This window comes from Capsicum annuum, chromosome 4, assembly GCF_002878395.1.
Source record: "Capsicum annuum cultivar UCD-10X-F1 chromosome 4, UCD10Xv1.1, whole genome shotgun sequence".
NCBI classification, from domain to species: Eukaryota; Viridiplantae; Streptophyta; class Magnoliopsida; order Solanales; family Solanaceae; genus Capsicum; species Capsicum annuum.
In genome coordinates this window covers 31,225,712-31,297,800 of record NC_061114.1, presented here as the reverse complement: position 1 = coordinate 31,297,800, position 72,089 = coordinate 31,225,712, and the positions used below count along the sequence as shown (strand labels likewise).

The 72,089-nt window shown below is 36.5% G+C and overlaps 1 pseudogene; it reads left to right on the top strand.

Annotated features, from left to right (window-relative positions):
* Positions 1 to 11,347: 11,347 nt before the first annotated feature.
* Positions 11,348 to 69,803, top strand: LOC107869038 (annotated as a pseudogene).
* The last annotated feature ends 2,286 nt before the right edge of the window (positions 69,804 to 72,089 follow it).

Here is a 72,089-nt window from a genome sequence, read left to right as displayed (position 1 = left end):
TATTCATGTGAACCTATGAATAAACCCTATATGATGAAATTAAAGATGAATCATGATTATTAATTATTGTATAATGTTGTCTACATGTACTATGCTTACCTTGTGTTTGATTAAATACTTAGATGAAGGAACAATGCCCAACTAGTATGATATCATGAAATCCCCATGTATGTACAACTTAGGCCTATCATATGTTTTGATGGAATGCTTCCATAAATGTATTATGCATTATGATGTTAGTTATATGTTCAAGTAATTTACGTTTGGTCAATTTTCCTTCCATCGAATCCTGGGGGTACTTGTACCCGAAATATTAGTTCTGTTCCTAGAGCCATGTCATGTTTCCACGATACTCTTATTCAAGCTATGAATCCTTAGACTTTAAATAGTCTTATGACTCAGGAAATCTCCATGATCTCATGAACTCAGTCAGTTGTCAGATATCAGTAATATTCCATCAGTCAACAAAATTTAGTAGCTCAGTCTATGTTCAGTTCAGTAAATTATGTTTAATGTCTATTCAGATGGGAGTAGAAATTAGAGTGAACTCAAGGATGGGAACTCACCTATTATATGAGAGTGTAATTCTTAGAAGCAATCCTTGCATTCTAGAACTATGTAGCCAGCATAGGTTGAGACATCATAGCCTGCTATATGAGAGTGGATGAGGTGTCTTAGCCTGCTATATAAGGGTTCCAATCATTCTCACAAGATTTACCTATTATATTAAGGTCACTCACATATTGTCCTTACTTGTGGTGAGGGTGTGCTAATTAGGGCATAGATTAGACCCCAATTCAGCTATAATGCATTATTTAGGGCATGTCGGTTAGATGACTACCTCCCACAGTCTCAGTAACAGCCTCAATAAAAGAACTCAAATAGTCTTTTAGAATTCAAGACTATCAGATACAGTCAACTCAGAAATAGTACGGAACTCAGATAGTTCTATCAGATTCAATACTATCAGATATAGTCACTCATGTTATCAGTTATATTCAGATTCAATACTCATATTATCATAGTATTAATGTCAGTTGTTATGTCTCATGCATGTATTTTCATGCTTATTATAGTTAGTTAGTTATTATTATTGTTCATGCATATGAACCCCATGCATTTAGCCTACCTCACATGCATACTAGTACATTCAAAGTACTGACACATTTGCCCTATGGTGTCTTATACCATAGGTTTAGGGACACGAGCTCCAGATCACTAGTAGATTCCAGTTTCAGCAGTCAGAGTTAGAAGTTAGTCCTCATCATTTGAGGACATGATTATTCCCTATTATCTTATTATTTTGTTTATTAGTTAGAGCTAGTTGGGGACATGCCCCATCAGCTCCTTACTTAGACAGTTCAGTCAGTTAGAGGCTTTCTAGACTATCATGTTTCAGAATTCAGTATTTTTAGTTTTGATTTAGGTATTCTATTACCCCACACAGATGTTATATTATTCAGATTATGTTTAGTTTTGAAACTTACGGCCTTTCAGTTTATGTTTTCACATTATTTAGTATTTTATACAGTATACAGGTACAGATATCAGTCATGGGTTAGCTTATGGTCCTTCGGGGTCATAAGCACCGTGTAGCATTTTGGGTATCATATTTGGGGTGTTACACTCGTAGGTAGAGTTAGAACAGGTTGTATGAACTCTAGGCTCAACATGATTAGGAAAGTTCTCCTGATGTGGTTACGGGTATGTTATAGGTTTTCCATCGTCACATTTATACATTGTTATATCCCAGTGCTTCACTTTCCTTTTTTACTCTTTAAATAGCCATCAATTTTGATGTCTATCCCAAAATATTAGCAGCGCCTTTCTCAGTGTCTACCCCAGTGGTTAAATTTATGACAACTAGACAGGTATACAGAAATTGCCCAGTTATGGTATCTCAAAAAATCACCTCAGTTGATCTCATAGAGTTAGAGATGACTGATTTTGATATCATTCCTAGAATAGATTGGCTCCACTTATGCTATTCCTTAGTTGTTGTAGAAATAGATTCATTCAGTTTTAGTTTCCCAATAAACCAATTATCGAATAAAGGGGTAGTACTTCACTGCTTAGGAGTCAGATTATTTCATATTTGAGAGCAAGAAAGATGATATCTAAAGGGTATGTTTACCATTTTGTTAGAGTCAAAGACTCAACTACTAATACTCTGAGTCTTGAATCAATTCCTGTAGTAAATGAATTTTCAGATATGTTTCCTGAAGATCTTCCCAGAGTCCTCCCAAGAGGGAAATTGACTTCGGAATAGATCTTATTCCTGATACCCAGCCTATCTCTATTCCACCTTAGTAAATGGCTTCAACTGAGCTTAAGGAATTGAAAAAATAGTTTAGATATCTCTTAGATAAGGGTTTCATCAGACCCAGTATTTTTCCATGGGGTGCTCCAGTTTTATTCGTGCATAAGAAAAATAGTTCTCTCAAAATGTGCATTGACTATCATCAGTTGAACAAAGTCGCAATCAAGAATAAGTAGCCACTCCCAGAAGTGATGAATTATTCGACCAACTTTAAAGTGTAAGTTATTTCTCTAAGACAGACCTCAGATCCAGCTATCATCAATATAGAGTCAGAGAATATGACATTCTAATATAGCTTTTAGAACTCGGTATGGTCACTTCAAATTCCTAGTTATGTATTTTGGACTAACGAATGCCCCTGCAGCTTTCATGGACTTAATGAACAGGATTTTCAAATAGTACTTGGACATGTTTGTTATTGTCTTTATTGATGATATCCTTGTCTATTCCTGTAGTGAGAATGATCATGCAGACCATTTGAGAATTGTGTTGCAGACCCTTAGAGCTCATCAGTTGTTCGCCAAGTTCAATAAGTGTAATTTTGAGGTCGGTGGCTTTTCTTGGCCATATTGTTTTTGATGATGACATTAGAGTTGACCCTCAATAGACCAATGTGGTGGGAAACTGGCCCAGACCCATCTCTTTATTAGATATTAGGAGTTTCTTAGGTTTGGCTAGCTACTACACAGAGTTTGTCAAAGGTTTTTCTTCTATTGCATACCCCATGTCTTGATTGACTAAGAATAAAATCAAATTTTAGCAGTCAAATTCTTGTGAGAAGAGTTTTCAGGATTTGAAGACTCGACTCACTTTTGCTTTAGTCTTTACTTTACCAAATGGTTCAGATGGGTTTATAGTTTACCGTAATGCTTCTAGAGTTGGTCTTGGTTGTGTTTTGAAGTAGATAGGTAAGGTTATATCCTATGCCTCTAGATAGCTTAAAACCCATGAAAATAATTATCCTAACCATAATCTTGAGTTGGCAGCTATTGTTTTTGCCTTGAAAATTTGGAGACATTATCTTTATGGAGTTTATGTTGATGTGTTTACTGATCCTAAGAGTTTACAGTATATGTTCATGCAGAAAGATCTAAATCTTCATCAAAGAAGGTGGCTTGAGTTGTTAAATAATTATGATGGGAGTGTGTTATACCACCCAAGCAACACCAATGTAGTGGAAGATGCCCTTAGTAGGTTGTCTATGGGTAGTGTCACTCATGTTGAGGGAGTTAGTCAATGAGGTTCATCATCTTGCTAGATTAGGTGTTCGATTGGTTGGCTCAGCTGAGGGTAGTATATGGGTTTAGAATGGTTTATTATATTCATTGGTTGCTGAAGTGAAAGCAAAGCAAGACAAAGATCCTAGTTTAGTTAAGTTGAAGAAGGCAGTTAGAGATAAGAAGGTAGAGGTTTCCCCCAAAGGAAGATGGTGTGCTTCGTTGTCAAGGTAGATTATGTGTTTTGTGTGTCGATGGTTTTAAGTAGGGGATCTTAACAGAAGCGCATGGTGTGCGGTATTCCATCCACCTAGGAGCTACTAAGATGTAACGTGATTTGTAAAAAATCTATTGGTGGAGTGGTATGAAGAATGATATTGCACAGTTTGTTGCTAAGTCTCCAAATTGTCAGTAGGTCAAAGTTGAGCACCAAAGGCCTAGTGGTACATTACAGGAGTTTAGCATCCCCACTTGGAATGGGAAGTGGTGACATGGATTTTGTGATAGGGTTGCCTCATACACATCATCATCATAATTCAATATGGGTCATTATCGATAGAATGACCAAATCATCTCATTTCTTGCTAGTTCATAATCTATACTCTGTTGAGGATTATGCCAGGCTTTATATTAAGGAGTTCGTTAAGTTGCATAGGATTCCGTTGTCTATCATATCAAATATAGGTACAAAGTTTACCTCACATTTTTGGAAGGCATTTAAGAAGTGTCTTGGTACCCAAGTTCATCTCAGCACAACTTTTCATCCTCAGATAGATGGTCAGGTAGAGAGGACCATTCATACTTTAGAAAACATGTTGATGGAATGTGTTATTAACTTTAAAGGTAGTTGGTATGGCCACTTATCTTTGATTGAGTTTTCCTATAACAATAGCTATCACTCTAGAATTCTGTTGGCACTGTTTAAGGCTCTCCATGTAAGGAGATATAGATCTCCTATTAGCTAGTTTTAGGTAGGTAAAGCTGCTTTGATAGGGCCAGATTTAGTGTTTAAGGAAATGGAAAAAGTTTAGTTGATACGAGAGACCTGAAGACAGCCCAAAGGCATTAGAAATCTTATGCAAATAGAGGAGAAGGGATCTTGAGTTTGAGGTTACTGATCTGATCTATTTGAAAATTTTGCGTATGAATAGAGTAAAGAGATATGAAAAGAAGGAGAAACTTAGTCCCCGCTATGTTGGACCGTATAGAATCTTGATTTATTTTGGGAAAGTAGCTTATCAGCTAGAGTTACCTGCAGATTTCATGTCAGTACATTCGGTATTTAATGTTTCCTTATTAAAGAAATATATTGGTGATTCAACTGTAGTAATTCCTTTAGAAGATATGAACGTTAAGGATTGCCTTTCATACAAAGAAGTCTTAGTTGAGATCCTTGATCAATAGATTCGTAGGCTAAGAGATAAAAAAGTTTCCTTGGTTAAAGTTCTTTGGCAGAATCAGTCTGTTGAGGGAGCTACTTAGGAAGTAGAAGTAGATATGCAAACCAAGTATCCTCATCTCTTCTCCGGAAACCCAAATTCATCTTGAGGTAATGATTTTCCTTAGATTGACTCTTTTACATTCTCAGTCTCAGCTATGTAACCAATCTTATGTCATTACATGCATTTAAGAAATCAGTTCAGTTCATGTATCATGTATCATGTTTCAGACTCAGTTATGTAATCGTATTTCAAGTCGTACATACTCAGTATATGATCTCAGTTTCCGTAGTAGTCTCAGTCTAACCATTCTCATTCGAGGACGAATATTACCAAGGGGGAGATATTGTAATACACCGTAATATTCTAAGCTTGATTCAGCTCTTAGTTGCATTCTTAAGGGGTCTAAAGCTTGAAAATTTCACTAAGTGTTAAGGACTAAGTCATTCTCAAGACCCCACCAGAATTGGCCCACGCAGCGGGGGCTAATCTGCCGAGACAAGGCCCGCGTCTCTTGGGCTAGTCTGTCGGGACTAGCCCGCATCGCCTGGTCTATTTTTCCGGGATAAAACCCACATTTCCCAGTGTGTGTATGTTTAGATTTTTGATTTAAATATCCAAGGGGATTTTGAGTTATTTCCCTCAACATCAATCCGTCCTTAACACGATTTGGGGCTCCCAAAAGGGCATTATTTTCCTCTTTCGGTCAAATTTCTCCCATGAAAACCCTCCTCATTCCCCAAGAACAAATTCAAGCTCTTTCCTCAAGAAATCAAGAGTTCAAGCTTCCCATCCAAGAAATCTTTAAGAATTCAGTTGTTAAGGTATGTGGGATATTCATCCATCGGTCCCTTTCACCCATGGAGCCCAAAAACCCTCTTTTGATTTAATATATTAGTTTATACATGTTCAAGATTAAATAAATCCATGTATCTCTTATTAATTCAAAGTCAAGTTATGGTTATAAGTGTTTTCAAGTGGAATGAGTCATATCATGTTTTAAGTGTTGCGATTCCCATGTCATGCTCAACCCTAAATTATGAATTTAGCCATGTAATTATATTGTTCATCATGTTTAAGACATTCCCATGTTCAAATTTATTATCCTCACATGTTTGATGAAATGTCTATACTTTGAGTTTTGAATCATGATTTTATACTACAGTTTTAAGCCTTAATATAGTATTACATGATCGTTTAGTGCTGGTGGGTTATGAAGACCCAATACCTACATGTTTTACATACTTTCAGATCTTTCAAGTAAGAACTCAGTGAAACCAAGAGTCTTGTTATTTACTCAGATATTTATGATCATGATGCACACTCTCAGTTATCAAAAATAATGTTCAGTTAAACTTAGTTCAGTTCAATACCAGTGTCAGTTCAGTTAGGAGTAGGATTTAGCACTGAGCGAATGCAGGGATGGCGGCTTCCCTGTCAGTTATATAGAGTCATTAGTAGTAGTCCCTGTATTCCAAAACTACGTAGCCAGCATAGGATATTAAGGGTCACCTATCAGTTTAGGCTTGACTTACTCTTAGGGGTCACCCGTCAGTTTAGGCTTGACACCCTGGTCCTTTGAGACATCAGATTAGTGGATCCATACAGCCAGTGTTAGTACTCGTGGGACGATACTGACACCCTTCAAACTGGGGTTACAGGTTGGACCCCAATTAGCTCAGATTGGGGCATGTCGGTTACATAATACCTCCCAAAATCTCAGTACAACAATCAGTGTATTCAGTTTAGGTTTGCTTGAGCAAGTGTACAGATTTTCAGTTATTCAGTTATACAGCTTTCAGTCTTTCAGATTACAGGATCTCAAAAACATGTTTATACTTGGTCACGCATTCTTAGATGTTACATGTTCATGTATTTATGCTCTGTTACTTCATCCATATTAGCCAGTCCTCATCTCATATACCAGTATATTCAAAGTGCCGACCGCATACTTTTCTTTATGCTATATTATCTTAAAACATAGGTTTGGTCGCACAGTTTCCCGAATTCTCTTAGATAATTCAGCGCTACTTAACAGCAATAATGGTGAGTCCTCATCCATCGAGGACATAATTTGCTTATTTCAATTACTTCAGTATTTTTATATGTTCAGTTAGTTAGAGTTAGTTGGGGGTCTGTCCCATCAGCTCCTCTTGATGTTTAGAGGCTTTCAGACAATCAGTTAGTCAGACTGTCAGGCATTTCAGTGTTATCAGTGGTTATCAGATATTTCAGACATATTTTTATTCATATTTCAGTATCCAAATTTATGGTATCTTATTAGCTTATCTTCTACAAGTGTATTATGTTACAATCTTGTTTAGTGCTCATAGCAGGTACCAGCTCATGAGTTATATTTTGGCCACTTATTGTCATAAGAACCATTGTCATGACCAGGGAGTAGCCTTGAGTCGTGACAACCCACTAAAAGGATCAGAAATACACTCAGGACCAAAATCAAAATGCACAACTACAAACAGGGTCACATAATAGAGAGTGGACCCTCAATCAATTAAACAGTACACATCACGGGAAAAAAGTTTCAACATACCAATAACAACAATGGGAGATGCCTCAGAGTCCTGACGAGAAGCAGGGGCATATAAATGATTTTGGCCAGTGTTAGTACTAGAAGCAAAAGCAGCATTCTTTGTTATCGGAGCTGATAAAGATAAAACGAGAACCTTATTGGCCTCAAAAGTAACCCTAGAAGGACAATAACACAGCATATGGCCAATATGACCATAATTAAAACATTGATTTCTACCCTTCTCACATTATCCATGGTATAGCTGTCCACAAAATCTACAAGAAGGATATGATAGAGCGGACTGATCCCCACCATTCTGAGATTGGGCACCCTTTTCCCTATACCCTCCATCGTGCTGACAAAAATGATCACCCAATGACTTCGGGTGAGTTTTAGTCATAAAGAAGGAACCAAAACTCCTCCACTTCTTTTCCACTTTTCCCCATCCCACCACTCCACTGTCGGCCTCCACCCTGATAAGAAAATCTAAACTTCTTACTGTACCTCTCATCAGTTTCAACCTGCTTCTTGTTTTCTTCCTTAACCTGCTTTATATACACCACAAAATGATAAATATCCATGTCCTTATTCAATAAGGCATCCTTACTCTCCATAATCAACTCATGGGACAACCCAGTAGCAAACATATGCATTTTAGTGCTCATGCTAGACACCAACTCAGGAGCATCCCTAGATAACTAATGGAATTTCAAGGCATACTCTTTTGACCGACATCCTACCTTGTCTCAAATTGACAAATTCTTCCACTATTGTCTCTCTCAACTTCTAAAGAAAGAAGCGGTCCAAAAAGGCACTAGAGAAGTAATCCCATAGTGTAGAGTTAGCATCATCTCTCCTTGATAATTCCCACTCCTCATACCATTGGTTTGCCACATCCTTCAATTGATAGGCCCCAAACTCCACACCTTCAATATCTCAATCATGCTTAATCCAAATGATCTTCTCTATCTTATCAATAAAAGCTTAAGGATCTTCCTCAACCTTAACACCAGCAAAAGTTACAGGATTCAACCTCATGAATTGGCCAACCCTTATGGCCATAGAAGATGCAGTTCTACACTAGGACTGAGAATCTACCAACTGAGCCAACATATAAATAGACTGCTGAAACACAATGTTCATCATATTAGCTTAAGGTGCTCAAAAAAGACTAGAGGGAACTGGTGGAACTCCAGGAGGACAATCAGGAACTAGACCCCTAGACCGAGCCTGAACCCTATAAGTAGGGTGTGTCCCATCAATAGTGTCCTTAAGTGGAATAGAGGATTTTCAATGAGTTTCATATTGTCTAAGAGTCATTATCTAAAAAGGCAAGAAAATAGGAATTACAAAAATCCAAGAACTTAGACTCTACAGCTCAAAAAAAATAACAAGAAAGGGAAACATTCCTAAATATCTCGTAGCCTCTCTCCTATAAGTATGGTGTGCTACACACCCATATAAGATACTCTTCTTAAAAAGTATTTTTAGATACCCAATTAACAATTAACTAGGTATACGATACCACCTTTGTCACGAACCAAACCTCGGCCTAGCTATGATGGGTTTCTAAAGTCCCATGTGGACCGAAGACCATCCCCTTTACTTAATCAGACCAACAAAAAAAACCTCAAGGGTCGGATGAATCCCAAGCATATAACAATATAGTGCATAAAAAAGCTAATGATAGTTCATAATATATCTATACCAACAATCAATAAATGGACAACCGTCCATCACCAAAAAATCCAACCAAACCACTCAAGTCCACAGTAATCCAACAAAGCCTCTACAAAACCAAAATCAATAAAATGTGGGGAGATGCCCCCAACAGTAGCCAAAATAAAGTATAACAAAGGTATACGGAACAGGAAATAAGGACCAAGAAACAAATCCTTCTGAAGTATGGAAGCTCACTGATCTGAGGTGGATTTATGCATCTTAGAGTTGTTATCCGGACTTATTCAGCTTTTCTTTGTAGAATTCTTGTGTAATTAATTAGTGAATATTAATATAATTTAGCATATAAGTTTTAAAGTACTTAATTTCAATATTTAAGTTGTTTTCCAAATAAAATTGGATTCAAATTGATCATTTGAGTTCAAACAAGAAAACTAGTATTACTAGCTTGAGCCAGGTGTTGTTCTAGTTTTTCACGATGAACTCTAGTTATTGTAACAAGTTACTAAGGTTATTATTGTGCAATTATGTATGGAAAAAAAATTTTTTAGTGTTCATGATTCAATTGTATCAATCCTAGAGTCTAAACCAAGTTAAGGATCAAAAAGGGCAAAACTAGCTATTAGCTTAAGTTTCTAGATCATTGCCCTTGATATTTTGTAGTTTTGAGCTCTAATACGTGATTTTTGATGATATGGGACTCTTGGTGAGATGATTATGATGATATATGGATGATTTACAAGATATAAATCATGTTCAAAAAAACACCACAAGGCTTGGGATGGAAGGACAAGTTCATAAAACAAGTTTAGGAGTCAAATTGTGGTTGTGAATGCATGGGACATCGTGGACCTTGATACATGATATACAAGGGGCATAAAGGACATGGATATATATTAAAAGATTAATTCACAGTGTGTCACAATTATGAGGATGCGTCTCACACCCTAGTCCATGGAATAGATGGGGTAACGCGGACCTAGTCTACAAAAGGGGCCAAATTGTCCTCCTATAAATAGGACACTTGAACTTAATGTTATACACCTTGGACGGTTTTGAAACTTGGAGAGGGGATGGAAAACACTTAAAATAGGGTTTTATTTCTTTACTTTATCTTATTTATAGCTTTTATCTTGTATTCATCTATGGTGATTATGACTATGTCCATGAGTGGCTAAAAGCCCCATTTTCGGGATTAAGGCCAAGAACATAATTACTATTGAGTTGAATTTATTAGGTTTTGAATCCCTATCATATTTGGTTGTTTTGGTATCCTTTTTATAACTATTTTAAGGATTTGCGACCCTTAGAATACATCCATTGTCGTCTTTATTAGCTCGAGAGGGGGAATAAGAAGATAAAACATAGGGGTAAATAGAGTAGGATTATAAGCTTATATAGAAGGCAGTTGTAATTTGCATGTATGATAGAGATATACCTATATCACCAATTTGGTTCACTATAGGATGAAATATAAATGGGTTTATCTTAGTTCTCACATCCTCGCTCAATGATATAGTTTTGGGTCTAAGTTAGATAAGTGATTAGAGGTTCGACAAACCATGATTATAATATCAACCCCGTAAATCAACAAACAAGATAACTAGTCTAACCAATGAAGTTTAATAGCTTAGTATGATTATACACAGAGCCTTAACCCTAAGCTTCTCCTTATTGATTGTCCAAGATATTTACTTTATTGTATTGTTTACTTTAATTTTAGTTTACAACTCCACAAAATCTATTGGTTAATTTAACATCAATTTAAACTTAAATTTTAACTAAAATTCAATAGTTGTGAAAAGAAAGTTCCTGTGGGATCGATATTTGAATTCTAAATGGCCACTTTACTACTTGGTGAGACCACGTACACTTACGTGTGTGCTTGGGCGCAGTAAGTTTTTGACGTCATTATCGAGGACTTGTAATTTGGAAACTATTTTAGTTTTAATTTTACTTTTTAGATTTCTTTGGTGCTTTACACTTGGTCTTGGTGTTGAATTTACAAAAAATAGGTTAACAGGTTAGTAAGCTGGCAAGGGATAGTGAATCGATTGAACCAGACCTCAAACCCGAGCAATGCTTCCGATGGTGAAGGAGAGAAGCAATCCTTCTCTACTATGTCCCATAAATTCAAGATGAATAAGATAATCCTACTCCCATGGATGAAGAAAATCTAGCGTGCAGGATAGTTCGTGAAGTGGAAATCCCACTTACGATGAATTTGACCTCCGTTTTTCAAAAGCCAGCTACTGGAGGTAACTTTGAGCTGAAATAGAACATGGTGCAACTTTTGATCAATAGTGGACAGTTTATGGGGCTTTCACATAAAGATCCACAAGTCCACTTGCAGAACTTCTTGGAGATTAGTGACATATTCATCCATATGGGTGTATCAATTGACTATGTGAGGCTAACACTTTTCCCCTTTTCACTATTGGAGGAAGCAAAGAAGTAGTTCAACGCTTAGCTGACAAGTTCAATCACAATAGGAAATGACTTATCCTAAAAGTTTCTCATCCGATTATTTCTATTTAGTAAGACTGTGAGACTTCACAATGAGATTGTGAGCTTCAAACAGAGTCCAGATAAGAACCTATATCATGCTTGGAGTAGTTAAAAACTCTTCTTCAGGATTTTCCATATCATCAGTAGTCCAATAAGGTACTAGCTCACACTTTTGTTGAGGTACTTGATCACAACACAAAAATTTTGCTAGATTCAGCTGTAGGTGGTCAAGCATTGGAGTTGATGTATGATGAGATATACACCATGCTGAATTGAATTGCTCAAGGAAATTTAGATTAGAATAGTGATACCTTAATAAGGTCAATAAAAAGGCTACAGGCATGGTTGAAGTTGACAATACTATATATTGGCCACTCAGCTCTCAGCCCTCAGCCATGCAAAATTAGATAATGATCTAACTAACCAAGTTGAGTGTGAATCAAACTACGGCTCAAGTAAATGCAGTGCAGCAGACCATATGCTGGTGTGAGGTTTGTGGCAATAGTTGTAATTTTGCAGCTATGTGTGCTGCAAATCCTGAGTTAGTGATGTTTGCGGACAATGCTCAGAGGTTGAATTATGGAAACGCATACAATCCAAAGTGGCAAACTCAGCCACCAATTCAATTATGGAACAACTAACAGTAGCAGCAAGAAAACACGCTAGCAAGAAACATAGAGGACGTGCTAAAGAAGACCATGTCCACCCAAGAACAAATGACTGTTGAACTAAACAATTAGCAAATATTGCAAAAAAATTTGGAATACCAATTTGGGAAAATGCAGCAGGCCCAAAATGCTAGACCTCAAGGTGGTTTGACAAGTGACACTAAATCCCCTAAAAAATTAATAGAAATCACTTTGAATAATGGTAAAGTGATCAATGGATAACCTCCAAAGATAACTAAGAAGGTAAATGCGAAGTTGGTTCCTTAACAGGTAGATGACAAAGTTGCTGAAAATTTGAGAAAGTCTGAGAACTCAAAAACAAAAGTTACTAAACAGGTGAAGGAGAGACCACCAAACCTTTCCCACAGAGGCTTAGAAAAGCAAAGGATGATGCATTCTTCAAGAAGTTCTTTGAAACATTCAAAAAGCTTCACAATAATCTTCCGTTTTTAGATGTCTTGCAAGGAATGCCCAAGTATGCTAAATACTTGAAGGATGTGATCACTAAGAAAGTTAAGCTACATAATTTCAAGACAGTAGCACTCACTAAGAAGTGTAGTTCTGTGGTGATGCATAAGATGCCCAAAAAGCTCAAAAGCCCTAGGATTTTCACTCTCCCCATTCAAATTGGAAACAGTGAGGTAGTCCATGCACTTAGTGATTTAGGAAAAGTATCAACTTGATGCCCCTATTTTTTTCAACACTTTAGACTTGCGGAAGCCGTTACCGAGCTCTATGATACTCCAATTGGCACATCGGGCCCTAGCCCATCCTGAAGGAATCATAGAGGATGTTCTCATCAAGGTTTGTGAGTTTATTAATCTGACTTATTTATTGTTTTAGATTTTTAGGAAGATGAAAAAGTACCGATCATTTTGGGACGTCCATTCTTGGCGATGAGAGCAGCCTTAATAGATGTAAGAGAGGGCACAGTCATGATGAGGCTGAATGATGAACAGACGGCTTTCAAAGTTTACAAACCACTCAACACACTATTCAACCACAAAGATTTTTGCATGTTTACAGTGATTGAAGGGGGATAAGTGTGGGGTGGCGTATTTTATTTCACTAAAGACCTCTTTAGACTTCCTCATTGAGCTGCCTGAGCCACAAATACCCCAACCCAAACAGATGAAGATTGATGATCCTGAAAAGGCTATTGTGAGAGATTTGTTGACCTTAAGAGTTCACACTCAAGAGGTAAGAAATGAATAAGAAAGATGTCCTCCAAGTAGGAGGAAGAGGGTGAAGGAAAATAGCGAAGTATGATGTGGGTCATTCTGTGACACTAAATTAGGCGTTGCTTGGGAGGCAACCCAAGTTAAGGTAGGTTTTATTTTCAGTATTTTTTAGTTTTTACTTCACTATTTTTTGTTTTTGTGAGTCATAGGCCGATGGGAAGTCTAAGTACTAGAAAACTTGAGCTAAGGGGTATGGCGAAGACTAGGTGTGGGTCCTTAGACCTTCTTAATGTATAAAAATTCTACTATCTAGGCCTATAGGCCTTAAAGAATATTTCTATATCTAATTCTAAGTACACTTTAGGGACAAAGTAGATTTTTAAGTGTGGGGTGGGGAAATTCCCATTTTTAGGAGTAATTTTAAAAAAAATTATTTTTCTTGTTGGAGCTATGTGTGATTGCATGATTCAAGTGGTTTTTAAATATAAAGAGCATGTTGATTGTGTGAATTAATACTTTTGAGACACCTAGGCTCTAGTTTATAACTCTTGTACTTGTTAGCTTAATGTTAAATTCATGTGATTGTTTGGTTAAGAGTCTATAATGATCCTACTTGAGTTGAGCATGTGCCACGCGTGTGTGAGGTTTTGTGTATTCTTTAATGCATATAATGTCTAGAATCTTGCCTTGTGTATGTGGAAAACTAAATAAAAAGTGTGGGTTTAGAAGATGATATAGACATTTCTTTAATAGCCATGTTTATACCCTTTTTTTTACCTACCCTTGTGCATGATCTTAGTTAACCCCATTGAGCCTTTAGCTTATTTTCTTTGAAAGCCTCATATGTAGCCTCTATTCCCTTCTTTAATTGACCATAATTTGATCCAAAGCTCTTAAGCACTTTAGTTAAAAATTAATTAAGTTACGGAGTTGGAATTTAAGTAGGGAAAAGGTGAAATTAAAGCCCCAAATAATAGCTCTTGGTGTTGAAAATTAAGTGTGATTTGGTTGGGAGTTGTGTAATGAAAATAATCAAGAATTTTTTAGAAATTGAATAAGAGATATATAGGAAATAATACCTTCCATATTGTAAGCGATTGAGCTTAATGAGGTGGATTAAAATAAAAGATGTGCGTAGATAGAAGAGGTGAAAGTTAGTTGTTAGAGATTGGTCTTAATTTTATAATTTGATGTATTAAATTGCTTAGGCAAGATAGTCACTATTCTTTGCCAAAATAGTTCCTACCTCTCCCTTAGCCTACATTAAACCCTTAGAGACCTACTTAATCCTGAGCTTTATCATTCTGGTATTAGAGGGGTACTACACTAAGGCAAAGCCTATGGTTCATCGTGTGTAACTTGTGAGTTCTTTGTAAGAGTAATCGCAATTCGATTCTTATACTCCTGTTGTAATGAACTTCATCTATGTGAGTGATTATGGGTAACTCTCTTATCGTGAGGTCACATTTTTGGTGATAGTTGGGTGATTGGTATGATGTCTTTGATTGAGAAATATGAATGAGTTTTCCAACTTAGTGAGTCAATTCTTGAAGCTAGGATATTTTGGAGTAGTATTCTTGAGCTTTCAATTGTGTGTATAACATGCTTTATGTAGAAACTTGCATTCAGTGTAGTAATTATAGTACTAGCTTGAGTGGCTTTATTGTAGTAGAAGTGCGGAGTCACGACTAATTATGAGTCTTAGAGTATAGAGTTGTTCCAGGACAAACAAGGCTTTAAGTGTGGGGTGATGATCTGAGGTGGATTTATGCATCTCAGAGTTGTTATCCGGACTTATTTAGATATATTTTGAGGAATTCTGGTATAATTAAGGACTAAATAATGATATAATTGATCATCTAAGTGTAAAAGTACTTAATTACAATGTTTAAGGTGATTTCCAAACAAGTTTGGATTCAAATTGATCATTTAGAGTTCAAATGAGAAAACTAGTGTTACTAGCTTGAGCCAGGTGTTGTTCTAGTTGATATCGATGAACTCTAGTGAGTGTAATGAGTTTCTTAAGTTATTATTGTGTAATTAAGTGTGGAAAAACTTGTTTTTAGAGTTCAATATTCAATTTGATAAATCCTAGAGTCCAAACCAAGTTAAAGATCAAAAAGGGCAAAACTAGTTCTTAGCTTAAGTTTCTAGTTTGTTGTCCTTGATATTATGTTGTTTTGAGCTATAATAAGTGGTGTTTGATGTTATAGAACATTTGGTGAGATTATTATGATGAGATATATATGATTTACAGGATGGAAATCAAGTGGAAACAACACCTAAGTCTTAGGATAGAAGGACAAATGCATGAAACAAATTAAGGAGCCAAATTGAGGTTGTGAATGCATGGGGCGTCGCGGACCTTGGTCCAACCTATGAAAGGGGCTTCACATACATGGATATGTCTTAAAAGATGACTTTCCATTGTTTCACCATGATGTGTCTGCTTCTCACACCCTAGTACATGGAATAGATGGGGCGATGCGGACCTAGCCTACAAAACTACCAAACTGTCCTCCTATAAATAGGACACTTGAACTTGATGTTATACACCTTGGACAGCTTTGAAACTTGGAGAGGGACTGGAAAACACTTCAAATAGCGTTTTTATTTCTTTAATTTTTTTTACTTTTTGATTTTATATTGTATTCATCTATGGTGATTATGACTATGTCCATGAGTGGCTAAAATCCTACTTTTGGGGTTAAGGCCAAGAACATGATTACTATTGCGTTGAATTGATTATGTTTTCATTGTTTATTTATCCTTGTTATAACTACTTTAAGAATTTTCAACCCTTAGAATACATCCATTTTCATATTTTAGAGCTCGGGAGGGGGGGAAATAAGAGGATAGAACGTGGTGGTAAATAGAGTAGTATTATAAGCTTCTACAGAAGGAAGTTGTAATTTGCATGTATGATAGAGATATACCTACATGACCTATTTTGTTCACTGCGGGAATAAATATAAATTTGTTTATCTTAGTTCTCACATCCCCACTCAACGATGTAGTTGTGGGTCTAAGTTAGATAGGTGATTAGAGGCTCTACAAACCATGATCATAATATCAACCCTGTGAATCAACAGCCAAGATAAGTAATCTAACCAATCAAGTTCATTAGCTTAGTATGATTGTTCGTAGATCCTTAACCCTGGGCTTATCCTTATTGATTGTCCAAGAAATTCACATTATTGCATTATATACTTTAATTTTAGTTTATAACTCAACAAAATCTATTTGTTACTTTCACATCAATTTAATCTTAATTGTTAATCTTAACTATAAACTAAAATTTGACAGTTGTTAAAACAAGTCCATGGGGGATCAATACATAGCTTCTAAAGGGCCACATTATTACTTGGTGAGACCATGTACACTTGTGTATGCTCTTGGGCGCAACACTCACCATTTATATGTCAACTTATGAACTAACTTGAGCACCTGATCACTATGTAGGAAAAGTAGAAAAAGTTCGGGTACCTGCATTGCATGGGGATACAGCATCCAGAGATGGTTAGTGGTTGAAGCGCTAGCTTATCACTCAAGGATGGATGAATAAAAGAATACATTAATCATAGTTCAAAACCAATACAACCTTCAATGCATAATATCATATAAATTAAAGATACGTATGTATAATACCATATGCTGGGGTAGGGAACAAGTCTTAGCATGAACTTTGAAAAACTTAAACTGGCTTGTGTAGCTTAACCGTCATATAACAAGGCTCCCACGGGATATATGGGTCCATATCTGCTCTAGCTAGAAGGGCCTTAGTGCATGTAGCCACATAAACCAGAAAATATCCATATACGTATATGCCAATATGGGGGACTCGAACCTCCCGGCATAATCAAGATGACTTAAGCACCAATGTAAACAATATGGGGACTAGAACCTCCCATTCATATATTCATTTAGGGGACTAGAACCTCCCGGTCATATAGAAACCCTTACCGGTTAGCACTGTTTCCAGTGTTAGTCCTTTAGACTCCACTTTCACGGCCCAGCTACACATCCTACTTTAAAGCTCAATTAAAGCATTCATTACCCATACATGACCATTAATCCAATTACTTACCAAAAGCATCCCATTGGTATCATCATACCAACCCCACTTATAAGTGTACAATATGTCATTACCATTATTAATCATCTTGGGACTCAAACCCATTGTCTAAACAAAGACGTCAATTCAATTCAACATTGTAAGGACTCAAACCCATTCGGTATTTCAAATCAATTTATGGCCAACAAGGCCTTAATAAAGCCATTTACCAATCAATATCATTCTTAGGCCAATGCCTTAGTTAAAATACAATTCAATTCAATTTATGTTCATCGATACCGTTACAAAGCCATTCATCCTTCTTTGACATTCTTATGCCAATCATTAGTTCAAAACAAAATTTAAACTTATGATAAGATCATTCTGATTAAAAACTTCACAAATAGGTTAAGGGTATACCATTATTAAAGCCAAAAAACAACAAATTTATGGTTAAATATGATCCATTTGTTAAACCACAATTCCTATGTACCCACATGTGCAAAACCATTCTCAAAACATGTGTACTCATAATTTAAGCCATAAGAAAACAATAATCAACATTATACATTCAAACCCTCAACTATGGTTTTAAAAACCACCATTAATGACTCATGAACAATGCTCTAAACATATGATTTTAGTGAACAAAAAATGAGGGAAGTGTCATATGCCTGAGTTATGAAGATTCACGAAAAGAATTTTTGATCCTTAAGCCCTTAGATGACCACTTTGAAAAAACCCTAGCCTAATCTTTCTTGAAAGGTTTCAAAGAGAGTTTAGAGAGAGTTTTGATCTTGTAAAGGGTATAATGAATGACCAAAAGATGTTATAAGATGTGAGGTTTTAAAGGCTTGGGTGGGAAATGTCCAAAGAACCCCCAACATAAAGCTGTAAAAATTTTGACTTTCGTCACGAGTCAAGAATTGACTCATCACCAAAACTTTGGAATCGTACTATGGAGTCATCACCAAGATAGAGAATTGGGCACCATGCACTATCCAACTTATGACTTCCTAGTCCCACTCGTCACTAGACCGTACGACTAGTATGGTCTAGTCATGACCAACACATAAAACCAAGGGCTTGGACACTGGACAACATATGATTAGACCCTAACCACTAGTCACATGTTCGTATGACTCATGAAGAGTCTCTCATAACCAAGATAAAACTTGGCCAAAAACACACTCGTTAACTTATGACTAGGGTTTCCAAACTAATAACCATACCATACAACTAGTATGGTGAGTCGCAAGAAGGGTAGAGAGCCTAAAGCTTAGGAAATATAAAAAGACCAAAGTCAAGGGGATTTTAGTTTGTTACCTTGCAAGTTGAAGTCAAAAAAGAGAGGATGGTATATAGTGGTTATAGTGTTTCCGTATGGTGCAATTGAGATTGAAAATAGTGAGAATCAGAAGTTCAAAGTGAATAATGAAATGTTATCTTAGTGATATTAAAAGGGTAAAGGTGGTATTTGATGTAGATCTATATGGTGGTTGAGTAATTAGGCACACCCGAGTCATGTTGTGATGTTAAATCAGGTTCCTCATGATAGAAAACCCATGGGTAAGTTGGTGATGTTTAAGTAGACAACCTAACCACATCATGTTGCACCATGATGTTAAATCAAGCATTTCTTGGGAGGTAACCCAAAGTTCTTGAACTTATTTTATTTATAGGGTAATGTGTGCTACCTAAACAAGGATATTGGAAAAAAGAAGTTAAGGAACTAGAGCAAAATATAACCTACAAAGGAATTGTACGATCACTTTAAGTTCAAACAAGTATAGGTTTTGTCATCTGCATGAGGTCTAGAGAATTGATTTTTAGGAGTTGGCCCTTGGATTGAGCATTCATAATTGTACCAAGATAGCGTTATTGTGGAATCTACCATCTAACTTAACTCCTTCGAATCAACATTCAGGTGATGGAACGTACGATTTTAAGAAATGATTGTTGTTACATACATTGATCGTCCTTAAGGTTTGTGGGTTCCCATTAGGTTTTCTTCACCCTTTTGGTATAAGGACATACCATAATTGTGGTATGATTCTATAATCATAGATATGAGCCGTATGTTGGGTCCTATTGTAAATTTTAAATTTCTCTTTGACTCAACTCATTTTAAATCCCTAAATACTTATACCCTTTACCTAATACGATCTATTCACCATTCAAACTCAACTTTCACTTCACAAACATGATCAAAGAAGCAATAAAAAGGCAAAAATACTCAATTCTAACCTAGAATCTTGCTAATTTGACTACTCCCAAGTGACTACTTCCTCAAGCTCTTGAACTCTTTTCACATTTGAAGAAATTACACTCACAAAATAGTAAGTTACTTTATAAAGCTTTAAAATTATGAATTCTGATTAAGAGTAAAGAAAGGATGAGCAGTATATACCTTTTAGAGTGCAAAGAAAAGTGCCAATTAGTTTAAAGGGAGTATAGTAGTCAAAATTAATAGAAAGTGAAATAATTATGTTGAATGGGTTAAAATAAAAGAAGTATGAGTACCCCTTAATTTTCAATTTAGGTTAAATTTAAACTGTTAAATGTCATTGCACACTCCCTAACACAACCGACAATCATAATTCCCATGTACAATAATATGTTAGATCATTGTGGATGCCAAATTGTAAGGTTTCAAGAGTTCATCAGATGATATATATCTACAATTTTCGTCTTTACAATCATAAGTAGTAGTTATTTGATGTGACAAACCCCTAGGAAGCTTTTGGAAGGGGCTTCCTATGACCAAAATTATGATCGTCCATTCTACCACAATTGTGCAATATCTCATTTGTACTAAATACTAAGTACCTAATTTACGTTTTATTCCAAGACTAACAATCTTTGTTACAGGTAATATGGAACTAAAGTTTAATAAGAAGAAGTTGGAGGAGTCTTTATGCAAGGACATTGTAACGCCCCAAATCTGGTACCTGAAATGCTACACGGTGCTCATGACCCCGAAGGACCACAAGCTAACCCATGACTAATATCTGTATCTGAACACTGCATAATATACTATATAAATATAGAAATAAAGGCTAAAAGGTCATAAGGTTTAAAACTGTAACATAACTGATAAAACATAACATCTGGAGTAGTATGAAATACCCAAAACAACTAAAATAAATATCTGAACATGCTAGTCTAAAAAGCCTCTAACTGACTGAACTGTCTAAATAAGGAGTTGATGGGATATGTCCCCAATAATTGAAATAAATTAATTAATGAGATAATAAAGTAATGGTCATGTCCTCGAAGGATGAGGACTCACTACTAACTCTGATTGCTGAGACTGGAATGTTACTGATGCTCTGGAGCTCATGCTTCTGATATGGTATAAAACACAATAGCGTAAATGCTTCAGTAAGTTTGAATGTACTGGTATGCATGTGAGGTAGGCTGAATGCAAAAGGTTTCACATGCATGACTATACTAACAGACTAAATAACATAAGCGTGAGAATACATGCATAAATACATAATAACTATAACTGATTTTGCGACAACATGATTACTGAATCTGAGTATTGATAACATGAGATATTGATAACTGTGTAACAAAAATAACTAATACTAAGCGACTGTATCTGACAGTTTAGTTTCTAATGGAACTAGTTGAGTTTTGTATTGTTCTAAGTTAACTATATCTGACAGTCCTGAATACTGCAAAACTATCTAACTCTTATTACTGAGACTGAATGACTGTATCTGATAGTCCTGATTCTATACTGAAACTGTGGGAAGTAGTCATCTAACCAATATGCCCCAAATACATCATTATAGCTTAGTTGGGATCCAATCTGTAACCCCAATTGGAAGGGTGTCAATACCGTGCCACTGGTATGGACAATCTATGAGTAACCCCCATATAACAGTTAACTCTAGTAAGAATGGTGGGAACCCTTATATAATAGGTTAAGCCACCTCATCTTCCCTCATATAATAGGCTATGATGTCTCAACCTACACTGACTATGTAGTTCTCAAACATAAGGATTGCTTCTAAGAATCAGACCCTTATATAATAGGCGGATTCCCATCCTTGGGTTTGCTCGGTGCTAATTTTTACATCTATATGGATAGACACTGAACATGATTACCTGAACTGACTAGACTGAGTTAATTAAGTTTTGTTGACTGATGAAATATTACTGAGATTACTGAATTTCTGAGGTTCCCAACATTAATGAGTTTACTGAGTTTTCCCGAGTCATATAACTGACTGAATTTCTATAAACATGGCTGACTGAGAGTATCTTGAAGACATGACACTGGCTCTAGGCGCATATCTAATTGTTGGGTACAAGTACCCCCAGGACTCAATAGCATGAAATTGACAAAGCATGACTTTCTTGAATACATGACCAACATCACAATCCATAATAAATAAGTTGGAGAATTCATGAAGTACAAGTTCTAAAGCACCACACTGGCCACACATATATCTATAAATCATTGACTAAGACATTTCATCAAACACTTGACATGCATAAACTTGTACATAAATGGGGATTTCATATTATCATACTAGTATGGCACTTTTCCTTCCCATATACACTTAATCAAACACATGGGGAGCATGCTTTGGTTATACAATCATCAACACATCGAATAATCATGGATACTCCAATCAACGTATAAATTTAAGGGTTTATCATGATTACTATGCAAATTATCACATCCTAGGGTCAATTATTGGAATATGTAATTTCAAACATGAATCAAAACCCCACAACATCATGAACATGAATTTCAATTCAATTTAAATAATGAACATTCATAAATACCCAAATCTTGGATTTTGAAAAGAGATTCTTGAGTTTCATGGGTGAAAAGGACCCATGAATCAACACATGACATACCTGGGTTGTGAGTTTTCTTGAAGTTCTTGGACTTTAAGAAATTGAATCTCTTAGTTTCTTGAATAAGATTTGGATCTTGTTTCTTGGGGATTATCTTTAAGAGAAAACCCTAATTTGATGCTGTAGATGGATAATGAACTTATGAGCCTTGGTCTGATATACATAGGGGTTAAAATGGGTGGAAAAGACCTAATTACCCTTTTAAAAATGAATTTAAAATTACTGAATGAACTATGTGATGGTGGGTGCGAGGTCCATCATTGGGCCGATTGTCCATCAGTCCTGATCGTCGCACCTAGGCAGATTAGGGGTTCACTACCTCTACTGTGATGGCTTGGGTGACGGTCTGTGGCCAGCTCAACAGTCCATCGGCCTGAGCCATCACCCTAAGGCAGAAGGTGGTCTCACTACCTTCACTATGATGGTTTTGGCGAAGGTCCATCGCTAACTCGACGGTCCGTCGGCCGTCATCATCGCATTTGGGTAGTTTTGAATGCTTTCTATAAAATGGCCATAACTTTCTACCCTGATACTGGATATGGACGAAATTGGTATCATTGGAAAGCTAATTCAATTTCCCACATGAAAAAAAATTGAATCTTAAGAATTTCATGTATATAAAAGGTGATTCATCTTTCAAAGTAAGTTTCTAACATAGTTGGGACAATTTTAAGCTAGGTAGAAGTATGGGGTATTACAATATATCCCCCTTGAGAACATTCATCCTGAAATAAGAATGAGTGAGTCTTTCTGTGCACGTCTGCATAAGACTTCTGTTGACTTGAGCAGCCTAGAGTCTTTCTCTGATCAACTAGACTTTCTCTAAAGCGTTGAATACTAAGTCAAGCCCTATTACTGAGGCCTCACTAACTTCGAACCAACCAATTAGAGATCTATATCTCCTACAATAGAGAGTTTCAAATGGAGCCATCTAAATACTAGAATGATAGTTTTTGCTGTATGCAAACTCAATCAAAGGCAAGTGGTCATCCCAACTACCCTTAAAATCAATTGTACTCGCCCTTAGCATATCTTCTAAAGTCTGAATAGTCCCTTCTGGTTAACCATCTGTCTGAGGATGAAAGGTTGTACTAAGATAAACTTGGGTACTATGACCCTTTTTGAATGCTTTCCAGAAATAAGAGGTGAACTGGGTACCTCTGCCTGAGATAATAGATAATGGAACACCGTAAAATCTTACCAACTCTATGATGTAGAGTTTGGTGTAATCCTCAGCTGAATAAGAGGTATGGACTAGAAAGAAATAAGCTGATTTGGTCATTCTATATATAATGACCCAAACTGAATCATACTAGCGACGAGTACTAGAAAAACCCATCATGAAGTCTATGTTTACTTCTTCCCGCTTCCAAGTAGGAATACTGAACTCCTGCATGGACCTACTAGGTTTTTGATGATTTATCTTAACCTGCTTAAATGTAGAGCACTTAGCCACAAACTCTGCAACATCTCTCTTCATCCCACTCCACTAATAGATTTCTCGCAAGTTGCAGTACATCTTTATGTCCCCTGGATGAATAAAGAAGCGTGCACCATACGTTTCTATAAGAATTTGCAGCCTAAAGTTATCTACACCTGGAGCACACAGACGACCCTGACAATGCAATACACCATCTCCCCCTTGGGAGAAAATCTGTACTTTTGGATCCTTGACTGACTCTTTTAACTTGAAAAAGATGGGGTCTCTATCTTCCTTTTCTTTCACCTCAAAAACTAGAGATGATTTTAGACTACTCTGAACCCATATGTTACCCTCCTCTGAATCGACTATGGAAATTCCTAGTCTGGAAAGCTGATGGATTTCCTAAGATAACTTCTTCTTAATGTCCTTACCAATAGAAACACTACCCATAGATAGTCTACTGAGAGTGTCGGCCACTATATTGGCCTTGACCAGATGATAAGGGACACTCCTGTTGTAATCTTTCAAGAGCTCTAACCACCTTCTCTGATAAAGATTGATATCGTTCAGAGAAAAGACATACTGAAGGATCTTATGATTTGTGAACATATCTACATGAACTTTATATACATAATGCCTCCAAATCTTCAAGGCAAATACTACGACAGATAACTCAAGATCATGAGTAGGATAATTCTTCTCATGGGGTTTAAGTTGTCTAGAAGCGCAGTCTATGACCATACCATGCTACATAAGGACACAATCCAAACCTACTCTGGATGCATCACAATACACTACAAACCCATATGGACCATCTGGAAGAGCTAAGACTGGAGCTGAGGTGAGTCAAGTCATCAACTCCTAAAAACTCTTCTCGCAAGGATCTAACCACTAAAACTTGACTTTCTTCTAAGTCAATCCAGACATAGGGTATTCAATAGAAGAAAATCCCTTAACAAACCATCTGGAATAGCCAGCCAAACCCAAGAAAATCCTGATATCAAATAGAGAGACAGGTCTGGGCTAGTTTCTTATTTCTTTGGTCTTTTGAAGATCAACCCTAATTCCATCACCATAAATGATATGACCAAGAAATGCTACTGAACTTATCTAAAATTCAAACTTTCTAAATTTAGCGAACATCTGATGATCTCTAAGAGTGTGAAGTACGATTCTGAGATGGTCTGAACATGTCCAAGTACTACTTCAACACCTGGTTCATTAATTCCATGAAAGTTACTGGGGAATTGGTAAGACCAAAGGTCATAACTAAGAATTCAAAGTGACCATATCGAGTACAGAAAGATATTTTGGGAATGTTACATTCTCTGAATTTGAGGTTTATCTTAGAGAAATAGATGGCACCCTGAAGTTGGTCAAACAAGTCATCAATTCTGGGAAGTGGGTACTTGTTCTTAACCGTGACTTTATTGAGCTGAAGGAAATCAATGCACATTCTAAGAGAACCATCTTTTTTGCGCACGAATAAGACTGGTGTGCCCCATGGGGACACACTGGGTATGATGAATCCCTTATCTAGGATATCCTTCTCTTTCAATTCTCTGAGTTCTGCTGGTGCCATTTTGTATGGTAGAATAGATATAGGCAGAGTATCTGAAGTCTATTTCCCTTTCGGGAGGAATTCCTAGAAGATCTTCAGGAAAGATATCTGAATATTCATTTACGACTAGGACTGGTTCAAGACTGGGAGTTTCAAAAATAGTTTCCTTAACTCAAACAAGATGATAGACACATCCTTTAGATATCATTTTCTGTGCCCAACGGTAGGAAACAAGCTGACCTCTAAACATTGAAGTACTACCCCTCCAATCTAGGACAGGTTTATTTGGAAATTAGAACTAAACTATTTTTCTTTTGCAGTCAATTATGGGATAGCAGGAATAAAGCCAATCCATGTTGAGAATGACATCAAAATCAGTCAACTCTAATTCGACTAAGTCTGCTGAAGTGACTTTCTAAAATATCATAACTGGGCAGTTCCTGTATACCCACTGGGCTAAGATGGTTTTACCCACTGGGGTAGAGATTAAGAAGGTCTCTACTAGAATTTTGGGACTGACTCCGAAATCAACTGTTATATAGGGAGTAACAAAAGACAAGGAAGCTCGGATCTAGAAAAGCGTAAACATGCATATGAAAGATCTATAACGTACCAGTAACCATATCAGGAGAATTTTCCTAATCTTACTGGGACTGGAGAGCATAAAGTTTATTTGGGCGCTGCCCACTAGTAGTGCTGTAGGTGGCACCTTACTAGTTTGGGCGACCGAACTGAGCTGAGGAATAGTTTTGCTAACTCTAAGGACCTGGCTGAGGACAGTCTCTAACTCTGTGGCCTAGCTTGCCACATCCAAAATAAATACCACTGTCAGCTCTACAAATACCCAGATGGTACTTGCCATAAGTCTGGCAAAAAGGATAGGTGTGGGCACTGCTAACACTGTCGTGAGACTTAGAGTCTGGCACTCTATCTTTATTACCATCACTAAACTTTGGAGCTAGAGCACTAGCTGAACAAGGAGTCGGAAATGCTAACTTAAGATGAAACTGAGAACGCTTTCCTCCTTCTTATTTGGGCTGAGCAAAGTTAAAACTACTTGTCCTTGCTCTCTTATTATGCTTCTCCCTCATCTTAATCTTTTGCTCTTCTATTTGCTAAGCATGAGTCATAAGCCTGGCTATGTTCATATCACTATTCAACATTATGGACCTGCACTTATTGACAACACTACCATTCACCCCAGAAACAAACTTACTCATCTTAGCCCTGCTATCTGCAACCACATGAGGAGCATATCTGGCTAATTGAGTAAACTTAAGAGAATACTCTTTCACTGTCATATTTCCCTGCCTGAGGTTGATAAATTCTAATACTTTTGCTTCTCTTTGCTCTAGCGGAAACAATCTATCTAAGAATGCAGTAACAAACTCCTCCCACTCAATAGGCCCTGCATCTATAGCCCTCTCTAACTTCCACTATTTGTACCAAGTATGAGTAAAATCCTGTAACTGATATATAGCTAGCTCCACACTCTTACTAGAAGTAACCCTCATGATATCTATAACCTTCTGAACTAGATCAATGAATTACTGATGGTCCTCATATAACTTAGACCCGAGAAAAGATGGAAGATTCATTCAAGTGAACTCTTAAATCCTAGCTGCAGCTGAATTGGCTACTATGTTAGCCAGAATAATAGCCGGTCATTCATTCTAAGTAGCAATTGACTAAGCAAGAGTAGTGAATACAGCTCTGAACTCTGCATGAGAAACATGTTCGCCCAAAGGATCTTTGGGCTGAGGGGCTAGTTAATTCCCATTTCTTCTTTTTGGAGGCATGTTTTGTAGAAGAAAGGGAGAAACGGATTAAACTGAGAAATTAACTTGAGATTATACTCACTAGCACCACATGAAAATTGAAAGAAGGGAAACTATTCCTAAAACATCTTATAGCCTCCTGCACATAAATGTGGCACGCAACACACCCCATGTATAAGACACTACTAGATACGACTTTCAAACTTCCTAAGACTCTATTGAACCTGGCTTTCATACCAAGTTTGTAATGGCCCAAATCTGGTACTCAAAATGTTATACGGTGCTCATGACCCCAAAGGACCACAAGCTAACCCATAACTGATATTTGTACTTAAACACTGCATAATATACTATATAAATACAGAAATAAAGGCTGAAAGGCCATAAGGTTTAAAACTATAACATAACTGATAAAACATAACATCTGGAGGGGTATGAAATATCCAAACCAACTAAAATAACTATTTGAACATGCTAGTTTGAAAAGCCTCTAACTGACTGAACTATCTGAATAAGGAGTTGATGGGATATGCCCCCAACTAACTCTAACAATTAAAACAAATTAATTAACAAGATAATAAAGTAACATTCATGTCCTCGAAGTATAAGGACTCACTGCTAACTTTGACTGTTGAGACTGGAATGATACTGATGCTCCAGAGCTCGTGCTTCTGAACCTATGGTATAAAACACCATGGCGCAAATACGTCAGTACGTTTAAATATACTGGTATGCATATGAGGTAGGCTAAATGCAAAAGGATTAACATGCATGAACTATACTAACTGACTGAATAACATAAGCGTGAGAATACATACATGAATACATAATAACTGTAACTGAGTTTGTGATAACTAATTACTAAATTTGAGTACTGTTAACATAAGATACTGATAACTGTGTATCTAAAATAACTAATACTAAGCGACTGTATCTAACAATCTAGTTTCTGATGGAACTAGCTGAGTTCTATACTATTTTGAGTTGACTGTATCTGACAGTCCTAAATACTATAGAACTATCTGAGTTCTATTACTGAAACTGAATGACTGTATCTGATAGTCCTGATTCTATATTGAAACTATGGGAAGTAGTCATCTAACTGACATATCCCTAATACGCCATTATGGCTGAGTTGGGGTCTAATCTATAACCCCAGTTGGAAGGTTGTCAATACTATGCCACTAGTAAGGACAATCTGTGAGTAACCCTCATTAACAGGTAACTCTAGTGAGAATGGTGGGAACCCTCCTATAACAGGTTAAGCCACCTTATTTTCCCTCATATAATAGGCTGTGATGTCTCAACCTATGATGGTTACATAGTTCTGGAACACAAGGATTGCTTATAAGAATCACACCCTTATATAACAGGTGGGTTCCCATCCTTTGGTTTGATCGGTGCTAATTTTTACTCCCATCTGGATAGACACTGAACATGATTAACTGAACTGACTGGACTGAGTTAACAAAGTTTTATTGACTGACGGAATACTACTGAGATTACTGAATTTCTGAGGTTTCTGAGATTACTGAGTTTATTTAGTTTTTCTGAGTCATATAACTTATTAAATTTCTATGAACATGGCTCAACTTATAGTTTCTTGAAAACATGAAACTGGCTATAGGCACACAGCTAATTTTCGGGTACAAGTACCCCCAAGACTCAAAAGCATAAAACTGACAAAGTATGAATTTCTTGAATACATGACCAACATCACAATCCATAATACAATAAGTTAGAGAATTCATGAATTACAAGTTCTAAAGCACCACAATGGCCACACATATATCCATAACTCATTGACTAAGACATTTCATTAAACACTTGACATGTATAAACTTGTACATAAATGGGGATTTCATATTATCATACTAGTATGGCACTTTTCCTTCCCATAGGTATTTAATCGAACATATGGGGAGCATGCTTTGGTTATACAATCATCAACACATCTAATAATCATGGATACACCAATCAACGTATAAATTTAAGGGTTTATCATGATTATTATGCAAATCATCACATCCTAGGATCAATCATTGGAATATGTAATTTCAAGCATGAATCAAAACCCCACAACATCATGAACATGAATTTTAATTCAATTTAAATCATGAACATTCATAAATACACAAATCTTAGATTTTGAAAAGAGATTCTTGAGCTTCATGGGTGAAAGGGACCCATGAATCAACACATGACATACCTAGGTTGTGAGTTTTCTTAAAGTTCTTGGACTTGAAGAACTTGAATCTCTTAGTTTCTTAAAGAAGATTTGGATCTTTTTTCTTGGGGATTATCTTTAAGAGAAAACCCTAATTTGATGTTATAGATGGATAATAAACTTATGAGCCGTGGTCTGATATAATTAAAGGTTAAAACAGGTAGAAAAGACCCAACTAACCTTTTAAAAATGACTTTAAAATAACTAAGCAAACTATGAAACGGTGGGTACGACGGTCCATCACTGGGTCGATGGCCTGTCGGTCCTGACCATCACACCTGGGCAGAATAGAGGATTACTGCCTCTGCTGCGACGGCTTGGGTGATGGTCCATCACTAGCTCGATGGTCCGTCAGCCTGAGCCATCGCCCTTAGGTAGAAGGTGGTCTCACTACCTCTACTGTGACGGTTTGGGCAACGGTCCATCACTATCTCGATGGTCTGTCAGCCCTCATCGTCTCACCTGGGCAGTTTTGACTGCTTTCTATAAAACGGCTATAACTTTCTACCCCGAATCGGATTTGGATGAAATTGGTATCGCTGGAAAGCTAATTCAATTTCCCACATGACAAAAAGTGAAAATCTTACAAATTCCACATATATAAAAGTGGATTTATCTTTCAAAATAAGTTTCTAACATACTTAGGATGATTTCAAGCTAGGTAGAAGTATGGGGTATTGCAGACATATCTATGAAAAGGGCAACCAAAGACATGTTCAATCTCGAAGATTGAATTATAAGGGTTTAGTGGTTTAGTGGTTGAATACTTAGAAATTAGTGACAATAATCAACATGAGCCTCAGACCACTAGATCAAAATCCTCTTAGGATAACACCCCGATATGCATAGTAAGGGTGTCTGTGATCATGCCTATTTACATCCCCAATCTAAAGATAGAGGACAAGTTGAAAATCCAAATAAGAGTGAGTTAGAGACTAGGAAAGGTGATGATAAGATATGTTTCTCTGAGGAAGAAGAGACTCTAGGTGGTTTTGGAGGTACTAATCTGGAATCTTTCGAGGGAGTTGTTATCGATAATCCACCTAAAAGAGGGGGAAATTAAAGTAATAGGATATTCTAAAGTCCTACAAAATAGTATATTAATGATTTATCCCTTAACAATAAGAGGAACCAAAAGTAAAGCATCCAAGAAGAGCCCCACATTCTACCAAGGGCACTATTAAAATGGGTATTTGAGATGTATATGTCGAGGTGGATGACAAACAGGTGGGAAACTCTGGGGTTGAGTTAGAGAGATGGTTTTATGTCAACTATGCAGTAATGTTTAAGAAGATAACTCATTTTGATAAGGAGAATGATATAAGGAAGCAACTCAAACATGATGTGGTGCTAGTAAGGGGAAAAGTTATTGATTCTTCAGTAAAGGCTATTTCAAAGCCCTATTTAGTGATGATTTTGAGCCACCAGCTAAGACTATAGAGTATGATAACTGGATGTTAACTTTGAGGAAAGTGAAGATGTTAAGCCCTAATGATAACCATATGCACTACAAGTGGCTGATAGACCACATTGTGGAAGCTAAGCAAGGAGGAAAATAGGTAAATCGCACAACTATTTACAAACACACAGTGAGCTTCACTACTAAAGCTCGGTAGTCTATTGTCAGGAACTGCATAGCACCCATATGAAATAATAGCACACTAAGCATTGATAAGGTAGTCATGGTTACATACTTTAAAGCTGAATAGAATCTAAATATTCAGTAGATCATAGCATAAGAGAATCGATAAAAGGAACTATTGTATCACACTACTCTTTCCTACCTAAGCTTGGATACTTTGCTATGTTGGGGGTCAAGTGTGTCATCTATTTCGGTAGTTGAAAAATTATCCACTCGACTAATACTTGATTTTGGGGTATGCTAACTCAATGAAGAACTTGATGTCAAAAAAGCAACTTGTGTATTGTGAAACTATTGAGGGGACTTATAGTTGTAGTTATATTATGCTAAATTCCATGGTGGATAAAAAGAAAGACTCAGGTGCATTTACAATCCCTTGCACCATCGAGACGCACAAATTTTAAAAGGAATTGTGTGATATTGGGGCTAGTATCAACTTGATTCCATATATTGTTTATCAAAGTCTAAGGTTTGGTGCTCCTACACCATCCTCGATGAGACTCTTGATTGTGGACCGTTCAATTAAAAAACCAATGGGAATATTACATAATATGCTGGTTAAGGTTGATTGGTTCATACTCTCAGTGGATTTTATAGTCCTTGATTATGAAATCGATCATGAGATACCAATCATACTTAGGAGACCATTCTTACCAACCAAAAAGCTCTAGTTGATATAAAAAGTGGAGAGAAGAAATTCTGGGTACATAATAATGAAGTCCCTTTTCGTGTGTGCAAATTTAAAAGTAACAAATAAAGTTATAAGTGGTGTCTGTGATTGATGTTGTGGATGAGGAAATGGATCTTGGATTACCTTAACCTAAGGATCCAACTTGATGATAGATGGACGTTGTGCCACAACATTAAATTAGGCGCTAGATGGGAGTCAACCCATCATTGCCATGAATTTGGCTCGTATCCTTTTCATTTTAATTATTAGAGTAGTTTGTGTGTTTATTTTTGATTAATCCATATAATTGTGACACTCTAAAGGTGCATTTTCAAAAATAAAAGATCATAGGTGAAGTGTAATTGAGTTAGAGGTGGGATGGCTGAAAACAAGGGATTTAAACCTTGTATTAGGTGTCGTGATCGCGACACTTAGATTGTGATCACGATCCTGAGACTTGGTTTGCCCAAATGGAGCCTCGGGTTTCACAATCGCGTAATGTTGACCAGGATTTTGATCCACACCTTATCGTAATTTGGATAATTTTAAAATAAAACTATCACTTCAAAATGGTTTCCACATTCACCTCCCTTTAAATATCCAAAAATCTTTAAGTTTTCATTATTATAATCGATACTGAAGTGTTAGGCATCCTCTTGTTCATCGAAGCATTCGGTATGTGCTTTTAATATCTTCTTTAATGTTCAAAGTGGGACTTAGAATACATGTTTAGGACAATGGCCAGAATCTATGAATCATGTGCTTAATTGGTGTCTAAGTTGATATTGTTTGGTGTTGTGGCTGTTGTTGTGGTGTGCACAGCATTGGAGAAGTCTTGAGTACCCAAAATTGTTCAAATTTAGGATGAAAAATAGGTGCACACCAAGTGTTTGGTAAAATTCCCAAATGAGTTTCTTGATAGTTTTTCATTGCTTTAAGGGCATGATTGAATGTTTAGGAATTTCATGTTTTTACGGTCATTTACTTGTTATGAACACAAATTGGTAGAAAAATTGCCTACTTAGGTCGGGATCATTTATTATGCAACTTCAGGTATCATGATTGCGGTCGCTAGACTATAACTGTGATCCAATAACTCGCGATTGCGAGACTTGAGGCTTGTCTAATAGACCTTTCAAGTGTTGCAATCATGATCCTAGTAAACTGCGATTTCTATATGTGAGGCCTGACTGACAGGCCTATCCAAAATCATGAACTCTCATGTGAACCCCAAATTTTACCTAGGAACTATTTCTTTGGCTTTGCTAAGTCACATAGAATTTTTTTTACATGATGATATTGATTGTTAATGCTTTGTGTTGATATTGATTGTTAATGCTTTGTGTTGCTTTAAGGTATTTTTAGCTGAAGATTGTTGATTATGATCAGATTCGATTCATGGCCCCCCGAAGGTCAGATAATTTACTATGAGGACCTTGCCAGAAGGAAGTTGTTCCCTGAGTAGGGCATATCTTAACATACCAGAGAAGCTCCCAAACTTTCATGAAAGACTAGTAGCCACTGGGCGGAGGTGATTCACCCCAGATCTGTATCAGGCCAATGAGCATTGGGTTAGGGAATTCTACACAAATCTCAATGTAGTGTCTCTCTGGCCCAGTTATGAGGATTTGGATCAAGGATTTCATTTTGGAGCTGAATAGATCAATGATGTATATGGTCTTCTAGATGTTGACATAGGAGATTATCAGGCCAAAGACTGTGCTTTGGGAAGCTATTTGGTTGAAAACCTGTGCCCAGGAAGAGAAGTCCCATAGGCTGCCACAAAAATGGGGATATCTTTAAATGATTTCATGATTGAGTCTCGGATTTGGTTGATTATCATTTGTAGTTGTGTTTCTCCATCCACCAATATGACATATGTATTTATTATGCAAGCTTAGATGGTAGCCTACCTCTTGTACAACATTCACTTGAATGTTGGTCGATTTGTACTTTCAGAGATTAAACACTACAAGAACTGAGATGGCTTAGTGTTCATGTCTTCATCTTTAATCATAGAGTTGTGTAAAATGGCCAAAGTTGAGGAGTACCCTGGTACACCTGGATATCCCCAAAGATTCCAATTTACCCATCGAAGATACATGGTGAGGGTGCTCTTTGAAAAGGCAAAAAGAGGAAAATTGACTTGGGCAAGTCAGTGGATGATGATATTAACTCTTGTAGGTCATCCACATCTAAGCCATTCGAGGAGCTCTCGAGTGAGATGCGAGTGGTTAATGAGCTTGTATCTAGATTACCCATAATGCTAGGAGAGTCGTCCACTTCTCGCCACTCTTTGTTGCAAATACTGACTATGAGAGGTTCCTGGCGAATCAAAAAGAGCAAGGGCCCACCATTTACAAGCTTGACCGGACCTACAATTCCTTGGTGCGGTCACATTAGGAGATATGCGATTGCCATGATAGGATGATGAGAAGGGAGAAAAAATAATAATTTTTTCACTCGCGTGTGGAAAGGGGTGAAGGTTTTGGGAAAAATTTTAAAGCCTAGAGATAAGCTTTATTCGTCGAGAGAAAATTCTGATGATGAGGTCTCAACGCTATGGATAGATGATAATGAACCAAAGTCTAATGATGACGATGAGGAGACTTCAAGGGATGGCAACACTTGATGTGGTTTCAGGGAGCCCCATAAACTCTTTGTAGGCTTTCGTGGTATGTAATGAGGACACTATAAGCTCTTTAGTTGGGGGTGCTTGTCTTTGTATTTATTGCAAATTTGATTCCTGGGTCTATACTATTTAGATACCTATTTGGACTCTTTATATTTTATTTGGACGATTTACTTTTGATTTATTTGGATTATTTGATTTGGGCTGTAATATTCAGCATTCTAATGGTGTCTATGATTGGTGGATTGATCACTTTTGTCTTTCATTTCTAGTTTTTATTCCTCTTGTAATATGGTGTTGGACGAGCCTTTCTCTATGATAGATTGAGTGATAACATTCTTATGCGAAAATTGTCGTGCTGGGACTTTAAGCTAAAAATACAGAGGAAGTTTGAGTACCCGAGGCATTATAGATTTGGGATTGCCATTATTACTATGGTGAAGTCTGAGTAGCCATAACCATGTGATTTTCCCTTGGGAGAGCCCAAATGTAAGATAAAAACTTGATTTAGTGCCAACAATAGTAAATCTTGTGGGGTGAAATGTAAAGCAAGCACCCCCCTCTCCATTCCAATTTTTTTGTAAAAATCAAGGGCATGGACGTGAATGATTTTGTAACAACACTTTGCCTTTTTTTGTGAATCCAAATTCTTTAGTAGGTAGTGTGTGCTAATTAACTCCTTTTGCCTTAAATAGGGGATGAAATTGACCCTCTGAGAAAAGTTTGCATGCCATATGCAGTGAGCTTAGTTGATTGATCCTCATGCGTACTTGTGTTATCTAGAACTTGCCCTGTTGATCTTTCAAAGCTAATCTTAATTACACATGGTTGGAGAAATGATCTTAGGCCTTGTTTGTAATCATGGAAAACCACTTTAGCCTAAAAATCCTACCCGTGATAGTATGGAAACCCTAATGTAACGCCCACAAATCAAATACCCAAAATGTTATACGGTGATCATGAACACGAGAACCATAAGCTAACCCATGACTGATATCTGTACCAGTATACTGCATAAAATGACATAATAATGTGGAAACATGCACTGAAAGGCCATAAGGTTCAATACTGAACATGATCTGAATGATTAACATCTGTGTGGGGTAATAGAATACCCAAAACAAACTGAACATACTGAAGTCTGAAACATGATAGTCTAGAAAGTCTCTAACTGACTAAACTGTCTGAGTAAGGAGCTGATGGGACATGTCCCTAACTAACTCCAACTAATAAACTAATTAATGAGATAATAGGGAATAATTATGTCCTCGAATGATGAGGACTCTCTTCTAACTTTGACTGTTGAAACTGGAATCTACTGCTAATCTGGAGCTCGTGTGTCTGAACCTATAGTTTAAGACACTATTGCACAAATGTGTCAATACTTTGAATGTACTGGTATGCATGTGAGGTAGGCTGAATGCATGGGGTTCATATGCATGAGCAATAATAATAACTGACTAACTATCACGAGCGTGATAATATATGCATGGGACATGACAACTGACACTAAAACTGTGATAATATGATTACTGAATATGAATATAACTGATAACATGAGTGACTGTATCTGACAGTCCTAAATCTGATAGAACTATCTAAGTTCCATTCTGTATATGAGTTGACTATATCTGACAGTCCTGAATTCTGAAGAACTATCTGAGTTCTTTTACAGAGACTGATACTAAGACTGTGGGAGGTAGTCATCTAACCAACATGCCCTAAATGATACATTATAGCTGAATTGGGGTCCAATTTATGCCCTAATTGGAAGGGTATCAATACCATGCTACTGGTAAGGACGACACGTGAGTGACCCTAATATAACAGGTAACTCTAGTGAGAACGGTGGGAACCCTCATATAGCAGGTGATCTGTGAGCTAATGCTAACACATTTGAGGCTTTTAACTAAGAATAATTGCAAAGTATTAAGCAACTTTTGTCGTTTTTGATTGGTTTATATTTGATTTTGCAGTTTAAGCTGATATGATAGAGAACCAACAAGAATGGAAGCAAATAAGTTAAAATTTGAAGACAAGGGTGGCTGACAATATTTGTGATAAGTTGTCAACCCTGTCATAAGTTATCAAGTTCATCGTCTGTAGTAAACAAAGAATTGGCCAAAGTTAAAAGATGTGAACACATTTTGTGATAAGTCATCAAGGGTTTGATAAGCTGACAAGAATGTTGTCAACCTGAGGCAGTACAGGAGAACTATAGCAGAGCTTTGATGACATTTTTTGATAGGCCATCACGAAGTTGATAAGTTGCCAAGTTTATCGTCATCCTTAAACAGGAAGAGCCAAAACTGAAGAAGGAGCTGACGATATTTGTGATAAGCCGTCAGCCTCCTGATAGGCTATCATAAATATCGTCACCTAATCTGAGGGATTTCTGAATTCTATTATTTTGTATCCATAATTAGGGGGAATTATTTAAAGCTTTTTTTTAGGGTTTTTTGGGGAATTCGACAAATTGAGTTTGGAGAAATATACTTTGATATTTTCTCTCTCTACTTTTGGCTAGAGAAAGCAATTACTTTAAAGATATTATATTCATTATTTTGGGATTTCCTTTGTGATTTAATCTGAGAATCTCTATTTTCTATTCATCTTGTGGTAAGTTTATCTTTCAAAGCATGAATTCATCTAGCTGCTTTAATTTTTACGTCATGAGCGGCTAAATTCATTTAACCTGAATTAAGGGATCTAGGGTTAGGTTTTGATAAGGTACTGAGTGATCAGGATTCAAAAGGTGGTAGGACTTCTTGATAATTCTGAGGTTTTAATTAATGTCTGTTGTTTGCAAATAATAGATAAAACCTACTTTGATTTGCTTGAGAAAGAAATCAAATAAAATAGGAAGTGAATTATCAATAGGGACTTGGAAATACTCCATTTAATAATCAGTGTTGTAACAAGGTTGGTTAACCTGAGGTAAAATCTGAGCAGTGAATATAAATTCCCTAAGTCCAATAGGATTAGGTAATTAAATGCTTAAGTAGGTCGAGAGACATTTAAGCATAACTCCAATAAAGATAATTTGTTGTCCTACCTACCGTGAGAATCCTGAACCACTAGTAGCATCTGTCAAGTACCAAAATCCCTAGTGAACATAATTCTGAATTTTCATAAACTCTTGATTATGAACACTGAAACTAACGTATCCAAAAATTTCTTACACTAAAAACCCCCCATTTCTGGAAACATCCAACTATCAGTTAATTAATTTGCAAATGACTTACGTTCAGACCATATTTCCTGTGGGATTCGACCCCAACCTAGTTAGGTTTTATATTGACAATGATCACTTATATTCTCATTGAGAGGTGTAGTTTGAGCGTTATCACCAAGCTAAGCCACCAAGCTAAGCCACCTCACCTACCCTCATATAGCAGGCTATGATGCCTCAACCTTTGCTGGCTACATAGTTTTGGAACGCAGCGATTACTTCTAACAATCACACCCTCATATAATAGGTGAGTTCCCATTCTTGGGTTCGCTCGATGCTAATTTTTACTCCCATCTAAATAGACACTGAACATAATTTACTGAACTGAACATAGACTGAGTTACTGAATTCCGTTGGCTAACGGAATATTACTGATATTTAACAACTGAATAAATTCATAAGATCATAGAGATTTCCTGAGTCATAAGACTGTCTGAAGTCTAAGGATTCATAGCTTGACTGAGAGTATTGTGGAAACATGACATGGCTCTAGGCACACAGCTGATATTTCAGGTACAAGTACCCCCAGGACTTGATGGAAGGAAAACTGACCAAGCATAAATTACTGGAACATATAACTAACATCATAATCCATAATACATTTATAGAAGCATTCCATCAAAACATGTGATAGGCAACACTAGTACATACTTGGGGATTTTATGATATCATACTAGTTGGGCATTGTTCCTTCATCTAGGCATTTAATCAAACACATGGTAGGCATGGAACATATAGACAACATTATACAACAACTAATCATCATGATTCATCTCTAATTTCATCATATAGGGTTTATTCATAGGTTCACATGAATATACATCTATACAAATCAATTCCACATAAAGTTGATCACCCAACATGGATTTGAATGCAATTGATCATTCTCAACATAAATAAAACAAAACCAACATGAAATTCATAAAGAAATCCATAAACTTAAACTTAGAAAAGAGATTCTTGGGCTTCATGGATGAAAGGAGTCCATAAATGAACACTACACATACCTTAGTTTGTGATTTCGTGAAGATTGATGGTGAAACTTTCTTGGAATTGGATCTTCTATGAAAACCCTAGCTTGTTCATGTGATTTTTTTGATAGAAGAGAGTGTATTTTGGGTGAAAATAGTTGAATCACATGTTAAAGGGCTTAAATAGGGGTGGAAAGTTGACTCTTTTAACCCAGGACGCGTCATTTAATTTTAATAAATTTTTCCTGAACTGAACCCCTAGCGCGACACGATGCTATCGTGCCATGTCACTAGAATTTGACAATTAGGAAACTGAGGGATGGAACGATGCGGAGCCATCGTGTTGCCCCTCCTTTTGCAACCTGGAATTTTGGCACGACGCGGAGGAAATCGCGCAAAGACCCTGGAAAAGGACAATTCTGAATTTGGGCCCTGGCACGATGTGCCATAATCGCAAAACCCTAATGGAATTTTAAGAATGCCATTTTATCCTGTGGCGTGGTGCACCACTAACTAATATGGCATTGTTTTACGACGGGAACTTGAAATAGTCGTAACTTCTGACCCATTATTGGATTTGGGCGAATCTTATATCGATGGAAAGCTTATTGAATTTTCCACATGACAAAAAGTGAAAATCTTGAAAATTCCTCATGGAATAGTCATCATTAAATATAGAAGTTAATACTAGGCATTCTTGGGATGAAATTAGCTAGGAAAAAGTACGGGGTATTATAATATATCCCCCTTGAGAACATTCGTCCTCAAATAAGACTAGCTGAGAGGGGAGAAAAGACAACTAACGTACATACTGAACATGAATAACTGGAACATGATCTCTTTACTGACATGACTGACAAGATGAACATATAATATTGAACATGCATATCTGATGCATGTGTAACTATTTCATGAGTGCATGACTGAGTGTTCTAAAGAAATAAGTTTCTCACAATGAGAATGCATGTCTGATGCATAATTACATAACTGAACTGATATGTAAGTGCATGACTAAATATGCAATGGTACTTGATACCAAGTTTACAATGGGAACATGAGCATGAAATTGCATACCAAGTTTGTGATGAACACTGAACATGAAACTGAGTAAGCTTAAGAAGAACTGTTACCTTGAGCTTGATCTGAGTGTGAGAAGAAGAGGTGCAGATACTTGGTACGCATGTCTACCTCTGTTTCGCAAGTAGCTCCCTCGACGGACTAATTTTGCCAAAGAACTTTAACTAGAGAGACTTCTTTGTTCCTCTATCTACGAGTCCAATAGTCTAAGATTTAAACTGGAATCTCTTTATAAAAGAGAGTGTTCTGAACACCAATGCTCTGAATAGGGACTCCAACTGATAGGTCACCTATTCACTTCTTGAGCAAAGATACATGAAAGACTGGATGAACTGAGGCTAGATCTGAAGGCAATTCGAGCTCATGCTACCTTGCTAAATCGACTAAGAATCTTAAAGGGACCAACATATCGAGGACTGAGTTTCCCTTTCTTACCAAACCGCTTCACTCCCTTCATGGGAGAGATCTTTAGATAGACATAGTCACCAATCTTGAATTCGTGATCTTTTCTACGAACATCTGCATAAGACTTCTATAGTCTCTGAGCAGCCTGGAGTATTTCTCTAATCAACTGGACTTTTTCTAAGGCGTCAAATACTAAGTCTGGCCCTATAACTGAAGCCTCACTAACTTTGAACCAACTAATTAGAGATCTACACCTCCTACTAGACAGCTTCAAATGGAGCCATCTGAATACTGGAATGATAGTTGTTGTTATATGCAAACTCTATCAAAGGTAAGTGGTCATCTCAACTTCCCTTGAAATTGATTGCATACGCCCTTAGAATATCTTCTAATATCTGAATAGTCCTTTCTACTTGACCATCTATCTGAGGATCAAAAGGTTATACTAAGATGAACATGGGTACCAAAACCCTTTTGGAATGCTTTACAGAAATGAGAGGTGAACTGGGTACCTCTGTCTGAGATAATGGACAACAGAACACCGTGCAATCTGACCAACTCCTTAATGTAGAGTTTGGCGTAATCCTCGGCTGAATAAAAGGTATAAACTGGAAGAAAATGAGCTGATTTGTTCATTCTCTCTAGAATGACCCAAACTGAATCATGTTGATGACGAGTTCAAGGCAAACCCATCACGAAGTCCATATTCACAACTTCTCACTTCTAAGTAGGAATACTGAACTCCTGTATGGACCCACTAGGCTTCTGAAGCTCTATCTTAACCTGCAGACATGTAGAGCACTTAGCCACAAACTCTATAATGTCTCTCTTCATCCTACTCCACCAATAGATTTCTCTCAAGTCGCGGTACATCTTTGTGGCCCCTGGATAAATAGAGTAACACGCACCATGTTCTTCTGTAAGAATTCGCTGCCTTAAGTCATCTATACCTGGAATAAAGAGACGACCCTGACAATGCAGAACACTATATCCCCCTTGGGAGAAAACCTCTACTTTCTGATCCTAAACTAACTCTTTCAACTTGATAAGGCTAGGATCTCTTTCTCGCTTTTCTTTTACCTCGGAAACTAGAGATGATTTTGAACTACCCTAAACCCATATATCACCCTCATCTGTATCGACTAAGCGAACGCCTAGTATGGCAAGCTGATGGAATTATTGAGCTAACTTTTTCTTACTGTCCTCAACATAAGAAACACTACCCATGGATAGTCTACTGAGAGCATCGTCCACTACGTTGGCCTTGCTCGGAGATAAAGGACACTCATGTTATATTCTTTCAAGAGCTTTAACTGCCTTCTCTGATGAAGATTGAGATATTTTTGAGAAAAGACATACTGAAGACTTTTATGATCTGTGAAGACATCTATATGAACTCCGTAGAGATAATGCCTCTGAATTTTCAAGCCAAATACTACGGCTGCTAACTCAAGATCATGAGTAAGATAATTTCTCTTATGAATTTTAAGCTGTTTGGAGGTGTAGGCTATGACCTTACTATGCTATACGAGGACATAACCCAAACCTACTCTGGATGTATCATAATACACTACAAACCCATCTGAACCATCTGGTAGAGCTAAGATTAGAGCTGAGGTAAGTCTAGTCTTCAACTCCTGAAAATACTTCTCGTAAGGATCTGACCACTGAAACTTGACTTTCTTCTGAGACAATCTAGACTAGGGGATGTAATAGAAGAAAATCCCTCAATAAATCATCGGTAATAGCCAACCAAATCCAAGAAACTCCTAATATCTGATGGAGAGATAGGTCTGGACCATTTTCTTACTGCTTTGGTCTTTTGAGGATCAACTTTAATACCATCACCGAAAATGATATAACCAAGGAATTCTACTGAACTTAGACAAAATTCACACTTACTGAATTTGGTGAATAGCTGATGATCTTTGAGAGTCTGAAGTACTGTTCTGGGATGGTCTGCATTATCACGCTCACTGAGGGAATAAACCAGAATATCATCTATAATGACTATGACGAACATGTCCAAGTACTACTTGAACACACGGTTCATCAAGTCCATAAAAGCAACTGGGTCATTGGTAAGACCAAATAACATGACTAGGAATTTGAAGTGACCATACCAGGTACGAAAAGCTATTTTTAGAATGTCACATTCTCTGACTCTGAGCTAATAATAGCTGAATCTGAGGTATATCTTAGAGAAATATCTGGCACCCTAAAGTTGGTCAAACAAGTCATCGATTCTGGAAGAGGATACTAGTTCTTAACCATGACCTTATTGAGTTGACGGTAGTCTACACACATCCTAAGAGAATTGTCTTTCTTGCGTACGAATAATACTGGATCTCCCTGATGAATCCCTTATCTAAGATATCCTTCAATTGTTCTTTCAATTCTCTGAGTTCTGCTGGTACCATTCTATATGGCAGAATAGAGATAGGCTGAGTATCTAAAAAAAGATCAATACTGAAGTCTATTTCCCTTTTAGGAGGAATTCCTGGAAGATCTTCCAGAAAGATATCTAAATATTCACCTATAACTGGAACTGATTCAAGGCTGGGAGTTTCAAAACTAGTGTCCTTAACTCGAACAAGATGATAGACACATCCTTTAGATATCATTTTTCTTGGCCGGAGGTAGGAAATAAGTTGACCCCTGAAAGCGGCTACACTACCCTTCCACTTAAGGACAGGTCTATTTGGGAACTAAAACTGGACTATTCTGTTTCTGTAGTAGATTGTAGCATAGCAAGAATGAAGCCAATCCATGCCGAGAATGACACCAAAATCGATCATTTTTAATTCGACTAAGTCTGCTGAAGTGACTTTCTGAGATGTCATAATCGGGCAGTTCTTGTATATACACTGGGCTATGATAGTTTTACCCACTGGGGTAGAGACTAAAAAGGGCTCTACTAGAATTTTAGGACTGACTCCGAAATCAACTGCTATATAACGAGTGACAAAAGACAAAGAAGCTCCTAGATCTAGCAAAGCGAAAATATGCACATAAAAGATCTGTAATATACCGGTAACCATATCAGGAGAATTTTCCTGATCTTGTCAGGACTGAAGAGCATAGAGACTATTTGGGCGTTGCCCATTAGTAGCACTAGAGTTGGCACCCTGCTAATTTGGGTGATCGGACTAAGTTGAGGAGCGATTTTGTTGACCCTGAGGACCTGGTTGAGGATAGTCTCTGACTCTGTGGTCTATCTTTCCATATCCAAAACGAATACCACTGCCAGCTCTACAAATACCCTAATGGTGCTTGCCACAAGTCTGGCAAAGAGGATAGGTGCAGGCACTGCTAACACTACCCTGGAACTTAGAGCCTAGCGCTCTATCTTTGTTACACTCTCTGAACTTAGAAACTGGAGCACTGGCTGTAGAAGGAGATGGAACTGATGACTTAGGACGAAAATGAGAATGGTTTCCTCCTTCTAACGTAGGCTGACTAAAATTAAAGCTGCCTGTCCTAGCTCTCTTATTCTGCTTCTCCCTTAGTGTAATATTTTGCTCCTCTATCTATTGAGCATGATTCATGAGCCTGGCTAAAGTCATGCCACTATTCAACATGGCAGATCTGCACTCATTAACCACACTATCATTCACCCCTGAAACAAACTTACTCAGCCTTGTCCTGCTATCTGCAACCACATAAGGGGAATATCTGAATAATTAAGTAAACTTAAGAGAATACTGTTTCACTATCATACTGTCCTTCCTAAGGTTGATAAATTCTAGCACCTTAGCTTCTCTAAGCTCTAGGGGAAAGAATCTATCAAGGAATGCTGAAACAAACTCCTACCACTCAACTGACCCTACATCATCTGCCCTCTCTGACTTCCACTACTTGAACCAAGTGTGAGCAACATCCTGCAACTGATATACAGCTAGCTCAGCACTCTCAACAGTAGTCACCCCTATGATGTCTGTCACCTTCTACACCAGATCTAGGAATTCCTGATGATCCTCATCTATCTTAAACCCGAGAAAGAATGGAGGATTCATTCGAGTGAAATCCCGAATCCTGGCTGCAACTGAATTGGCCATTGGATTGGCCGAAATGATAGCTAGTCATTCATTCTGAGCAGAAACTGAGTTAACAAGAGTAGTGAATGCAGCTTGGAACTCTACATGAGAAACATGTTCGCCCAAAGGATCTTCGGGCTGAGGGGCTGACTGATTTCCGTTTCTTCTTTTAGAAGGCATGTTCTGTAGAAGAAAGGGAGAACGGATTAGACTAAGAGATTGACTTGAGCTTATGCTCACTGGCACGACATGAATACTAAAAGAGGAGAAACTGTTCCTAAAACATCTTATAACCTCCTGTACATAAATGTGGTGGGCAATACACCTATGTACAAGACTCTACAAGATGCGGCTTTCAGATTTCCTAGGACTCTATTGAACCTTAGACTCTGATACTAAGTTTCTAATGCTTCAAATCTAATACCCGGAATGATACACGATGCTAATGACCCCAAAGGACCACAACATAACCCATGACTAATAGTTGTACCTGAATACTGCATAAAATGACATAATAATGCAGAAACATGCACTGAAAGGCCATAAGGTTCAACACTGAACATGATCTGAATGATATAACATCTGTGTGGGGTAATAGAATACCCAAAACAAACTGAACATACTGAAGTCTGAAATATGATAGTCTAGAAAGCCTCTAACTGACTAAACTGTCTGAGTAAGGAGCTGATGGGATATATCCCCAACTAACTCCAACTAATAAACTAATTAATGAGATAATAGGGAATGATCATGTCCTCGAATGATAAGTACTCACTTCTAACTCTTACTACTGAAACTGGAATCTACTAGTGATCTATAGCTCGTGTCTATGAATCGATGGTATAATACACCATAGTAAAAATGCATCAGTACTTCGAATGTACTAGTATGCATGTAAGGTAGGCTAAATGCATGGGGTTCATATGCATAAACAATAATAATAACAGACTAACTATCATGAGCGTGAGAATACATGAATGGGACATAACAACTGACACTAATACTGTGATAACATGATTACTGAATCTGAATATAATTGATAACATGAGAGACTGTATCTGACAGTACTAAATTCTAAAGAACTATCTGAGTTCTTTTACTGAGACTGTGGGAGGTAGCCATCTAACTGACATGCCCCAAATGATGTATTATAGCTTAATTGGGGTCCAATATACACCCTAATTAGAAGGGTATCAATACCACTCTACTGGTAAGGACAACATATAAGTGACCCTAATATAACAGGTAACTCTAGTGACAACGGTGGGAACCCTCATATAGCAGGCTAAGCTACCTTATTTACCCTCATATAGCAGGCTATGATGCCTCAACCTATGCTGGCTACATAGTTCTAGAATGCAAGGATTTCTTCTAAGAATCACACCCCTGGGTTCACTCTGTGCTAATTTCTACTCCCATCTAAATAGACACTGAACATAATTTACTGAACTGAACATAGACTGAGTTACTGAATTCCGTTAGCTAACGGAATATTACTGAGATCTGACAACTGAATAAGTTCATAAGATCATAGAGATTTCCTGAGTCATAAAACTGTCTGAAGTCTAAGGATTCATAGCGTGATTGAGAGTATCGTGGAAACATTACATGGCTCTAGGCACACAGCTAATATTTTGGGTACAAGTACCCCAGGACTCGATGGAAGGAAAACTGATCAAGCATAACTTACTGGAACATATAACTAACATCATAATCCATAATACATTTATAGAAGTATTCCATCAAAATATGTGATAGGTATAACTTGTACATACATGGGGATTTTATGATATCATACTAGTTGGGCATTGTTCCTTCATCTAGGCATTTAATCAAACACATGGTAGGCATAGAACATGTCGACAACATTATACAACAATTAATCATCATGATTCATCTCTAATTTCATCATCTGGGGTTTATTCATAGTTTCACATGAATATACATCTATACAAATCAATTCCACATAAAGTAGATCACCCAACATGGATATGAATTCAATTGATCATTCTCAACATAAACAAAACAAACCCAACATGAAATTCATAAAGAAATTGATAAACTTAAACTTAGAAAAGAGATTCTTGGGCTTCATGGATGAAAAGAGTCTATGAATGAATACTACGCATACCTTAGTTCGTGATTTCGTGAAGATTGATAGTAAAACTTTCTTGGAATTGGATTTTCTATGAAAACCCTAGCTCGTTCTTGAGGAGTTTGTGAGAGAGGAGTGTATTTTGGATGAAAAGTAGATGAATCATGTGCTAAAAGGCTTAAATAGGGATGGGAAGTTGAACCTTTTAACCCTGGATGTGTCATTTAATTTTTGTAAAATTTTCCCGAACTGAACCCCTAGCGCGATACGGCTCTATCGCATCATGTCACTGGAATTTGACAATTGGAAAACTAAGGGATGGTGCGACGTGGAGCCATCACATTACCCGTTCTTTTATGACCTGGAACTTTGGCAAGATGCAGAGAAAATCACGCTAAGACACTGGAAAAGGACAATTCTGAATTTGGGCCCTAGCTCAATGTGCCATAATCGCGAACCCCTACTGAAATTTGCCAAATGTTATTTCCTCTTGTGGCACGACGCGCCATTGACTAATATGGTAGTGTTTTATGATGAAAACTTAAAATAGTCGTAACTTCTGACCCGATTATCTGATTTGGGCGAATCTTATATCGATAAAAAGCTTATTGAATTTCCCACATGACAAAAAGTGAAAATCTTGAAAATTCCTCATGGAATAGTCATCATTCAATTTAAAAGATAATACTAGGCATTCTTGGGACAAAATTAGCTAGGAAAAAGTACGGGGTACTACACCTAGTCTCCCTTTTTAAGGCTTTGGACCTTTACTTTCCAACTGCATTACAAAACTTAAACCATTTGAACTTTATCCCTCTTTTGAACCCTACCCTCCTTAAACTTAAAAATGCAACTTAAGGCTAAAAACCTAAGTTGGGAGTGGTAAATCTTGGAAGAGGTGATCTTGGGCCACAGTATTGTAAATGATTACCTAAAAGCTAATTAAGGAAGACTAATGAATGAGAAAAATAAAGCGACCAACGAAAGAAAAAAAAAAGAATGAGATTACACAAGGGAAAGAATGAGAAAAAAATATTTTTAAAAGATGGGTGAACCAATTTGGTAAAAGAAGGAAAATATGTGAATTAGGAATGAATGAAGTCACCCATAACCCAAAGTTTGATGTAATAGTGTTTTATGTGGAGTTCAAGGAGGGTGTATTGCATGACCCGAACCGGTGCCTTGCCATGATGGGTATCTCAGGTCCAACAAGGACTGGAGACTACCCCCTTGCTCCTAGCCAAACAGAATACCATACCCCTAACATTAGATGAATTCCAAACATATAATAAGATTACATAAGATAAGCTCAAAGAATTTAAGACATGTGTTTAACCGATAATTGGTAACCATCCAAAAATAACCTACTAATATCATCTACGTCCACACTAATCCATAAAGCCTTCTAACAAAACCAAAATCAATAAAGTGTTGTGATATGCCCCTAACCCTGACAATCTTAAGGATAATGTGAACTATCAATTCTGATTTATGAAATGAAAACTAATGAAATTTCCAAGTTTTTTGGAGTATGGAAGCTCACCACTTCATCACACGACCGACGAACTGAGATGATTCATGTAATCACTATGCAAGAAAAGTTGAAGTATCTCTTGTGCCTAGATTGCATGTGGATACAGCGTTCGAAGATGGTTAGTGGGTTGAGCGCTAGCATATAACTCAGAGATAGGGGATAAAGTAATGTCAAGTCAAGATCCAATTCAAAACCATGTGAACATCATCAGATAAATACATAAATAATATGCTGGAAAAGGGAAACAAGGCTTAGCATGCACTTTAAAACTTTATCCTGGACTATGTAGCTCAACCGTCATAAAAAGGAACCCACGGGCTATATGGGTCCAACTCTTCCCTAGCGAGAAGGGCCTCGTGCGTGTAGTCGTACTAACCAGAGAATGTATATATGCACCATGGGGGACTCGAACCTCTTGGCATACCAAGGTGACTTAAGTATCCAATCATGTATTATAATATGGGGGACTCGAACCTCCAAATCATATAATAAGGAGGACTCGACTGCAGTTTTCTGTATTGGTCTCTCGGGACCTCCACTTTCACAACTTACCTACACAACCCTCTTTTAAGACCCATTAAAATATTGATCACACATTCCTCATTCATTGAACCATAATACATATTAAGGCATACACTATTGGTGTCGTCATACCAACTACATGTGCAAGGTATCATCAACATGATAATTCAATAACATTATCTTAGGAGAACAACTCCCTTTGTTCATTAAATCAAACCATCATGTTTCAATTACCTCTTTATATCATGCAATTGTTCCAAAACTAGTTCAATGCAATTTTATTTGTACTCAAACCACTTTCACAAAATTGGGTTGGGTTATTACCAATTCAATTATCAATATTCACAAAATTTGGGGAAATCACAATCTCCTAGTTTATTCACCATACCCATGACTCAATTGGTTTCAAAACCATTATTTAAAACAAAAAAAATGCATATGTAAACATGAAACATCACATAAACAACAATCATTAAAAACCCATCACCCATTTTGAAAACCCGCATTCAAAACCATTCAATTAAAGCCATTCTAATACATGATTTTCATAAATTGAGGATTAAGGAAGAGTAATATGCCTTAAACACCAAGTTTTATGGAGAGAATCCAACCTTTAAGCCCTTAGAGGACCTACTTCTTGGAAACCCTAAGTATCTTGCTTGATTGAATTTAGAGAGAATAGAGAGTGTCTTTGATGTGTTAAAGTGTTGAAAGAATGCCCCAAGGGTGTTTTATGGTCATGGTTATTGAGTAGAGAAAAGAGAAAAATATCTAAAGTGCCCTCAACTTAAAAACTGAAAAATTGACGCCAATGACTATTGGTCACTATGACTCGTAACGACACATTACGACTCGTCACCACGAGTCGTATCCAAGATAGTGTCCTCTTTGACTTCCCATGTAGTTTCTTCACTAATTTGGTTCCTCCATAGAACCTTTACTGAAGCCACCACCTTTGCTCACAACCTGCGAACTTTCTGATCCAAGATCTCAATTGGAACTTCCTCATAGGACAAGGAATCTGAGACACCCATACTTTTCAAAGGAATGACCAAGGAAGGATTGCCTACACACTTTTTTAACATCGACACATGGAAGACCAAATGAATGGAACCAAAACTCAAAGGCAATTTCTTTATAAGCCACCTTGCCTACTCGCCTTAAAATATAAAAATGACCAATGTACTGGGGACTGAGCTTCCCCTTCTTTCCAAACTACATCACTTCATTCATGGGAGACACCTTCAAGAACACCAAACTTCCATATAAAAATCCAAGTACCTTCTCCTTACATCCACGTAAGGGCTTTAAAGACTTTGGCCGGTCTTAAGCCTATGCCGAATCACCTTCACCTTTTCCATATCTTGGTGAACCAAGTCAGGACCATACAACTTCTTCTCACCAACCTTGAACCACCCAATAGGAGACCTACACCTCTTGCCATACAAAGCCTTGAACGGAGCCATACTAATACTAGAATGATAGTGATTATTATATACAAACTCAATGAGAAAACTATGGTCAACCCAAATACTACCAACATCGATCACATAAGACCTCGGCATAGCCTCTAAGGTTTATATCGTCCTCTCTATTTCTCTATCTATCTAAGGGTGGAAAATAGCGTTAAGGTTCACCTTAGTCACCAAACCTCGCTAAAAGAAATGGAAAAAGTGATATGAGAACTGAGTACCTTGATCGAATATGATGGAAACTGGAGCACCACAATCTCCTCAATGAAGAGCTTAGTGTAATCCTCCACCGAATAACTAATCCTCACTTGCAAGTAGTAAGCAGACTTAGTCATCTTATCCAAGATGACCCAAATGGAATCAAACTGATGACAGAAATATGGAAGACCAGTAACAAAATCCATATTAATCACTTCCCATTTCCACACAGGCAATTCAATCTCTTGAGACAAACCACCAGGCCTCAAGTGCTCAACCTTCACTTGCTGAAAAATCAAACACTTAGCCATAAAATTGGCCACATTCTTTTTCAAATTATTCCACCAATAAATTTCTCTACAGTCATGATACATCTTAGTCGAACCAGGATGAACAGTGTACCTCAACACATGAGCTTTCGCTAAAATCCTCTCTCTTGGCCCATCAATATCTGGAACGCATAACTTGCCTTGGTACTTCAAGATACCATCACCAATAATCTCTAAAGCCATTACCTTTTGGTGACCCACATCATCCTTGATCTATATCAAGATAGGGTTTAAGACCTGTTTCTCCTTTACCTTAGCACCAACAGATGACTTTACCACCTCTAGTAAAATCACACTACCATCCTCAAAGTCCAAGAAACAAACTCTACATTAGCCAGAAAGTGAATATCCTTCATTAACTCTCGCTTCTCCTTATCCACATTAGATAATCTTCCCATAGATAACCTGGTAAGAGCATCAGAAACAACGTTAGCTTTATCTGGGTGATTATAAAGACATGTCGTAGTTTTTGAGCAACTCAAACCATTTCCTCTACCTGAGGTTAATCTCTTCCTGGGTGAACATATATTGCAAACTCTTATGGTCCAAGAAGATGTCAACATGGACCTCATACAAATAGTAATGCCAAATCTTCAAAGCAAAAATCCCAGCTAACAACTCCAAATCATGAGTCGAATAGTTCTTCTCATGTACCTTTCAGTGCTTAGAATATATGCAACCACCTTGCCAGGCTGCATCAATACATAACCCAGTCCCACCCAGGACGCACCGCAATAAATAATATACCATCGCTACCCTCGGGTGGAGTCAGAACCATAGTCGAAGTTAACTTATCTTTTAAATTTTCAAAGCTACCCTAACAAGCATCCGACCAAAAGAACTTCACCTTCTTCTGGGTTAACTTAGTCAATGGGGCTACAATAGAAGAGAAGTTTTCTACAAACCAACTATAATAATTGGCTAAACCCAAGAAACTCAGAGTGTCGGTTGGATTCATAGGTCTAGGCCAGTTCTTAAACACTGCAACTTCTGTTGATCTACTATGATCCCCTCACTAGAAACAACATGACCTGAATAGGTCACTGTATTTTACCAGAACTCACACTTTGAGAATTTCGCATACAACCGTTGATCTTTAAAGGTTTATAAAATAAGGAAAAGGTTATTGGCATGATCCAACTCACTCTTGGAATACACCAAAATGTCATTAATAAATATAATTATGAGCAAATCCAAGAACTGATGGAATACCCAGTTTATAATATCCATTAATGTCATCAGGACATTACTCAAACCAAAGGACATCACCAAAAACTCAAAGTTACCATACCGGGTTCGAAAGGCAGTCTTAAATATATCCACTTCCCTAATCTTCAGCTGGTGGTAACCCGACCAAAGATCAATCTTGGAAAAGTACTTAGCACCCTAAAGCTGATCAAAGTGATCATCAATCCTAGGAAGTGGATACTTATTCTTCACAAGCACCTTATTCAACAGGCGATAATCTATATACATCTGAAGGATCAATCCTTCTTACTCATGAATAGTACTGGAGCACCCTAAGGAGAAATACTAGGATGGATAAACCCTTATCTAGAAGACCTTTCAACAACTCCTTGAGTTCTTTTAAATCAGTCGATGCCATTGTATACGGAGGAAAAGAAATAGGACGAGTGTCCGGAAGAAGATCAATCCCAAAATAAATTTCCCTATTGGGAGGCACACCAGGAAGATCATGAGGAAACACCTCTAAAAATTTACAAACCACAAAGACAAATTGTAAAGAAGGACCTTTGAATCTAGAATCCTTAGCATGCACTAGATGGTAGAGGCACCCCTTGGAAATCAATTTTCAAGCTCTAAGAAATGAAATAAATCTTCCCTTTAGCACAAGGAACTACCTTCCCACTCAATTACCAGCTCATTAGGATAGTGGAAACTGACCCTTCGGGTTCGACAATCAAGAGACGCATAGCACGAATGCAACCAATCCATCCCTAAAATCATATCAAAGTCTAACATATCCAACTCTATCGGATCCACCAAGGTCTCCCTACCATAGACGAACACCACACAATTCCTATAAATCCTTGTAGCCATAACAGAGTTACCTATCAAGGTGGACACAAAGAAAGGTTCTATAATATACTCAAGATCAAAACCAAAATGAACAGCCACATGAGGGTTCACATAAGAGAGGGTAGACCTGAGATCAAGTAGGAAATAACATCGCGAAAGAAAATTTTGAGCATACCAGTAATAACATTGAGGGATGCCTCAGAATTTTAGTAGGTGGCAAGAGCGTATAGACAATTTTTTCTAGTGTCAAAGCCAAAAACAGAAGAAGTACCCTTTGGTACGGGATATGATGAAGTAGCAACGGGGATTTTATTGGCCCAAAAAGCAACCCTAGTAGGACAATCCCTCTACATATGACCTATTTGACCATATTTAAAGAACTTGTTCCTCCCCTCTTCACAAATACCATGACACACCTGACCATAAAATCTACAAGGGGGATATGATGGAGCTAATTGAGCCCCACTAGCCTAAGGCCAGAAACCCTGTGCCCTGGAACTAATATTATTCTTAAAATGACAATCACCCGACGACTTCGAAAAAGGAGTAATAGTCGTAGAGTAGGAACCAGAATTACCCAATTTCTTCTTAGACCATTTTCCACTATTTCTACCATTTTGCTACTGACCACCACCCTGATTCAAATACTAAAACTTTTTATTTTGTTTTCCACTCACCTCTGCTTGCTTCTTCTTTTCATTCTCTACTTGTTTTATATACACCACAAGTCTAGAGATATCCATATCCTTGTTTAACAAGGCGGTCTTGTTTTGCAAGATCAAATTATGGGATAACCCAAAATCAAACTTCCAAATTCTAGCCCTCACACTAGATACTAATTCCAAAGTATATTGTGATAGCTAATAAAACTTCAAGACATACTCCTTCACTGTCATTCTGCCTTGCTTCAAATTCATGAATTCCTTAGCCTTTTTCTTTCTCAATGTAACACCTTGGATTTTCTTTAAGTCGAGTTTCATCTTTAAGAATAGTAAGGGTTGACTTCCCAAGTGAGAAATATTTTAAACTGTGGAGAATTTCCCTAATATCAACTTTTTTATGTAGAGAATTGAATTAGATTTCCAACGATACCAATTTTGTCCAAATCCGGTATCGGGGTGAGAAGTTATGGCCATTTTACTAAGAGTTATCGAAACCGCCCAGGTGCGACGGACAGGTTGATGGACCATCACCCGAATATCACAACCAAGGTAGTGACTCCCTCTTCTGGCCCAAGTGCGACATCCAGGATGACGGACCATCAAGCTAGCGATGGAACATCGCTAGGACAATCGTAACTAAGGCAGTGTGGCATTTTTCTGACCAACGTGCGACAAAAAATCCGACAGACCGTCAGACTAGCGACAGACCGTCACTCCAACCATCGCAAATCCCGTTTAGTATTTTTAAGTTATTTTTAAAAGGATCTTTTGGGTATTTTCCTTTTAATACCCTGATATATTCAAAATGAAGTAGATCGCCTCATTATCTCCCAAAACATCCAAGGGCTAAGGATTTTCTCTCAAGAGCAAATCTAAAACCCTTTTCCAAGAAATTCAAAAACTCATAATAGATTCTACAAATTGAGTTGAGATTCAAGTTCTCCAAATCCAAGACTTCAAGAACCCTCTCTCAAAGAGTAAGAAGAAGAGTTAAGCTTGTTTATCTAGTTTCACAATCTAAGGTATGTGGGGTTTGAACAAGGACAATTCTTTCATCTTTGCGCCCAAAACTTGTTTTAAATTACAAAGATACATGACTTTATGAGTTCTCCTATAAATTTGAAGCGTGGGTTCATACCCAATATTACTATGCATGAGATTTTGAGATTTGCCAATGTTCTAGAAATTGAAGTACATGAATTTATTGAGATTTTAAGACAATTTGTTGAATATTCCAGATTTCTATATGATTTATGTATCCTTATGACATCTAGTGTTCATTTTGATGAGTCTTAACTTGAGATTTGATTATAGGTCATTAAACCCTACTTGAGATTTCAGTTTTAATGAACTTTTGTGCTATAAGCACTCATGATTTGAGTATTTTGAGATAATTGAGAAAGTTTTGACCTCAATGGTCATAGTAGCTTTGAAATCCACATTACCAAATGAGACTGCAGATTTTATAGTTGGGTTCTTATGAACCATGAGATTATTTTAAAGTAGATTTCCCTGAGATTAGCATAGGTAACTAAAGGGAGTAGTATTTAGCACCGAGTTGGGTAAGTTACTACGGTTTTATACCCCAGAACTATGTGCCACCATAGGATTGAGATTTATGGGCTCGAGGCTGAGATAAGTGATCACTGAGTTGAGGTTATACTCCTTGGAAAGAGTATGATGCCTCTCCCCAACGTGAGGTTTCTTTCTTAGGAGGACAAGACGTTGGACTCCATGTAGCTCGCATGGTTTATATTGGTTAAGAGAACCTCCCTTGAGATAGAATATTTTCCCTAATAGTAAGATTTTCAAAATAGTTTCTTGAAGTAAAATTTTTCCAAGAAGAGAGTAGTTTTCTCTACTAGTAAGAGTTATAGAATTCTGAGTTCAAAGTGTCTTGAGTTTAAAAGAGTTCTAAGTTCTTGAGCATTAAATAAGTTTTACTCTCCATAAGATATATGCATGAGTTTGAAAGTATTTTTTAAAGCTTTCTTTAGTCTACGAGTAATGATAATAAGAGAAGAGTTCAGATTTTAAAGCTAAAGTATAATGACTCATGAGATTTATGTTACATTCTTTATTCTACATGATTTTGAGCTTTATATTGTAGATGTATTCAAGATATGTGAGTCATTCATATTTGCATGCATGATTTGATTAAAGAGTATGGATATTGTTTTCTGTAAATGCATACACCCCCCTATACTCAGTACATTCCCAAGTCCTGATCCACATATACGTCTATGTACTATATTGTCTTATAATGTAGGTTCAGGTGCTCAGTCCCAGCCTCGTCAGTGATTTCTGAGTACCTTTTTCTACATCTCTACAGTGGTGAGTCCTCATGGTTTGAGGACCTATCTTCAGACATTTCAGTGTTTTAGTATACATATTATTGCTTTCAGTTCAGTTTGAGTCGGTTGGGGACATGTCCCAATGGCTCTCTAGTAGACTTGAGTAGTAGAGGCTTTGTCAGACTAGTTATTAGATTGTTAGTATGTTGAGATTTCCAATATTGTGGTCGTTTAGACCAAGTATTTTCTTTGTATTTTCTGTCATTTGACATGACAGTGCTAGTGTTTTGTTTATTGCTTCTCGAAATAAGTTATTATATGTAGTAATAGACTCAAAGGCTTAGCTTGGGGATACTTGTAGCCTTAAGCACCGTGTGATATTTCGGGAGGAGATTTTGGGGTGTTACACTCAACTCATAGTGAAAGAAGCGATCAAGAAAAGCATTAGAGAAGTTATCCCACAAATAGGACTCAACACCATCAACCCTAGACTGGTCCCATTCCTCATACCACTGATACTCTACATCCTTCAACTGATAAGCAGCAAACTCCATACCCTCTACGTTAATAGAATGCATCACATAGAAAATCTTTTCCATCTCATTAATGAAATTTTGAAGATCTTCCTCAACTTTAGAACTAGTGAAAGTCAAAGGTATCAACCTCATAAATTAGCTCTATTGACCTCAGAAGATGGATCAACAAAAACAACATGCTTAGTCTGAGAGGCCACCAACTGGGTAATCTATTGGATCGACTGGCGAAACTCAGCATTAGAAACACTAGCTTGAGTTGTCCGGAGAGTTCTGGAGGAAACTATTGGAACTCCATGTGAGGTAGAAAAATTGGGAGCTGGAGCTCTAGACCGGGTCTGAACTCCATAAGTGGCATGAGGTCCATCGATATTATCATCAGATGGGACACGAGCATCAGATCTTCTGGGAGGCATGATCTAAAAAGAAAACATACGAGAATTAAAGGAGATTTCAAGATCTTAGGTTCTATAGCACAAAATAGAACAACAAGAAAGAGAAACATTCCTAAATGCCACATATCCTCTACCTTATAAATGTGGCATGCTACACACCCATAAGAAAGACTCTACTTAACACGACTTTTTGGACACCTAATGACACCAAACCTAGGATCTGATACTAAATTTGTCCTGACCCGAACCGTGGCTTGGTCGTGATGGATATCTCAAGTACAATAAGGATCAAAAACCACCCCATGCTCCTAAACAAACAGAACACCAATGTTTGATGAATTTTGAATATATAACAAAATATTATAAGATAATCTTAAAGTATTTAAGACATGTCTATGATCGATAACTAATAACCGACCAAAAACAACCAACCAACATCACCAAAGTCCACAGTAATCCACAAAGCCTTCTAACAAAACTAAAATCAATAAAGTGTCATGACATGCCCCCGACCCTGGCAATGACAATGACAATGTTAATCATAATGTGAACTCATAATTCTAATCTATGAAATGGAAACTGATGAAACGTTCAATTCTTCTGGAGAATGGAAGCTCACCACTTCACCACATAACCGATGAACTGAGTTGATCCACTTATTCACTGTGCAGGAAAAGTAAAAGTATCTCTGGTACCTACATCGTATGGGGAAATAGAATCCAGAGATGATTAGTGGGTTGACACTAGCATATAACTCAAGGATAAGGGATAAAATAATGTCAAGTCAAGATCCAATTTCAAACTATATGAACATCATCATATACATACATAGATAATATTCTAGAAAAGGGGAACAAGGCTTAGCATGCACTTTGAAACTTTAGTCAGGACTATGTTGCTTAACAATCATAAGAAGGCACCCACAGGCTATATGGGTCTGACTCCTCCCTAGCTGGAAGGGCCCCAATGCATGTAGTCGCACAAACCAAAAGATGTACATATGCATCATAGGGGACTCAAACCTCCCGGTATACCAAGGTGACTTAAGTACCCAATTATGTATTATAATATTGGGGCCTTAAACCTTCCAAGCATATAATAAGGGGGACTCAAACTACTGGTCATTTAGACCCCCGCGTCAGTAACTACAGTTTCCAGTATTGGTCCCTCGGGACCTCTACTTTCATGACTCAGCTACACAACCCTCTTTTAAGCCTCATTAAAACATTTATCAAACATTCTCATTCAATGAATCATAATACACATTTAGGCATACAACTATTGGTATTGTCCTACCAACTACACTTTCAAGGTATTATCGACATGCCAATTCAATTACATTAACTCAGGAGAACAACCCCCTTTGTTCATTAATACAAAGTAGCGAAAACCAAATTTCTTTGTTAATTAAATCAAACCATAATGTTTCAATAACCTCTTTATATCATGCAATTGTTTAAAGAATAGTTCAATACAATTTTATTCGTACTCAAACCACTTTCACAAAATTGGATTGGAGTTATTACTAATTCAATTGCCAATATTTATAAAATTTGAGAAAATCACAATCCCCTAGTTTATTCACTATACCAATGCCTCAATTGGTATCAAAACCACTGTTTAAAACATAAACAATGCATATGTAAACATGAAACATCACATAAGCAACAGTCATTCAAAAATCCTCAACCCATGTTGAAAAAACACATTCAATACTATCCAATTAAAGCTATTCAAATACATGAATTTCATAAATTGAGGATTAGGGAAGAGTAACATGCCTGAAACACTAATTTTTATGGAGAAAATTCAACCTTTGAGCCCTTGGATAACCTACTTCTTAAAAACCCTAAGTATTTTGCTTGAGGGAATTTAGAGAGAATATAGAGTGACATTAATATGTTAAAGTGTGGAAATAATGTTCCAAGGGTGTTTTATAGTTGTGGTGATTAAGTAGGGAAAAGAGGGAAATGTCTAAAGTGCCTCAACTTAAAAACTGAAAAATTATTGCTAATGACTATGAGTCACACTGCGACATGTTATGACTCGTCACCTTGAGTGGTAGCCAAGACAGTGTCATTAGGCATACATATTGGCACACATATTGTTGACCTTATGACATACATTCATACAACTCGTTAGGGGACCCTATGACTCACAGGGTCCTAGTCATCACCAAGACAGCTACACTTGAAGCATACACTAGTTTGACTATGGTTAGGATATCATGACTCGTAGTGAGTCCATACGACTCGTTAGAAGCCACTCGTACTCAGAATAAAAACTTAGTCACTCACACTATTCAGGATACGATTTGGGTCCTTACAACTCATCAAGACTCCCTACGACTCGTAAGGGGAGTCTAGTCTGGACAATGAGGATAAAATTTCAGAAACTTTCAAGGGTCAAAATTTTAGGGTATTACAGTGTAGTCACTTTTATCCTAAATGTTTATCCTACCCTTTCCTAAGCCTACATTACAAGCTTGAAAAAGTCCGTTGATATCTTTAACCAACTATTTTTGAGTTATTAGCAATTGAAAAATAAGGATAAGCATGTGGTATGATACTTGTGTGTATTGAGAAATTCTTTATGAGAGTGAGTGCTTGCACATTTGTCACTTGTTACATGATAGAAATTATGGTGTATTAGGACTTTCCATCAGTGAGGAGGCATGTAAACTAATAAAGGTTGGTAAACTTGTCATACTCTAAAAATGAGGTAAAAAAGTGTAGCTAAGTCACTATTAGTAGAGAGTTATCTCTTGAGAGATAATAGTTGTTGCTTGATTGTTCTTAAAAGTCTTTTGCATCCTTGAAAATGTGATTGATTTTGAGGGGAGTTTCATGAATAGTTCTTCCTATGCTTGTTGGCTAATTGTTAGTACTAATCAAGTTATAAATCATGGTGATCATTTGGTTGTAAGAATGGGCTTATAAGTTGATTAGTCTCATTGAGTATAGAGTGGTGTTACTTGAGTACAAGCAAAGTTTTAAGTTGGGGGTGTTGATGAGTGACAAATTTGTCACTTATTTACGTCCAAATTCTTACATACTATGATGAATTAATTGTTTATATTAGGCTAATTCTTGATTGAAATGCATTAATCCTAGTATGTGCAGTCTTACAGGTAATCTAATGAAAATAAGTTGAAACAAAGCTGGAGGACAAGTAAAGTAAGCAAAAATAGCAGGAAAACTGAAGATCAGGCCCTGGAGGCAAACCTCAGGTGCTGCAATCGCACCTTGAGAGTTACGATCGCAATCAGCAGTCAAGTCAAATGGTGGTGATTATAAGATTACCACTGCAATCGCATATTGCAACTGCAGTTAAGAGGTGGCGATCTTGATAGGGCAGAAAAGTCTTAAGGACAGAATTATAATTTCACTGAGCTGAATCCCAAATCATATGGGGCTAAACCCTTTCTCAATGGGATCATCTTTTATTTAATTTTCAATTTTTTGAGAGCTAGGATATAATTTTGTGAATTTAATTCCAAGAGAGATTTTGATTGTGAATTGAATTTGAAGTTTGGATTTATTCTTGTTTTGATCTTCAATGGATGCATTAAATGACAATTTGTGTATATCTCCTTTATTTAATTTCATGATTAGCTAACTTCATATGTTGGGGTTATGTTTTATTAGGTGTTGAATAATGCATGGGTGTTGATTGTTTGTCCAATTAATTAGTTAATTATTTTGGGTTTTGCTTTTGTCCCATGTTTGAATTGAGAATTGGGAGTGAAAACCCCAATTGCCTTAGGATCCCGCATCATACTAGAAAGAGGGATGTGGGTGAGGGATAATTGTAAACATCTTAAATCTAGCTTATTTGTTAGAATTATCTTAGAAATAAGGGTGTTGGTTGAATTAACTATTTTCATTAGCATTATCTTAGAAATAAGGGTGCTAGTTTGAGGTATTGGATTTGTAAACTTTTCATGCTAATGAGGTATTCAAATGAATCCATGAGTGAAATTTAATATTTTATTGAAAGATTAACACTAACACTCAAAATCTAGCCTACCCAAAACCCTTATATAAGACGTGAACTAACTTTCAATCACTTATGCATGAACACTACCTATGATAGCATGACCCCAAGATTCTTCTCCTATTAGTAATATGCATAAATTTCTTAAATCTCTCACTAGTGTTGTTGGTTATTGTATTTAACAAAGTTTTCATTCAAATTCCCCCAATTTACTTTCATATTTTGTTTAGATTTCACATTACAGGTTAACTCTCAACACATGTAGGTATTGAAAGTTATTTTACATTCCTTGCGGATTCGAGCTGACTCTTGTTGGATATATATTGACAATGACCGCCTTGCATCAAAATGATGGTGTAAGTTGAGCATTATCAGTTAACATTCAGTACCGTTTTACAACATATTCGACATTAACTTTAGATTAAATATAATTGTTATGCTTCTAGCACTTATCAGTTTACAGAAATGTTTTAGCTTATGATTTGGAGATTTTACTATGACTCACAACTTTTACACACAAACATGTGTTAAATGCATAGCTTAGGGAATGGCTTATGTCCTCGATTTCAAAGCATGTTTATTAAATATAATAGTTATGCTTCTACCACTTCTTAGATTACAGAAATATTTTAGATCATGATTTGGAGATTTTACTATGACTCACAACTTTTACGTACCAACATGTTTTATATGAATGTTTTAACAAATGACTTATGTCCTCGGTTTCACAACATGTTTTAAGTTTTTATGACTAGTGTATATAACACATATTTGGTATATTTCAAAGCACTAATCGCATATCTCTTCTGCCTATATTTTTCATGTAATGTAGATTTAGGTGCTTACTAGCAGAATCATAGTCATGCAGACCATAACATTCAGCCAGAAGGTGATGAGTTCTCTTATTTTTGAAGACTCAAGTTAAACATAGTTTTAGTATTTCATTTTCATACTCGTATGTATTGATTAGGGATAGTTGGGGATCATGTTCCGACTACCTATAGTCAATATTACTAGAGACTTCATAGATAGTTAGTCAGAGTTATTGTATGTTGTTTAAGTTCCTCTTTCTTTTAAATTACAGTGTTGTAAACTTTTAACAGTAACGTATTGAAATAACTTATCTCATGATTATGCTTCCGCTCAGTCAATTTAGCTTTTGTATATATTTTAATCAATTTCTCAAACATTATGTCAGTACCATGGGTTAGCTTGGGATTACTTGTGGTTCTAAGAACTGTGTTACGATTAGGGGATAGTATCGAATCGTGACATTGGCAAGATGAAATATAACCAATATATATCTTTTTTAGTACCAAAATTGTATTCGCTAGGTGTGCGAACAAAATTTAATATTTATAGTTGAAAAGGAAAAAGAGCTTCTTATAATATATTGCATACTCTTAATGGTGTGAGATGTTTGTGAGAAAATGTGCAGAATTAATCAATAACAAACAATATCAACTGATATCCAATAATTTGGCGGGACAAGTATGATGCAAGATCATTTATTTCATTTAACCCCAAAAGAAATTGAATAAGCCTCTCAGCCTCTTTGGATTTCATAATTTTCTTCTTTCCACTACAATTGCAATGCATATTCGCTTTAAGAGCCATCTAATTCTTCCCATATCCTTTTAATTTTAGTGAAATAACCAGCTATGTCATTCTTTCCTTGAACTTAATTTGCTAGTTCCTTTTGTAGGAGATAGAGATCAAGGCCAATAGTCATTTTCAGTTGTGGCACTATGCCTATTCCACCGACAGTAGTGTTCTAAAAAGCAGGTTGTCTAAGTTTTTCATTTTCAATTGTGGTACTATGCCTACTCCACAAACAGTAATGTTCTAAAAAGTAGGCTTTCTAAGTTTTTCTCATAGCAGATATAACATGTTACATTTATTGAACATGTGATGACTGGTATCACTAAGAATATTACAATAATTTTGACAATTTGTACACCTATTGTACTAGCGTAAGCAAGTTTAGCTAATAAAATGCTACTGGCAGCACAAGAATCCATATTATCACATAAATATTTTCGCCAACTCCAAATATTAAATTTTAATGTATATACTACATTATTCTCTATCACCCCCACAGTCCTATCTATCATAATTTATTAAGAAATGACAACCGAAGGCGAACTAGCAAAATAATGTGTTCCAATTAGTAATCTACAAAAGTATTTATTTGTATGGTCAATAAAAGTCATGATAATTCAACGAGACCTTGTAAGCAGGTGTTCTAATTCAAAGCATGAAGGAGCTTATCGGACTACAATATTAGTTGGCGAAGCTCTTACCTACATGTCTCAAGTCCCACATGCAACACACATGACTAGTAATATTAAATGGTAATTTAGGTGTTTCAATTTGTTTGTTTTACCTTTTTAGTCTGTTTTATTAAAAAAAAATAAAAAATTGACGATGTTTAACTAAAACTTTTCACATCGCATATTTAATATCACAAAATTAATGAACATTTTAATATATTTTTACATATCTTTTCCGAAATTTAAATTTTTCTTTATTTTGTTAAAATATGCTTTTTGAAAAAAATAAATTAGCTGCAACTTAGACCCTATTTGGACAGGATTAAAATCTAGTCAAATCAATTTTTTTTAAGCTTTTTAAGGTGTTTGGTAGAATTAAAAATTACTTAAAAAAGCTAAAAACTGATTAAAAAAATCAATAAATGAGAAGTTAGGTACCCCAAGCTTTTTGCTTTTTAGATTAAAATTATTTTAGGTTTGACCAAAATATTTATCTTTTTATCTTTTATACTTTCATCCAATTCCAACAATATCCTAAACTTGTGGTTCATAAATATATAATTTTTTTTTCTTTTTCTCTTTGTCGTTTCGTTTATCTCTTTCCTCCAATTTTCTCTTCATCTTTCTTCTTTGTTTTCATCGAATCAATTATTACATCGGAGGTTTATTCAAAAAATTTATTTTAGAATTAAAAATTATAAATAATTCACCTTATTTATGATGTTAACAACTTTAAGAACATTTAAGTCATTTTAACCAAAAAAGTACTTAACATTTGTTGTTTACCAAATACATCAATAATTTTTTTTTAGTTTCAGTACTTCTATTCAAACACTTATTACTTAATTTATAAGCACTTATTTTAAGTTTTTAATCGCTTAAGCCAAACGGGCTCTTAAAGATCGTCACAACTCGGGTATTTGTACACTTTGCCGAAAACCACTAACACTTTGTTTGGATGGTGGTTTGCTATGGTTTCCTAATATATGGTACTGCATGGTATGATATAGTACAGTACAGTACAATACAATGTTTGAATAGACTGTATCTTTCATTACTGTTTGATGACAGTTTTATTGTTTAGTCTGATAATATGGTACTGTATTGTAACATGTAAGTTTACTAAAATGCCCTTAATCATTATAAATGTTAAATTTATCAATAATAGTTAATAAAATAATTTTCTTCCTACTATTTTATCATAATTATGTCATGTAGATATATTAAGTTATTAAATTCATGTAAATTCTAAGAAATTCAATAAAATAGTAGATCAAATAAATATAATCAAATTTATTTTTTATAGTAACAAATTTCATTTCTTTTTGGTGTTTTGAGACGAGACACCGACGACAAATACAAAATTTGAATGCATTTTTTGTCTATGATACGGGTGTGTTTGGTAATGAAATAAAAAAAATTTCAAAAAAGTAAATTGTGTTTTACTTATTTTCTCATTTTTAAAACACAATGAAAAAAAAATTCTTAAAAAATTTGTATATATTTAACACAAAATAATGAAAACGAATATGATAAAAGGTGGCGGGGTTAAAAAATTAATTTTTTAAAAAAATATTTGGGCATGGGATAGAGGTAGGGATAGGGGTGGGGCTAAAAAAAAGTGCTAAAAAAAGTTTTAATTTTTTTAAAAAAATTAATGAAAAAAATCATTTCTTTTTTTATGTGTGGTGTGTGTGTGGAGGGAGGGGAGATGGTAGGGGGTGGGATAGTATAAGAAATTTTTCTTGAAAGTTTTAAAAAAATAAATTTTGAAAATTTTAAAAATTAAATTTTAAAAATAAAAAAAAAGTTAGGGGGCTAAAAGGTGGGGGATTTGGAGTGAGAGTCGGGTAAAAACAAATCTTTAAAATATTTGAAAAAAATTGGGTGGAGGTTTGGTGGAATGGGGAGACTCTAGTGGGGTGAGAATTAGAGTAAGAGGTAAAATTAAATAATATATGATGAAGAAAAAAATAAAATTATATAATATTAAATAAGAATATAAATGAAAAAAAAAAAGACATGGTTAACAACCATTACCAACTTATTGAATTTGTTCGGGTGTTTGGCCTATTTTTTAACAATTATAATGTTCGAATCAGCTTATATACTCATTAGTTTCACCATGTTAAATCTTATGCAACAGTATTAGGTAATTTTACCCACTAAGTGTAGAAATGATGGGCAGAAGGATAGGTAACAGTATCAGGTAATTTTATCCGCTAAGTGTACTAATGATGAGCAGAAGGATAGGTACCAGGTACTTTGTCCACTGAGTCTAAGAATGATGGGCAGAAGGATTTGAACTTGAGACATCTTGATTTTCAACCCACTTCATTTCATGATTTGAAGGTTTTGGGTTCTGGCTTCTAATATTTTCAAGTTACTAGGTTCCAGATTAATATTCCGTGCATATTCAATGCATATTCGCCAAACCAGCATCCCACACTCTAGCTCCGCCAATTGCCTCTAGCTGCTGAATTGCTTTTGAATTCATTTTACTGACAAAGAGATAGTTTACCCACCCAAGAGTTCCATTGATGCTAAATCTTTACCATTGTGTCCTTGGCCTTTACAGTAGCAGTGATCAGAAACAGTATCGATGAGTTTCATACATGTTGGACTTTAGTGAAATTCCTCTCTAATTTATGATTGTGCTTGACATTGGTCGATTTCTAAATTAGAGAGATTAAATGTGAATTCTGAACTACTATATTGGTTGCATCGTTGTCTATTGCAGCCATCGATGGTGTGGTTTATTCTTTGTGTGAATATGCTTTAGTTCAAATAATTTTCGGGCTTTTTTTAAATGATGTTGTTTCTACAGGTAGAAGAGATAGGATGGGAGCACCTTGTTAGATTTGGGGGATCTGAGACTTCTCAGCTTTCGCATCAAGTAAGGTGTCTTTTATTTGGGTTAAATAAGAAAGGGTAGGTTTTGGTTTAATGAACAAAGCGGGTAGAGATTGTTTCCCTTGTTTGGTAGGAATTATAAGAGGGAGGTTAAAATGGAGGATATCCATCCCCTCCATGTTATTTTTCTGATGTTGCAGAATTGGACGATACAACAACATACCTAGTGTAAAGCGGGGTCTGTGGAGGGTAGAGTATATGCAGACCTTACCTCCACCTCAGAGGTGTTGCTGCAAAATTGGACGATAAGGAAGTAAAATAGGGGGCTATCCAACCTCTCCATGTGAGCTTTTCCAACTCATGCAGATTGGATGATAAGGAAATACATCACCTTAATTTCATTATGTGGAGGTAAATGATAAATATTTCACAAAAGAAAGTAAATAACAATAATCCTTTGCAATAGAACATGGTGTACTGTCGATTTTAGTGATGTAGCCACCAAGGCATTCCACTATAAGATAAAAGAGAAGTCAAAGGAAAGAAAGTCAAGACCGGAAAGCTGTTAATTTATGGGTTTTAAAAAATTAGAAATATAGATATGACTGACGAAATTTATATCTGTGAAATAAAGTTCAAGCAAAAGCATTTAGTTTCTAAAGTGCAGCTAGTGGAAGACTGTATTTTAACTTGCCGGGGAATAAACTCTCAACCTTTTTCTGTCTGCTAGGGACAAGAAGGGAAGAGTGCACATCCTGCAGATAACTTTGGATGGAGCATATCCTAGCCATCCACCTTCAATATCAGCGGTTGGCATCCTTCAAATTTCAGATAATAGAGCCTTGCACTCTTTAGACAATGCCCTAATTTACTGACTATTCCTCAGGACGTTCCTTATCTCTTCAATTTGAAATGGTCAATAAACTCAAGACTGAAAGATGTTATTCAACAGTTTCAGAAGGTAAACTGTTGCAACTCTCCCCACAATTGCATTTGCGTTTGCATTGTAACTAATGATTTACTACTGATTATTTCATCCATCAATGACATGTGTAGCTTATTGACGTTTGTGGATTGTGATTTTCTGCTATAATTCCCATATCTTTTTCTTCTTGGATCCAGCATCTTGAGAAGCTTCAGGACTTTTAAAATCTAATAGATGAAATTGACCGCTCTCTTTTGGTTTCTGATATACGATATCCTCAGCTTGCTTGTCACATCACCAACTTAGTATAAGTATGTCCTTATTTGAATGTTGTTTTATACTTTTATATCCCTTAACCAGCCCATAACTGATTGATATCCATTTTCTTCTATTATAGGTAATGACTGCTACATCATATTATCTATAGATGCTAATGATCCGACATCCATACCATAGTAAGTCTTTTCTAAAACCAACCACTTTACAAGTATTCTTATCTTTAATGAGTTTTAAATTGATATGGAGCTCTTTTAGCTGTCACTTTCTTGGTTCAGATTCAAGAGAGAAGAGATTGAGGGAGATGTGGAGGAAAAACTGCAAAAGATGGTATTTCAACTATTGCTTTTACTTCTGTCTATAATTATCTTAGTCCGTATCATTGTCTACATTTGGATGCTGATGTCGTTGTTTTAAGTGCTCAAAATACTGCTTTAAGTAATTTTTTCTGGATCTTTCAAGAATTATCATATATTTCCCCAATACCTGGTGTTTCATGCGTAAAATCAGGGGAACATTTTTTCCATTTTCTTCTGCACTTAGTTTTTGCTGTCAATACATGGAATTTTCTCTATGGGTGATATTTGAACATTAATCAGGAAAAAAATGAAGGGACTGGGTGGTTAAGGACATTTGAATTTCCCTTTTGATCGGTTGAGGAGGTCCAACTTGCTATACATGGAATGTTCTCTATGTTTGGCATTCTGAACAATTTTCAGAAAAGCAATTCCAAAGGAGGAGCTAGGTTCCACCGGCTGTTACATGGAATTTTCTCTATGATTGATGTGTTTTGAACATTTATCAGGAAAAAAGATTAAGGGATTGAGGGCTGGTTGTTAATGATCGTTTTAACTCTCTCTTTCAAAAGGTAGAGGAGGTTTTATTGGCTATCATGCCCGTAGGAGATCTACCCCTTAAAATTACCAAGTCATTCTTAAGGTAAATGATGTACCTTGGATTTGAATTCTGACACAATCAAGCTTGTGATGTTTAACTTTGCTGAGATTTTGCTTGTTCCTTGTTATGTCTCACCAACTGAGATTTATATTCTACGTGCAGGACGAGAGACACGCCATTTTCTGAGAATCTTGTAAACATATTGGACATTCAACTCCATGGACCTTCAAGCATTCAGAAAACTGATCTAGAAACTGAATGTGGCATTTGTTATGCTCCATATCTTCCAATTGGTAATCCTATATCCGTAATATAAACCCATTGATATTCTGTGGATATGGCATTGACTTGGTGATGTCAATCTAGATGAAGAACTTGGTGATAGAAGTGGAAGTAGCACTGATTGTACATGTGAAAAATACAGCTGCAGTAGGACCTTCCACAATGTTTGCCTTGGTGATTGGTTGTGTTCCATCACAACAAGAAGGCAGTAAGTGGAACTCTCCTATCTTACTTTTGATTGTGACGGTAACACATCCTTAAGATTTTGTCATTTTGTTTGTACGAGTTCAGGATTGAGTTTTATTCATCGTCTGTCAGTATTGGAGGGAAATGTTTTTAGTTGATAATATAGTCAGACCAAGTTAATGCAATCATAATAGGCAAATTGATGCATATAAATTAATGTTTTGGAAACGATTAAATGTCGCCGATTGTAACAGAAGCTAATGAAATATCACTGAGTATTTATATCTTACCAGTATATACTTAGGAGAAATTAATTAGACAACATTCTGCTTGAACTAAGTATAGTTAAAGCACTCATTGTTTTTAAAGTAGGCAGCAAAACTCTGACCTTGCTTGCATAAGCTTTCTGAGAGATTAATTAGACAACATTTTGCATGAACTAAGTATAGTTAGAACACTCACTATTTTTAAAGTAGGCATCAAAACTCTGACCTTGCTTGCATAAGCTTTCGTAGGTAAGTCATACTTTTCTATGTTTCAATGAAAATATATGCGCTCTTTTTTTTCTTGAAACTGGTATCACAGACAAAAATTCGATCTCTAAGAATTGACTTCTTGCTGTACAATTATTGAGAGAGTTAAATATCGAGCATATTTAGTTCTATTTTTGGGGACTAATGGAAGAGGGGACATATAGAGAAATTTGTATAGAAAGGAGTAAAAGAGAGAACTGTATAACTTCTGGAATAATTGAACTTTCCCTTTTGTGTTTTGAACAACTTGTAACCTTTTGCTTTTTTAACCTTCAGTACATTAAGAGGTTGTTTGGTAGCTGGTCAGGAAGTAAAATATTCATGTATTTGAATCAGCATAACTAGTACCATGCTTGGTAGCATTTTAGTTGCTATGTATGAAATTCAACACACCAAGTATGATGTTTGGTATTGAAAAAAAAAGTATGATGTTTGATTTCTAGTTTACAATCCACTTAACTAATACATGTACCAAGTTATGAGGAAATCTATATATTATTTTATATAGGGTAGAAGATGGAATAGCTAAATGCTACATAGCTCTATAACATTTTTTTTAACTCTCTTATAACGTTCATCTGCTTCTTTGTTTTACAGGTCATTTGATGTTTTGTTTGGCAATTGTCCATACTGTTCTGATCCAATTGCTGTCAAAATCAATTCTAAGAAGTAAACTGATAAAACCTAATTATTCTTATAATCTGACTCTTTGAGGACAACGTACGGTAAAAGATCTTACCCTATTAGCAAAATCAGCGACAAGGTGAACTCCCACACATGAAAAAATCTGATGAAAATTAAGACCAAAGTTTTTTTTTTCATTAGAACCACCGATGGTGGGGGGTTAGGGATTTACCCGACCCTTTATATTCTCAAAAAATCAAGTACATGGAGGAGGATGCAGACCTTTTCCTCCAAGATAATATGAAGAATGAGAGAACTCATTCTTGGATACATCTGAGCACAAAAATTAAGGTGGTTATGTTGGATCTTCCTAGCATAAGAGTAGAGGGTTGGGTGGTGAGTAGTTATACTCATACTACTATACATAATAATTGTTACAATCATTAATAACAAAATGATTCTTCTTATTAGTGATTCTGAAATATGGGATTCCCTCCATATCAAGCCTCACCATGCTCTTTATCTTCTCCGGCATGGAGTTCATCTCATGATAGATGATTAGCTTCTTTGAGTTTTCTCCAATGTTGGCCAAGTGATCAGCATGATAGATGATTAGCTTCTTTGAGGTGATTAGACATGACATGGAACAGCTTCAGCTTACTGAGGACATGACCCTAGATAGGAAGGTGTAGAGGTCGCGGATAAGGGTAGAAGACTAGTGTGAGTGTGTGGGTTGTAGCAGGCAGTCCGGAGAGATCTTGTGTAGCTGGGTTCGTAATCCTAGGACTGTGTACTTGGGTGTCTTTGGTATGTGAGGGTATGTTACTACTAGGTGGGGGTGCTATTTTCTTATTTCTTAGTTCCTATTTTCTTATTTAGTGTTGCCCTTATTTCTCATATTTCGTATTTTCTCTGGTTTCTATTCTACTATTTCTTATTCTTGATTTTCTGTGTCTCATCGATCCCTTTGTTTACTATTCTTTATCTTGAGTCAGGGGTCTATCGGAAACAACCTCTCTACTTCTTCGGAGGTAGCGGTATGGACTGCATACATCTTACCCTCCCTGGACCCCATTTTGTGGGAATACACTGGTTTTTTTTTTGTTGTTGTTGAAAGTATGAACAAAACTGAAATTTCCATACTTGGAGATGGTGTTGATCTGGTCAATGATGTCTGCTACTTGCCAGGGTACCTTCGTTTTCTTGTTAATAAAATTCACAATCAACTGAGAATCCGACTCAAAAACAATATTCAAGTAGTTATTCCCAATACACATCTTCATCTCTTGTAAGATGGCTTTAATTTCCGCCATGTGGTTACTAATTTGATCATAGAAATCTGCAAAAGCAAAAATACAAGAACCTGTGTTGTCTCTTAGTATCCCTCCTCCATCGGAACTTCTCGGATTGCCTTTAGAGCAACCATCTGTATTGAGCTTCAAGAACCCAAGGATAGATTTCATTCAACTGTTAGTAGCTTGTACTAATCTTTCAATCATGTTGTACATGTCAATCCAGTTAGCAGGGAGAACGAGCTTAGGCCAGGTAGTTGTCAATAGAAGATGCATATATTTATAGGTTTGTTGAATGATGAATTTGCTGGTCATAAGTATGTTTTCGAACCTAGCTTTGCATCTGCTTTTCCACAACTCCCAACATATTATAATTGGGGGACACTGTAAGGTAGTTTTGTGGACATTGTTCTCAAATTTATGCATCCACCAACACATCACAATTTGTTTAATGTCCCCGTATCTGACGTTGATTCCACATGTATTTCCGTAGTACGACCACACCTGTTTTGCAGCCTGACTATCACAAAAGAGATGGTTAATGGTTTCCTGTTTGTGATCCCTGCAACAATAACAAATAGAGGATAAGTTTACCTTAAGTTTTTGTACATTGTCATCTGTAGTAAGTTTGTTATGAATAACTCTATACATAAAGAAAGAGATTTTATAAGGGAGTTTATTTCTCCAGATCATTGTAGTTGTGAGGGATTTGAAGTTGTGTTGCTTCACTGTGTGCCAAGCCGATTTACTGAAAAATTGTCCACTGGAGTCGGAGATCCAAATAGGCTTATCATCTTTGCCATGTAGAATGTCAATATGCCTAATAGACTCCACCAGATGATTAGGAAGGACCGATCTCAAATGGTATATTTGGAGGTATTTTGACCTTGTGTGAGTTTAGCAATGGCACCTTTGCTTGTCCAATTGTCCCACCAGAATAAGATCATTCCTTTACCCACTTTCCAAAGAATAAACTCTTCGGTTGTGTCCTTGACATCAATCATTCTTCTCCAATTGTGAGATTGGCTATAAGACCACTTTCTACTCATAGGATGGATCCTCTTACAATATTTGGCTTCTAGGACCTCTTTGAGCAAACCCTTTTGAGTCCTAAAAATCCACCAAGCTTTCATAGAGAATGCTTTACACATATCCTTGAGGGCTCTAAAACCTGCTCCACCCTCAATTGTAGGAAAGCACAAATCTTGCCAAGATTTCCATTGATGCTTGTTCTTTCCTTCTACTTGTCCCCAAAAAAAGTTGGCTGTGATTTTCTCAATTTGATTTATCACGGTCTTTGGAGGGTATAAAATGGTTAAAAAATGAATAGGCATCGCTTTCCTTACCAACCTTGAAGCTTTCCTTGCCAACCTTGAAGTCTATTAGCATACTTGGCCACCATATTGTTGAAATAAATAACTTTTTTCCTCCCTTGATAATCGGGCAACCCAAATATTGCATAGGAAATTTTAAGTGATTAAATCCAGAGATAAGCTCAATCTCTTTGATATTATCCTCAGTGAGGTTAGCAGACACATAAATACCGCACTTTTTTTTGTTGATTCTTTGGCCAGAGATGTTCTCATAAGCTCTAAGCTTGTTCATCATTAAACCAATAGATAATGGGTCCGCAGATGAGAATAAAATGGTATCGTCTGCATAGCAAAGATGATTGACCATTGGGCTACCGTTATCAAGAGAATAAGGAATAAATCCATTTTGTGGTAGACCGTATAATAATCTTG